Source organism: Nicotiana tomentosiformis, chromosome 6 (genome assembly GCF_000390325.3).
Source record: "Nicotiana tomentosiformis chromosome 6, ASM39032v3, whole genome shotgun sequence".
Taxonomy (NCBI): Eukaryota; Viridiplantae; Streptophyta; class Magnoliopsida; order Solanales; family Solanaceae; genus Nicotiana; species Nicotiana tomentosiformis.
Window position 1 is genome coordinate 37583978 of NC_090817.1, and position 72089 is coordinate 37656066.

At 38.1% G+C, this 72089-nt stretch overlaps 2 protein-coding genes across 5 annotated transcripts; one reads left to right on the forward strand and one right to left on the reverse strand.

Moving 5' to 3' along the window:
• Nucleotides 1-9275: 9275 nt before the first annotated feature.
• LOC138893815 (uncharacterized) lies at nucleotides 9276-11704 on the forward strand. The gene is made up of 4 exons (XM_070178479.1): nucleotides 9276-9832; nucleotides 9937-9982; nucleotides 10050-10513; nucleotides 11044-11704. The coding sequence occupies exons 1-4, from the start codon at nucleotides 9276-9278 to the stop codon at nucleotides 11702-11704; spliced, it is 1728 nt and encodes a 575-aa protein (XP_070034580.1).
• Nucleotides 11705-22296: 10592 nt separating this feature from the next.
• On the reverse strand, nucleotides 22297-32170 carry LOC104090548 (sufE-like protein 1, chloroplastic/mitochondrial). 4 transcript variants are annotated; one of them, XR_684951.4, is made up of 3 exons: nucleotides 30863-32170; nucleotides 30479-30571; nucleotides 22297-22977 (listed from the first exon to the last, which is right to left on the reverse strand). XR_684951.4 is itself a non-coding variant. In XM_009595670.4 (2 exons), the coding sequence occupies exon 1, from the start codon at nucleotides 32153-32155 to the stop codon at nucleotides 30890-30892; it is 1266 nt and encodes a 421-aa protein (XP_009593965.1). In that variant the 5' UTR covers nucleotides 32156-32170; the 3' UTR covers nucleotides 22297-22977; nucleotides 30863-30889. The 4 variants fall into 4 exon arrangements, 1 of the variants encoding a protein (XP_009593965.1); XR_011408486.1 differs by having other exon boundaries at nucleotides 24825-30571; XR_011408487.1 differs by having other exon boundaries at nucleotides 24825-30601.
• Nucleotides 32171-72089: the final 39919 nt, after the last annotated feature.

The window sequence follows — 72089 nt, forward strand, 5'->3', positions numbered from 1 at the left end:
ACAAGCAACCCCTTGCGGAGTAATAGAATACGAATATCTTCCAGTTACTTTAATATTAATTGAACGTTTCCTCACACTTATTTTTTACATAACAACGAAACTAATCAATCGTACTCCATTGTAAGTGAAAACTTAACAATATACTGTGGAGAAGAACTATAGCGTACTGAGTTATTCTCCATGACAACTTCAACCCCCCAATATAATGCAACCCTATTTTTTCGCTCTTCGGACATTATGACAAAATGCAAAAAATGTTAAGCAAACAAATATTTTGGAATGAGTAAAAGAAAATAAAAAAGGATGCAGAAGACCTGGAGGATCCTGAATGGATTTTTAACAAAACAATAAAACTCCTTAAATAAGCAAAAACCCAATGTGGGGGTACAATAATTGATGGTATAGTGCACTCATTATACGCGCTATGTATGTAGCGCTATAAATACATGCACTATAGCCTCAATTATTGGCGGGTCAGTAAAATTAAAATATAGTGCATGGGTTGCATGCGCTATACCTTAACGGGCAAACATGCCGCTAAGGTATAGCGCATTCAACCCATGTGTTATATATAAATTGATCATCAGTTGGGTTTTTCGCCTATTTTTGTGCTTTGAGTCCAAAAAGATCACACTTTGGTTCCAGACTCGCGTCTAATAGCAAATGAACTTCTACAATTTTTAAGTGAAAAGGAAGGAGAAAGACAGTTGGTAATTGTTCACCTAATGTTTAGCTTAGTTTATATGCACCAAATCTATCTCTCGAACTTCAAAAGCAAGAACAAAACTGTTGATGAGAGAACCTTACAAAATGAGAATAAAAATAGTGTTAACACTTTACTGATTGCATAGAAGATACTAGCAAGAGATGACAAGCCCATAGCCGGGTGCCTTTAGTGCATATATATAGTTGTAGGTGAAAAAGCAGATAGATGACTTCTTATGTACGATAAATAGTGGTATACAACAATTCTAGTTGAGTTTTATTTGTTCTTGCTAAGATGGAAATGTACAAGGATATTCTTTCTAGAGGTATTTATCGGACGGGATGGTCATGGGAAAAAACAACCCGTCTGGTTAGTAGGCTGGTATACAAGGTTGTTAGTGGGTGTAACGACCTGACCGGTTATTTTGTGTATTTGCACCATATTTTCCCTTTTGATGTTTCACACATATACATTTATGATTTTATGACTAGCAGGGTTAGTTTCATTTCGGGAAGGTTTCAAGTTGATTGAGACCCTTTGGTTCTTGGCTTTAGAAGCCCAAGTTAGAAATATTGACCAAACTTTGACTTTTGTGAAAACAACCCTAGAACGGTGTTTTGATGACTCTGATAGGTTGTATCATAATTTTGAACTTGGGCGTATGCCCGAAATCGTATTTGGAGGTCCATAGGTTGATTTGTGTTATTTCGCCGAATATTGGCAATTTCAGGTTTAGAAGTTTGACCGCAGATTGAATTGTGATTATCGAGTTCAGATTTTGATTTTGCGACTTGGAATAGGTCCATTATGCTATTTAGAACTTGTCTGCAAAATTTGGTGTCATTTGGAGTTGATTTGATATGATTCGGACGCTTAGTAGCAGTTTTAGAAGTTCTTGAACTTGTCTTTGAAATTCATGCGTTTTGATGTCCGATTAGTAGTTCTAGATGTTATTTTTGTATTTCGATAGCATGAGCGAGTTCGTATGATATTTTTAGACTTGTGTGGATATTTGGTTTAGAGCCCCGAGGGCTCGGATGTGTTTCAGACATGATTCAGAATGAATTGGACTAAAATTGGAATTTTATGGGGGCGTTGGAGCTCTGATGCCACAATTGCAAGCACCATCCTCACAATTTTCGAAGTGGACAGGGGGTGGTCTGATGTTGCAATTGCGACTTTCCCCTTCGCATTTGCGAAGTCAGCAGTCCTAGGTTGGGGTCGATTTGCGACCACTTGGTCGTTTTTGTGATGGGAGTAAGCTTCGCAATAGCGAAGCCTTTGTCGCAGTTGCGACTTTTGTTGAGGCTGTCAGGGTTCGCAATTGTGATCCCTGATTCGCAATTGCGAGGGTTCGCATCCAGTGTCACAAATGCGATATCTGCAACTGAACAAAAGTGCTGGGAATCGAGAGTTTTTATCATATACTCTCATTTTAGAACCCTAGACTCAGTAGGAGGCAATTTGGGTAGGGTATTTTCATCTATAAACATCGGGTAAGTGATTCTAATCAATTTCAAACTATATTTCATGATTATATATTAGATCTAACATCAAATTCATGATAATTAAAGAGCAAAATTATAACCACCCAACCAGCCATTTTGAGCATTTGCACTTCGCTCGGTGGTTTGAAGGCATAAGTAGCTCGGTTTTCGAGTGATTCGGAATTAGTTTGGAAGAATGAATTTCATGTTTGAAGCTTTAAGTTGGAAGAGTTGACCAAGTTTGACTTTTGAGTATTTCACCTCGGATCGGAGTTTTGATGGTTCTGTTAGGACCGGATGGTGATTTTGGACTTAGACGTATGCCTGGAGTTGCATTTGAATATTTCTAGAAGATTTTGGCACTATTTGGCGAAAGTTGGAAATTTGAAGGTTGGGAATGTTCATAAGTTTGAGCGGGAGTTGACTTTGATGATATCGGGTTCAGATTATGGTTTCGGGAATCGGAATAGTGTTGTTATGTAATATTGGACTTGTGTGCAAAATTTGAGTTCATTCCTAGTTGGTTTGAGATGGTTCAGCACGAGTTTTGGAAGTTGAAAGTTCAAAAGTTCATTAAGCTCGATTTGAGGCGCGATTCATGGTTTTGATATTTTTATACGTGATTTGAGGCCTCGATTAGGTCCGTATTATATTATGGGACTTGTTGGTATATTCGGACGGGATCCCGAGGGGCTCGGGTGAGTTTCAGATGAGTTTCAGATCATTTCTGTGTTCTTTGGCACTGCTGATTTTTGGTGTTTTAGACCTTCTTCGTGATCGCAAAGGTTGGGTTGCGATCACGTAGTGTATTATTGGAGCTGGACTTTTTCCTTCATCGCGTTCACGACTTTGTTCTCGCGTTCGCGTATCTTTATGAGGCTTGAGCATCGCGTTCGCGTTCATCAGCTCGCGTTCGCATAGAGTTGAGTTGAGAAGCTGGGGGCTGGATGAAATGTCTTTCCGTTCGCGAAGGTTTGGATCTGTTGTGCATTGTGTTCGCGAGGTCTATGCCGCAAATGCGTAGGGTCTTTTTGTGGCGGTGTGTTTTTGTGCATCACGAATGTGATGGTCATTCCGCGTTTGCGAAGAGTATATTTGGAGCAAACCTTTAAGTACTCTATTTTGAAGGTTTCAGGCATTTTATCATATTTTGAGCTGTGGAGCTCGGATTGAGGCCATTTTCACCACATGAATTAGGGTAAGTATTTTTTACTCAGTTTTAATTATATTTCATGAATCCATCTTCGATTTTGGCATTTGATTGATGATTTTAAATTGAAATTTTGGGGGGTTTGTCTAAAATTTCATAAAGTGAATTTTTGAGTTTTGTTGAGTAAAACTTGTATGGTTGAACTCATAATTGAATGGGTTGTCGAATTTTGTAAGTTTTGTCGAGTTTCGAGGTGCGGGTCCGAGGTTGACTTTTTGGTTGACTTTGGGCTTTTGATTAAAGATTCAACCTTTATCGATTGAGTTTGTTTCCTTTAGCATTATTTGATGTTCTTGAATTGCTTTTTGCTAGTTTCAAGTTTTTCTAAGGTCGGTACGCGCGGGATGGCATTTCTAGAGTATTGTTTGGCTTGCTCGATATTGGATGTGGCTTGTTCGAGGTAAGTAACATATCTAAACTTGGATTTGAGGGTATTTAACCTTGGGAACTGTGTTATATAATATGTATTGAGGTGAAGCACATGCTAGGTGACGAGCGTGTGTGCGTACACCGAGGGAATCATGATTTTAGTCAACTATTAAATTATTACCGGACTTATTTTGCTGTTATACCTTGTTACATCCATGTTCTCCCTACTTGTTTGATTGTATGAGTTGTACATCTTGTTAGAAATCATGTTTAGACTATATGCTTATTCGATTTAGATCCACTGAGGTCATCTATGCTATTGAGTTATTTGCTTAAATTGCAATTACATACTCAGTCATATTCATTCATTTGCATATCATATCTCAGTATGTATTATCATTTGTTGTCACATCATGTTATTGTTGTTTCGGCCTATTGGCCTGAGATTTGTGAGCCCGAGAGACTGGAGATATTGATGACTTAGTTGGGGCCTGAGGGCCATGTTTTGAGAGATATTATGGATCGGGATGCATGTCGCAACTTGCCTTATAGGATTTATTATTATTGATGGGATTGGGTTGCACGTCGCAGCAGGTTTTATTGATTCATGATGAGATCGGGCTGCACGCTGTAGCAGGCCATGTTGGCTTATATTAGCGCTTGGGCAGAATTCGCCCCTCCGGAGTCTGACATACCAGCTGTGAGTGTAGGTGTCGTATAGTGCTGAGTGACTGAGTGTGTTGAGTGGGAGTGTGAGATAGTGAGATTGAGTACTCTAGGAATGTGAGTACATGAGTTCATCATTGTGATGCATTGCATTTGACATGCATACTTGACATACAGTCATAGAGATGCATTTCCTCATGCTACACGGTTTTGTGACATTCATGACTTCACATGCATATTGACATGTAGGAATAGAGATGTACTTTCCTCATGCTAACTAAGAATGAAATATCTTATCTGTTGTTGAAATTGTTTGGGAAAAATCATAGCTTTATGATTTACTCATATTTTGGTGATTCCGGTGAAAGATTTGTGTTTTACTGATATACCTGAAAAGCATGCCTATTTTCCATAACTGTTAACGAGCTGAGCATCATATCTTTGAGTTATTACTTGTACTGCTTTTGTTATATTGTTACGAGTTGTTCTTGGCTATTGGTGTTGGACTCTGACCGTTATTCAAGTTCGTCTCTACTTTCAACCTAAGGTTAGGTTTGTTACTTATTGAGTACATGGGGTCGATTGTTGCTCATACTACACTTCTACACCTTGCGTGTAGATTTTGGAGCTGATGTTGCTGTGTATGGCAGGAGCTGGCATTGAAGATGTACCTGCGTTTTGGTTATTGCTTCCTTTTGTTCTTGGTAGCTTTAGATTTATAAATCTGTTTATGTACGTTTCGAACAAATGATGTATTTATTTCATACCAGCTTTGTAAACTCTAAGTCTTAGAAGCTCATGATTTGTACTACCGGCCCTTGGGGAGTTGTATAAAATTCAGTTATTTCATTTTTGACTCTTATCATTATCATTATATTGTGGTTTATTGTTAATTGGCTTACCTAGTGGGTTGGGTTAGGTGTCATCACGACTAGTTGGAATTTGGGTCGGGACAAGTTGGTATCAGAGATCTAGGTTCATAGGTTTTACGAGTCATGAGCAAGTGTCCAGCAGAGTCTTACGGATCGGTATGATGATGTCCATACCTATCTTCGAGAGGCTACAGGGCATCTAGGATAAACTTTCCGTCTTTCTTTCCTTATCGTGCAACATTGATTCAGCTTGAAGCATATCTCTTTGAATTCCTTCCACTCACTTGTATGCATATGTGAGCGCTCGATATCAGTCATGCATCGCCAGCTTGTGGTCCCATGGATGAAGTGCGAGATGTGTTGCTATGTTTTGGAGTTGGGCCAGTCTGGAGTACTTTAGACCAGATTTAGACCGCAGCTTAGGCTCATTAGTTTCAGTTGTGTGAGCATGTACTTTTGGACTTATATGTCTCGTAGTGTCCGTATAAGTGGAGTTTATGGCTCGGTGAGTGATTGGATAGTGATGTCGTGCGATAATTCCATATATTTTGACGTTATTTACCCTATTTGCTTGTTGTTTGGATGAAAATTTGTGTGACAATTGTGTTTAATAAAGCTTATTTTACATGTAGGAATGTTTGGACATGAATTGGAGAAAAGTTGCACGAAATGGTACCTCAGAGCTACAAAATGGAGCAATAAAAGAAGACGTGCAAGGTAATGAAAAGTAATGGCTATAGACAGTGCAAGGCATTGTCCATGGCACTGTTATTGGCGCCCCAGACAATGCCTCGCAAAGAAACAATGGTGCCATAGACAGTGCCTCATGCAGAAATATTGGTACCACAGATAGTGCCTCGCGCCGACGATGCCATCCGAGCAAATATTAATTCCTCACTAGTTTTGGACATGTAGAATCTGGCCCCTATCCTATAAATACCTCTTAAAGTTAGTTTTTGAAGGGTTAGACATCATTAGAGAGGCAAAAGGCTACGGAATACTTTGGAAGCATGCATGACTCGAGGTTTTCTCTCCGCTTTCCTTTATTTTGTATTTTAATGCTTTTAGTTATTACTATGAATACTTACACAGTTAGGAGTAGCTAAACCCGTCATCTAGGGTTGATGGAACCAATTGTTGGACGAAGTCTTGATTGTGTTTTTATATAATTGAGCCGTTATTACTCTTTAATTGTTTAACTATGTATTTCTTGTGCTTAATTGAAGGGCCCTTGATTAATCGTGTCTAGTTATCTTGTGTTACTTGAGAAAGATCACTTGATTATATTGTTGTTGAACAATGCCACTTTCGAGTAAGTTAAGAGATTAATTATTCGAATTTAAAAGCGGGATTAGAGATAACAAAGCTTTGGCACGATATTTATGAGTTGTATGAATTGACAACTAGAGTAGTTCGAGAGAATACTTCTAGTAAATTATCGTAATTGATCGAGAGATAATTGTGGTAAACAAGAACTCATCATCTTTAGAGAGTGTTACGGCGAGATTATAGCTAACGTGTCAAGAATTAATCTGACGATTGGGGAAATCATAAACCCTAGATTCTTTTATCCTTGATTCAACCTCATTCTTGCTAATTGATAGTTTTTATTGTCATTTTTCCTTAGTTAAGTAATTTTGTTAATTCACAAATCAATTCTTGAACTATGAAAGTTGTCTGAGCTTATCATTAGTGATACTGAAAAGTTGTAGCAAATAGGTTAGTTCCCTGTGGGATTCGATTCCGGACTCTTGAACCAGATTATTTTTGCATCGACCGCTTAGTCTTTTTGATAGGGCATTGTTGGAAGTGATCAACTTTTGGCGCCGTTTTCGGGGAACTAGTGGTGTTATTCATTACAACTTAGAAGAATTGCTAAGATTTTTAGTTTAGATCAATTTTCTATGGTGCTAAAAATATTTCCATTGAAATTCTCACGTTTGAATTCTTCTGTGTCTCATGTGCATGCCTAGAAGCTCGTTGAGAACCTGTGAACTATTTGAAGGTCTATCAGATCCCGAGAAAGCATTCAGGACATTGAATCGGGCTAACAAGAAGGGCAAACAGCTAAAACAGAACGAACAAATCGAAATTGAAATGGGTGACGTCGAGAACGTCAACGAGAACAATATAAATAATCAAGTTGACCCAAACATCAGAGTTGTACCGCCCCTGGTGCCGGAGGCTGCTCTATATGATTGGGCGTAACCAACTGCTCACAATCTGGCAACTACAATTGCAGTCCCTCCGATACAAGCTGAGACTTTTAACATTACAAACAACATGTTGCACTTGCTGCAGAACAAAGGGTTGTTCTCTGGGTCTTACATCGAAGACCCACAGCAACATCTGAAGAATTTTCTATCAATTTGTGTCACTCAAAGACAGTCGAACGTGACACCCAAAGCAATCAGATTGTTAATATTTCCTTTCTTAGTGACTGGGGAGGCTCAAACTAGGCTTAATTTGCTCCCAATAAACTCCATTGCTACATGGGAGGAACTAGTCAAATAGTTTTTAAACAAGTTCTAGCCACCTAACAAAACTGCAAGGGAAATTGATAAGATATTGCAGTTCAGGCAGAAACCAACTGAAACTTTGCAAGAAACCTAGGAGAGGTTTAAGTGTATGTTGGTGAAGTGCCCAGACCATGTCATCCCGGATCAAATACTAGGACGGAGATTCTATATGGTTTTGGCAGACAGTCTGAAGGCCAATGTAGATGCTTCAGCCGAAGATGCATTCTTGAGCAAATCATTCATAGAGTGTAAGATTCTTCTTGACAAGATGGCTCAAAATTCAGGCTAGATGGTGAGGGATACAACACTCACTCCAATAGTGCATTATGTTGCTTTTGACCCAAACAATACAAATGCAGAATACATAGCCACTCTCATGACCTAGATGAGCTTGTTGACAAAGAAAATTGATGAGATGGGCACGAAACAGGTTCATATTGTTGACACAACAAATGGAGGCCTATGCACTCCCTACATCAATCAATCGTATGTTTTCTCTTGGAGTGGAGAAAATGATAACCATGGCTTCAAAGAAGACACGAATTACGTAAATAATTTTGGACGTCAGAGGCAAGGTGGACAGCAATGGGGACCTCAAAATCAGCAGTACAGACCAACCCAAGAACAATACAATACCAATCCTGGGGGAGCACGACCACAAAGCCAAGTTATGCCATATCAAAGGCAGCAGAGTTACAATCAGCAGTACTAACAACAGTTGGCTTACCAACACCCTCATCAACAGCAGGTGACCAGACATGACGATAGTAATATAATAAAAATCAAGGGTATGCTGCAACAAATCATTGGTACAAATGGAAGGATGCAAGAAAAGTTAGATACACATGAGTTGGCTATTAAAGGCATTGAAACTCAGTTAGGCCAGTTGTCCATGGCTTTGAACAATCGTCCATAAGGAACATTGCCTGCAGACACAAACATCAATCCAAAAGAACAAAACCTGAATCAGTTAATAGCAGTAAATCTCGGGAATGGAAGGGATTTGGACAAATAGCAAGAAGTTGCTCAATCTAATAGAGATGTCGTGCCACTTACTCCAGTTCCATTCGAGATCGATGAGTCGATGGAGCTCACAGAGGTTGTAATTAAACAAGCACAAGTTGACAAAGGCCCAAGGAAATTGAACTGCTCCCAGAACATGTATTGTAAAAGGCTTCTAATTAGGAAAAGACACAGGGCAGTGGGCAGAAGCTAATTCCAACACCATTCCCTCAAAGGTTGGCAAATCAAAAGAAAGATGATCAATACAAGAAATTCATGGAAATGCTCAGACAGATTCAATTGAATATTCCACTAATGGATGCCTTGAGGGAAATGCCAGGTTATGTTAAAATGATGAAGGATTTGATGTCGTGAAAGTTTGACTTCCAGGACGTGTCTACTGTAACTTTGGCTCAAACTTGTAGTGCGGTAGTAACAAGACCTATGGCTCAAAAATCGTCTGATCCCGGTAGTTTCACTATCCCATGCACAATTGGAAGTAATGCTGTTGCTAAAGCATTGTGTGACTTGGGAGCCAGTATCAACTTGATGCCCTTGGAAATCTACACAAAATCAGGCATTGGCAGAGCTAGACCAACCTCAATGTTGTTGCAACTTGCTGATCGCACAATGAAAAGGCCAATAGGAATTCTTGATGATGTGCTCGTCCAAGTGGGGAAGTTTGTATTTCCTGTTGATTTCATTATTCTTGACTGTCAAGTTGACGAAGAAATACCCATAATTTTGGGAAGGCCATTCTTAGCCACTGGGAGAGAATTGATTGACTGTGAGACTGGAGAGCTGAAAATGAGGTTGAATAATGAAGAAATAATATTCAATGTTCAACAATCTATGAGGAGGCCCAGTGAATTTGCAAATTATTCGCTAATGGAGGCTGTTAATGTAATACTACAAGAGGAGGATGAGACCCTTAATGTCAGAGACCCATTAGAAGCTTGCTTGATGAATTTGGAGTATGTGGATGGTGAAGAGTTGGCAGAGTAAGTTATGGCTCTCGAAGGTCAAGGGTTCTAGAAAAGGGGACCCCAGTTCGAGCCACTACACTTAGAAAAAAGAGAAACACCACCTGTGAAGCCCTCAATAGAGGAGCCACCACAGTTGGACCTGAAACCATTTCCAGCTCACCTCAGGTATGCGTTCTTAGGGCCTAACTCTACTTTACTTGTTATTATCTCATCTAGTTTGTTAGTTGTACAGGTAGAACAACTCCTACAGGTGTTACAGGAATGTAAGACTGTTATTGGTTGGACCATGGCAGACATAAAGGTTATCAATCCGGCCTTTTGCATGCACAAGAATCTCTTGGAAGAGGGGCACAAACCTTCCAGGGAACATCAAAGAAAGTTGAACCCGAATATGAAGGAAGTGGTAAAGAACGAAGTGATTGAGTGGTTGGATGCGGGCAACATCTTCCCGATCTCGGATAGCATCTGGGTGAGGCCAGTCCAATGTATTCCAAAGAAATGTGGTATGCCTGTTGTACAAAATGAGAATAATGAGTTGATCTCTACTCGTACAGTCACGGGCTGGCGAATTTGCATGGATTACAGAAAACTAAACACTGTCATTCGGAAATACCACTTTCCCCTACCATTCATTGACCAAATGTTGGATAGATTGGCAGGAAGGCCTTACTTCTTCTTTCTGGATGGATATTTGGGGTACAATCAAATCACAATAGCCCCTAAGGATAGAGAGAAACCGCCATTTACTTGTCCGTATGTCATCTTTGCTTTTCGGAGAATGTCGTTTGGCCTATGCAATGCACCGGCCACTTTCCATAGGTGTATGTTAGCCATTTTCACTTAATGGTTTAAGATATTATGAAAATCTTTATGGATAATTTCTTAGTGGTGGGGAATTCATTCGATGACTGTCTTCACAATTTGAGAAGAGTGTTGAAAAGGTGTGTGGAGACAAACCTGGTGTTGAACTAGGAGAAGTTCCATTTTATGGTACAAGAAGGCATAGTTTTGGCACATCGAGTGTCATGTAAGGGTATTGAGGTCGAACATGCTAAGGTTGACGTGATTGAGAAGTTGCCACTGCCCACTTCGGTCAAGGCAGTAAGAAGTTTCCTTGGGCACGAAGGTTTCTACAGACAATTTATAAAGGATTTCTCTAAAATTGCTAATCCCTTATGTAAACTGCTTGAAAAGGATCACCCCTTTGTGTTTTCTGATGATTGTAGGTTAGTATTTGAGGATCTGAAGAAGAGACTGGTGACTGCACCAATCATCGTTGCACCCGACTGGGAGCAGCCGTTTGAGATCATGTGTGATGCGATTGACTATGCTATAGGAGCAATTTTGGGACAGCGAAAGGATAAAATAGTGCACCAAATGTACTATGCAAGTAGAACGCTAAGCGGTGCACAACTCAATTATACCGTGACTAAGAAAGAGATGTTGGTTGTGGTGTTTGCATTCGACAAATTCAGGTCTTATTTAATAGGTTCAAAAGTGATAGTTTATACTGACTATTCACCACTTAGGTACTTGATAACCAAGAAAGAGTCAAAGCCACACTTGATCCGTTGGGTTATTTTGCTACAAGAATTCAATTTGGAGATCTACGATAAGAAAGGAACGGAGAACCAAGTGGCAGACCACCTTTCACGGTTGGAGGGAGCTGAAAAAAAAGTAGAGGTTGAAGATATAATAGAGACATTTCCAGATGAACAATTACTAGCAGTGGCAATAGAGGAGACACATTGGTATGCTGATATTGCTAACTATTTGGCTAGCGGTATTGTACCTTATGAACTCTCTTTGATTCAAAAGAAAAAGTTCTTTCGTGATTGTCGAGCTTATTACTGGAATGAACCTTTAATTTTTAAAATGTGTGGATAACATGATTCGGAGGTGTATCCTCGAGAAAGATCAATCTTCTGTTTTGCAGGCTTGCCACGCTTCACCATATGGTGGGTACTATGGAGGAATTCAGACAGTTGTGAAGGTGTTGGAATCGGGTTTGTATTGGCTGACTTTATTCAAGAATGCCCATGCCTGGGTGAAAAGTTGTGATGAGTGCCAAAGGACCAATAACATATCTCGCCGTCACGAGATGCCGATGACTACAATTCAAGAGGTGGAAGTGTTTGACCTGTGGGGGATTGATTTTATGGGACAATTTGTCAGCTCGTATGGTAACAAGTACATATTGGTAGCAGTTGACTATGTCTCCAAATGGGTTGAAGTAGTGTCTCTTCCAACAAATGATGCCAAGGGAGTGATAGGATTTCTAAGGAAAAATATTTTCACACAGTTTGGCACTCCGAGAGCTATAATTAGTGATTGTGGAACTCATTTATGCAATAGAGCGTTCGCAAGGCTATTTGAAAAGTATGGAGTTCTCCATAAGGTTGCCACACCTTACCACCCACAAACGAGCGGGCAAGTGGAAGTGTCCAACAGGGAAATCAAAAGTGTCCTGACCAAGATAGTGAATGCAACTCGGACTGATTGGGCAAGGAGGTTGGATGATGTGTTATGGGCTTACCGCACAACATTTAAAACTCCAATTGGTATGTCTCTGTACAAGTTGGTGTTTGGAAAAGCATGCCATCTTCCGGTGGAGCTTGAGCATAAAGCCTTATGGGCACTGCGGCACTTGAATTTGGATATGGAAACTGCAGGTACAAGTAGAGTTACAAAGTTACATGAACTAGAGGAGTTCCGGTTCCAGGCGTTTGAGAATACAAAATTGTATAAGGAAAAGATGAAGATGATGCATGATAAGCACATTCTAGATAGGAACTTCAAACCCGGAGATCTAGTGTTGTTATACAACTCGAGATTGAGATTATTTGTTTGATATTGAGGCAGAATAACAAGTGAGGTTTGTGTGAAGTTATAGGTTGTGGAGCTACGTGGAAGGAAGATGTGCTCGAGTGTCCTAAACAAGTTAAAAGGTGCAAAACAAACAAGAAAACATTGAGCCATCGCGAGGTGAAGTCCAAAAGGTAAGTTTTGCATACCTCATGTTGCCTAGCGAGGCAGTGTCCATACAATGCCCCAGACCCCGCCCCGCGCTAGGTTTTCAGTGCTTCCCACGTCGCATCACGCTGTTTAATGCGCTAAGTCTAGCGTGCCTGAGGGTGCCTCGCGGAGTGCAGTTGTCGCCCCTCACACTTCCTTGCGCCACATGTCGCGCCAAGGCCCAGGTACGTCCCTTGTTTTGTTATTATTTCTTTACCCTTCTTTTATTAATTAACACCACAACACCACCCCTCCCTCCTTAATTAATTACCCCCATTCACACGACCTCACCCCCAAAACAAAACAGCACACAGTAGAATCCAAGTTCCCCCAACTCTACTGTCCCGTTTCCAAAGAGAGAAGAAAATCCAAGTTTCTCAAGTTACCATCCCATCCCACTGCCTCGTCTCTCTCTCACGCAATAGGTACGTGCAATATGGGTCATCCAACAGCTAGTTCTAAGGCACCGGCTAAGGCCAAGGCACCACCAAAGGAAAAGGCTACTTCGTCAGGCCCACCACCAAAGAAAAGGACCAGAGTTGAGGCTACGTATGGTAGTCATAGTGGTAAAGGAAAGCAAGTGGCTTCTGCTTCTACCGGGGCACAACCTCAAGAGAGAGTGACTCATGAGTATGGAATCAAGAGTGTGCCCCCGTCTGGGAGAGCATTTTACAGGAAGTGTCGCCCCAACTCATATTTCCCTGATTTTGCAGTTGATGAGCACAAATTGATGTCTCATTATCCTCAGATTTGGGAAAGAATACATGAACTAGGACTGGGTTTTGTATTTAAAAATCTGGGAGAGGCTAACTTTGGCTTATTGCGTGAGTTTTATGCCAGGTGGAACATTGAGGTCAAGGAGAAATTGGTACCTATTCGCGGGAGGTTGATTGATATCTCGGCTAGTGCACTATGTAGATTCTTGGATACCCCTGATTTTGACTTGTTTGATGGTTGCATACTTAGGTTCTGGTATGCGTTTCATCTTCCTTGGATTTTAAATATATGATGATGCCTTGGTAAAAATGAATAGCGTGTGTTATGACTCTTATGTCTCGTTTACTTGACTTGTGTTCACTTTATACTTTATGCTTAATATATCTCTTGGCTTTGTGAATACTAATTTGATTGAGAGTCCGAATGAAACTGTCCTTAGTGAATCATGTGCCATGTTTTAAGTGAGTTCTTTGCATAGTCCATGTTATTGCATTTGAATCTAGAACTTGCCCGGAATATGAATTGAATCGAAATCCTAGGTGTTGCTCGGTTTGAAAAGTGATGTTAGGCTTTCTTTGATCTTTTTGAGTCTGTTGTCTATCACAAATAAAATCATCCGTAGTTACCCTTTTGAGCCTATAAGCCTTTCTTTTGGCACCCGCATTATAAGCCTATCCCTTTTTATTCTTAATTGAATCATTTTGATCCTTAGACCTATTAAAACACATGAATTGCAAAGAGAGCACTAAAAGAAAGTAATGAAAAAACTTGGGGCAGATTTTGAGTGAAACCAATAGAAGGAAGAAATGTGCACTTGTACTTTAAATAAAATCCACTAGCGGCAAGGCAAAAAATACAAAAAAAAAAAAAAGAAAGAAAGAAAAAAGAGAAGAATAATTGAATAAATAAAGGTTTCGTATTTTTGCTAGTAGATGTGATATGAAGTAATATGTAAAAAAGAAGGAAAACTATTTTGGGGTGAACTATCTTGTGATGATTGAAGTTGATTGAAGGAATTGCGCTTAAAAATTGAATATGTGATGTGTTAAAGTGCGTAGGAGGGTTAGCCACTATATTCCAAATATATCATACCCATCCCTTAGCCCACGTTACAACCATAATAAGTTCTAGTTGATTTCAGACCGAGCGGGCCTACATTAGTAGAGGTTTACATAATGGGCAAGCCTATGGTACCTTTTGCGTGCATGTGACTTCTTTGAGAGAGTGAGTGATGTTTCTTCATATGTCTGAGTCCTTAAATTATATTCGATCATGTGATTTGGATGTGTGGATTGCTTACTCTTTTGTTTTGGTGTGAGGGCACATGATTTCACAAAGGATAGGTAACGTTATTAGACCTCTCTGTTATATTAAGTATTCAAGCCTCGGGTGCATTGTGATATTGAGTTAGTTTTCGAGGCTAGAATTGTTATAATATGTTATTCATGTATTGGATGATCTGAAATTGGGCATAAGTATGGGAAGTGTATTATGACAGTATATGCTAGAGCTTAATTGTTGCGATCAACCATGGTCATAGGTGTAGTGCGTTGTAAATGTGTGGCTTGTTGGGTCCTTGAAGAGGAAGTGTTTAGTTGGTTGACTCGAGGGCGAACAACATTTAAGTGTTTAGTCGTGCGATAATTTCATATATTTTGACGTTATTTACCCTACTTGCTTGTTGTTTGGATGCTAATTTGTGCGACAATTGTGCTTAATAGAGCTTATTTCACGTGTAAGAATGCTTGGACATGAATTGGAGAAAGGTTACACGAAATGGTACCTCAGATTTACAAAATAGAGCAATAAAAGAAGACGTGCAAGGTAATGAAAAGTAATGGCTATAGACAGTGCAAGGCATTGTCCAGGGCACTGTTATTGGCACCCCAGACAGCGCCTCGCGCAGAAACAATGGCGCCATAGACAGTGCCTCGCGCAGAAATATTGATGCCACAGATAGTGCCTCACGCGGACGATGCCACCCGAGCAAATTTTAATTCCTCACTAGTTTTGGACATGTAGAATTTGGCCCCTGCCCTATAAATACCTCTTAAAGTTAGTTTTTGAAGGGTTAGATATCATTAGAGAGGCAAGAGCCCACGGAATACTTTGGAAGAACGCATTACTCGAGTTTTTCTCTCCTTTTTCCTTTATTTTATAGTTTAATGCTTTTATATATTACTATGATTATTTACACAGTTATGAGTAGCTAAACCTGTCATCTAGGATTGATGGAACCAATTGTTGGATGAAATCTTGATTGTGTTTTGATATAATTGAGCCGTTATTACTCTTTAATTGTTCAACTATGTATTTCTTGTGCTTAATTGAAGGGCCCTTGATTAATCGTATCTAGTTATCTTGTGTTGCTTGAGAAAGAATACTTGATTAGATTGTTTTTGAACAACGCCACTTTCGAGTAAGTTAAGAAATTAATTATTCGAATTTATAAGCGGGATTAGAGATAACAAAACTTTGGCGGGATATTTATGAGTTGTATGAATTGTCAACTAGAGTAGTTCGAGAGAATACTTCTAGTAAATTATCGTAATTGATCGAGAGATAATTGAGGTAAGAAAGAACTCATCATCTTTAGAGAGTGTTACGGCGAGATTATAGCTAACGTGTCAGGAATTAATCCGACAATTGGGAAAATCGTAAACTCTAGATTCTTTTATCCTTGATTCAACCTCATTCTTGCTAATTGGTAGTTTTTATTGTCATTTTTCCTTAGTTAAGTAATTTTGTTAATTCGCAAGTCAATTCTTGAACTCTGAAAATTATCTGAGCTTATCATTAGTGATACTGAAAAGTTGTAGCAAATAGGTTAGTTCCCTGTGGGATTCGATTCTAGACTCTTGAACCGGATTATTTTTGCAACGACCGCTTAATCTTTTTTATAAGGCATAGTTGGGCATGATCATATGGCTATATGACGAGTATGATGTAAGTGTGAGATGTGTTCAGATGGTTTGAATATGACTAGAAGAATTTGCTTGAGATGTGGAAAGGACTATTGGATGCTCGATTTATGTGGATGTGTTATACAGTCTTGAGTTATGAGAATTTTGAGAGATTCTTTCATGTTATTTCATTTGTGGAACGAAGTAGATTTTCATGTTTTGTTGACGAGTTTAGACTCAGGAAGGTTAAGTGATTGTGTAGCAGTTGTGGCCGTGAAAGGGCATAGAGAGATGTCAGTTTGAGGCTAAGCAGGTGGGTTATCACCTGCGGGGTAATCTACGGATATGCGACTCTTATGATGTTGTGTGGAGGGCTTCTTTCTACCAGTGGGTTATGTGTGCTGCGATTTGAGTTTGGATCGGTTGAGAAAGTTGACTTGACTGTCAAGAGAGTGAGTGCGAGCCTAGAAGGTGATTTGAGGTATTTTATGAGTTGTGTTGCATGAGCTTATGAAGGAATTAGTTGAATTTCAAGGCGGGATTATGGCAGTAATAAAGTATGGGTATTGTGAGTTATCAGATATTTTGTACTATGGCTTTGGGCCAAGTGAGGGAGTCTCTTATTGAAGATTTGATTGCATGGTTATGTTTTTTATTGGTTTCGGTCTGAGGCATACTTGTGGATCGGTTATTACTTGAGAAGTTGGCTTTGAGGATGACTAGAGTAAGGAATTTCAAGATGCATAACGTATTACACCTTATGGATATGTGGAAGTGTTGGGAGTGGTTTAGGGTTGTTGTTCATGACGGATGTAACGTACTAAGTAAAGGGATTCGCTCGGTTGCTTAGAGGTGTAATGTACTAAGTAAAGGGATTCGCTCGGTTGCTTAAAGGTTTGGATTACTTTTTTGGGGTGTTATTGTGCTAATGGGACACAGGTTGTTCGACCCGTTTTGGCGGTGCAATTGAGATTTGAATAGGGTGGATGACTCTCGAGGAAGTTCTAAGGAGTTTAATATTCATATGTGGCATTTGAGGATTTTTGAGGATTTGTATATGGCTAGAATCCGAGATTTGTATTTGATGGTGTCAAGACTCGTGGTATTTCTATATCATTATGGATTCTACATTTCAGTATCAGAAAGGTAAAGGAAATAGTTTTAGATTCACATAAGGTCTCTTCAGAGTGGGTGTCTCGATTGTGGTACTTTTAGGGTGCTAAGAGAGAATACAACGGCTTATGGGCCTTAGGGCGGTGTGGTTTTATGCTAGGATCTCTTGTGGTGAGCTTTGGGTAAGGATCGTGGTGTTCTGGAAAAGGGAAGTGTCAACTTGAGGGTAATTCGGAAGGAACTCGGAGAAATTAGACAACTTGGTAGTAAGTTGGATCAGCACGGTAATGGACATAATCGGTTCTTTGGGTACTTATGATGTGGTGAGTCTCTACAGGTGTTTGTGGAAATACTCTTGGGTTTGGTGACCTGTTTGACTTGGTCGATAAGAGGGATTCAGACCTAATGACTTGGTTATGTGCAAATGGGCTTTGAAGTGTTTTCGATGATTCATGCCACAACTTGAGATGGATATTATCTATAAGTATGAGAGGTATGTGGCGTGTTGTGATTTTCTCCTGGGTGGGATCAAGTGAAAGGTTTCATATGATGGCATGATAGATGCGGTGCGTCCTGTGAGATTGAGATTTGCATGTACAAGGTGACAGTTCAGTTTTGGAGGGAAGGTCATGAATTTTAAACAATATGCATGATTTCAGATGTTTAGGTGAATGCTATTACTACTTGGTATTGCCTGAGAAGAGGGTGCATTTCAGAAGGCGTACTGTATTTTGACTTACGGATGCTTCATTGGCATTGCGGTACTCGCCTGGTTGATCGATTGTTGATGTTCAGATTTTTGCTATGTGGTACAGAAGAATTATGGAAGTATTCCTCGTGGGATGATTATGTCTGAGAGATGTGTTAGACATTCGGTGGTAGTGTTGTGATCAGCTATGGTGATTCGTGTGTTCTAGGGATTTGGAGACTGGAGTTCTCAGAAGCAAATTATTTCGTGGTTGCGGACTGTGAAGATGTCGCCAAAGTTAGCTAGATGGTGGTACGTGTTATGGTTAGATCATTTTGGACTTTTGGAGGGCTATTTATCCATTTGGGGATGACCGGAGTTGATTTAGGGGTCCATTGGTAGGCCCAATGAGGACATGTATTCTACACGGGGTCGAATTTATTGGCTCAGAACTGTTAGTGTTGAGGGGTGTGTCATTCGGTTAGAGTTGAGCTCATTCGTGTTCTGAGATGTTCTATGTGTTACTCTTATATGCTACGAGGGGTTGTGATTTGTTGGTCATATGCACATATGATGTGGTTCTGTTTGAGCCTTGTAGCGGAATTCGAGCGAGATGGTTATTGGGGTGTTGAGTGGTTGATTGAGCCTTGATTATGGTCTTTCCTGTTTGTGGTATATGATGTTATCTGTTCCTCCATGGTTATAGTCATACACTTCGTGTACTTGATGTCGAATTAGGTGTAGTTATTGATTTTGGTACGTTGGGGCTTGAGGTATTTCATATAGGCCGGTGCTTGGATAGGGTCGCGCATTGCAGCAGAGTTATGTTGGAATATGATCCTTTGTGTGAGATCCGTGTGTCTTGGTTATACTATGTGTGATGGGTTCTTAGCATTGCGCTTGTGGTGGTATCTGTTTAACTTGCGGGACGATTCTTCCATTTGAGTCATTTCTCCATTTTGGGTGCATTTGAATTATTGCTTATTAGTGCACGGATTGCACGGTTTGTGGTATGAAGTTGTATTGGTATGGCATGTCAGTAGAGTGGCTTTATTTGATGAGATGAGGTCATTGGACCTAGAATGGGTGCTATCGGATTTGATTATGGTATATTTGGAAAGATAATGTCACTAATCGACTTATAAATTGGCTATGGTTCTTGTCGAACGAGGGAGAGCTCCATGACTTGTTGATCTGATGAGTGGTTATGAGTTTCTACGTGTTTCTTTTATCATCGGTAGTGTGCGAAGATTTAGAACAGGATTTTAATGGATAAAAGGTCTGTTACCGGTACCAGGTTTGTTTTTGAGTAGCTACTCTGATCGGAAATTATTGATACGAGTATGCGAGTTATGTGGTGTCTCATGTGATTACATCTTGGGTTATGGTTATGTCTTGATACAGCTTGTACAGACTTATACGGTGTGTAGATGCGAGATATGGGTCCTGTAAGGAATTTCGGATGTTGGAAATTGGGTTTCAAAGTTTATGGGCTAAGGTGGAAGCAATGATCTTCCGTTATGTTGTGTTGTCAAGCTTACATGAATTTGGGTGATGTGGGATCACCCCCGGGTATGTACATGGTAAGGTTACACAGTGATTTGATGGCTTTGGAACGACTTTTGAAATGTTCGAGGACGAACGCATATTTAAGTGGGGAAAATGTAACGACCCAACCGGTCGTTTTGAACATTTTCTCTTCGCTCGGTGGTTTGGTGGAATGAGTAACTTTGTATGATGTATTATTACTTATGTGTATCGCCGGTTTCGATTTTCGGGTGATTCGGAATTAGTTTGGAAGAATGAATTTCATGTTTGAAACTTTAAGTTGGAAGAATTGACCAGGTTTGACTTTTGAGTATTTGACCTCGGATCGGAGTTTTGATGGTTCCGTTAGGTCCGGATGGTGATTTTGGACTTGGACGTATGCCCGGAGTTGCATTTGAATATTTCTATAAGGTTTCAGCACTATTTAGCGAAAGTTAGAAATTTGAAGATTTAGAATGTTCATAAGTTTGACCAGGAGTTGACTTTGATGATATAGGGTTCGTATTGTGGTGCCGGGAATTGAAATAGTTTTGTTATGTAATTTGGGACTTGTGTGTAAAATTTGAGTTCATTCCGAGTTGGTTTGAGATGGTTCGACACGAGTTTTGGAAGTTAAAAGTTCAAAAGTTTATTAAGTTCGATTTGATGCGTAATTTGTGGTTTTAATGTTGTTATGCATGATTTGAGGCCTTGAGTAGGTCCGTGTTATGTTATTGGACTTGTTGGTATGTTCGAACGGGGTCCCGAGGGGCTCGGGGTGAGTTTCGGATGAGTTTTGGATCATTTCCATGTTCTTTGGCACTACTGATTTCTAGTGCATCAGACCTTCTTCGTGATCGCGAAGGTTGGGTCGCGATCATGTAGTGTATTATTGGAGCTGGACTTTTCCTTCATCGCGTTTGCGATTGTGTTCTCGCATTTGCGTACCTTTGTGAGGCCTGAGCATCGCGTTCGCGTTCGTCAGCTCGCGTTCGAATAGAGTTGAGTTGAGAATCTAGGGAGCTGGAGGAAATGTCTTCGCGTTCCCGAAGCCGCAGCCACGTGCACGGCATAGATCTCACGAACACGATGCACAACAGATTCACTTGCATTGTTTGATGATAATAAGTCATGCTTTGTTAGACTTAGCCATGTGATATTTGTTGTGAAAATATTAGTATTGTTGATCTTTTGGCAAGTTGTGGCATATGGAAACTTGTGGTGCAAGTTGTGATTGTTTTGTAATATTGATATGCATGCGGTGGTATAAGGTAAGGGGTTGATACGCATGCGGTGAGATAAGGTGAGCTGGATACGCGAGTTACTAGTAGGAAAACTACTTGAAGCCACGCGATGAGATAAGGTGGGCTAAAATGCGTGTAGCTATTTCGGAAAAATGATTTTCAAAAATTAAATGCAAGGCTCACGCAGTGATATAAGGAAAGATTTTGATTTAAATTGTGAAATATGAAAACGAGACGGTACCTCGGTTGTGATTTTTTGTTGTGCACTCCATGTTAAAAAGACTTGTTGGTTGAATAGTTCTTGTTGTTTCTTCATTGTTTTTACTTGAAACTTCCTGTACTTATTTCTTTGTTGTTTCATCATGTGTTTACTCTTTGTTGCCTTTACCGCTTAAACTTCCGTTGTTAGCTTACATTATTGAACTGTTTACTTGTCATTTACTTCCTCGCTTTTCATATTTAGACTGCGCTATACTCTGTTAGTTCTCTTTTATCCTAGTAGGTGTCTTGACTTGGCCTCGTCACTACTCTACCGAGGTTAGGCTTGATACTAACTGGGTATCGTTATGGTGTACTCATACTACACTTTCGCATATTTTTGTGCAGATTCAGGTACGTCTGCCCGTGCTGGACGCTAGTGATTGATTGATTAGCTGCTCTCCAGAGACTTCAAGGTATACTTTCTCGACGTTTGCAGGCCTCGGAGTCACCTTCCGTTATATTCTCATTACCGTTATTTCCTTTATCAGACATTGTTGTAGTGGAGGTTTTAGAATATTCCGTAGAGCTTATGACTCAGTTCCACCGATTTTGAGAATTATATTGTTGATGTTCTATTTTGGGAATTAATATGAGCTTATCGGTTTTTATTTTAGTATCTTAGTTTTGTTCTTTCTGTTAAGCTATTATTAAATGTTAGGCTTATCTAGTATTAGAGACTAGGTGCCATCACGATATCCTAATGTGGGAAATTGGGATCGTGATAGTGGGCTGGGCAATTTCGGGTTCTAGTGAGCCCGTCCGATTCTAGCCTATCCGGTTCGAACCAGACCGGGTTTATATATTTTTTTAATGTAATATATTTTCTTGTTCAATGTAATTGATACTTAAGTATTTGCAAACTTTTTAATAATAAAATAAGTATTTTAAAACATAAAATTAAACTTATAAAGTATAAAGTGATAAATTTGAAATTTAAATTTTAAAATTTTAAAATTTAAATTAAGTGGCTACATAAAATTATTTAATAAAACCAATATGCAAGGATCAAACTGGAAAAACTTTCATTTCATATTTTCATTGCATAATAATACTTCAAATTAATTTGCAAGTTTTATTTTTTATTTTTTTATTTTTGAACTTGCAAATTAAAAGTATACAACAATTATATAAAATAAAAAAGAGTACATCACATGCTTTGCATTATTTTTGTAAATTATTCTATGTCAATATGAGGTTCTTGATTTCCGGCATTGCTTGAATTGGAACCATAAATCATTATATCTCCAATTTCTTGGTCCTCTGGTTTATCTACCTCTTCACGCCCTTGATTTCGATTTTTTGATCTTATCCAATCTCTAAAGCACACTAGAACTTCCAAAGCGTTGCTACCCAATGAGTGATGGGTATCTCCTAGTTATTGCCTTGCTTGGCTAAATATGTTTTCTGATGCAGCTGTTGAAATTGACACATTTAGCACGTCTCGAGCCATGGCCGAAAGACCAGGAAAATGGTTTGAGTTGGTCTTCCACCAAGCCAGCGGTAGAAATTCCTTTGTACGGGGCTCTGTTGCCTTTTGCATGTAGAATTGGAGTTCATCAATATTCCTGCTACTGGATTGCTGATGCTCTCCTAGTGTAGACCAAATTAAATAATCTTCAACACCATCATTAACCTCCATAGTACCGGATACGGATGTAAAAACTGAACTTGAAGGATTATTTGCATTTGCATCTATAGCAGAAGAAGCATCAACAATGTAAAAACTTGTAAATATTTGTGTAGATCAGAAATGCAAGTGTCAATATGAGGTGTTTCAGTTGATCCAATAACCATATAATCATATAAAGCAATGATTAATTGGCCACAAGTAGCCATTTTAATAGAAGGGTTTAAAATAGCACCAATTAAATAAATAAGGGGAATATGATAGAAATATTTCTCAAATTTATGTAGCATAGATTCAACAACAGAACTATATCCTTCTTTTCTTCTTGAAATTATGGAATAAAAGAGAAATTTCAGCTATATGTACAAAATTATTTGCAATAGTAGGATAATAAGCTCCAGAAAACTCAAGTGTAGCAAAATAAAATCTTTGTAAAATTTTTACAACATCTTTAATGACGTTCCAAGTACTAGCTGTTAACAAATGGTTAGGATCGGTACAATGAGAATTAGCAACTTCAGTTATAGGCATTCAATATTTATAACATCTTAAGAATAAATAAGTATAATTCCACCTAGTAACTATTTCTTCAGACATAAATCTTGGTCTTAGTCCATAATGTTCACATGTATCCTTAAATGCATTTAATCTAACACTTCTATTATTTCCTTGGATTACGCCAACAACTCTTCTAACTAAAGTGATCTCATTTCTAAATAATTCAAGGTCACTCTTAACAATTAAATTATAAATATGACATGAACACCTCACATGAAATACTTCAGAAAGTGGTGGGAGTAGATTTGATATTAATAGTGAAATAGCAACATTGTTGTTACAAGCATTATCGAATGACATACACAAAACTTTTCCTTCACGATTGTAAAATATAGCAACTTCATGGATAATATTACTTACAAATATACCGGTATGACTTTGATTTTCATCATATTTAAAAGCAATAATACGTTTTTGCATACAAAAATTATCTATCCAATAGCGTGTAACAGTCAAATAATCATTTCCATTAATAGTATGACCAATATCAGAAGTAAGAGAAACTCTACAAGGAAGACTATAACAGATATATGTTTGATATTGTCCAAAAAGCCTAAAGATATCAGCTCTACAAATACTTCTAGGAATATCTTTAAATAAAAGGTTATAAATTCTTTGAATATAAGTAACAAGATATGGTGAAGCAGCAAAGCTAAAAGGTAAATAACCTAAAACAATCATTTTAGCTAATTCTTTCCGATCTTTCAATATATCGTATTTACCCAATATACCGCCAGTACCCGGATTAAGTTTTTTTTTTTGGCCAGATTGTTCATCAGCAACCCATACAATAGGGTAGTTATCTAACATGTGCCTACAAAGTTGAACCGTTTCCCCTTGCTTACCTCAGGTCTCCTGTTTATAAATTTCCTGATAAATAGTACATCTTACACAATTTTTATCTTCTTCTGGTCTTTCAAAAAATGGCCAACACTTACTTCTTAATCTTCGATTCTTCTTAATAGGGAGAGGACGCCTTCTTATATTACCACAACCATCACCCCTAGTATTTTGACTAGAAGTACCAGGTGTAGGTGTGGTGTTTCAAGATTATCATGTGACTCAATATCATTTAAATTATCATCTATACCATAATCTTCTTGAAGTTGCTCATAATCTAGATTTATATTTTAAACTTTCAGAAATATGTGCAAAAGTTACTAGAAGAACCAGCACCACCTATTGATCTTTTAGTATTTTTACTCTTACTATTATCACTCCTACTAGTAAACATTTTTTTGGCTGCTCTAAATATATCCATTATGTAAATTAAAATTTAAAAACTAAATTAATAATTCTAAATAATAAAATAAAAATAAACACCAAAGAAGAGAAAGAGATGGAAGGAGCGTACCGGGAGTCCGGATGACGCACTAAATTTGATATCACACTTCAATTGATATTTGATGACACCACACTTCATTTGATAATTGTAATTTTATTGTGACTACCGTAAATAATTGATAAAACTTGAAATAATAATTAATTGAGAACTTGCAAGCAATAAGCAATTCAATGATCAAGAGGGAATTGAGAAAGAATTACAGTAGAACAAAAGATCAAGTTTTGAGAAAAAATGAAGAAAATAGGGGCTATTTATAGTTTTTAAAAGGCTAAGAATATAATTTATCAATTATTAGGGATGAGAGACAATTTTAGACCGAAATGGCTAAAAGTGCAAAAAATGAACGTTGTCCAACGGTCATTTTTTATTTTAACCGTTGGCAAAGGTCAAAATTTAAATTAAAAAAAAATTGCAATGGTAACTGGGTTGGACCGAGCTGAAACCCGATTAAAAACCGTGAACAGGTTACCGGGCTAGCAAGGTTCCGATGCACCGGTACCAAAAAAAGCTTGCTCCCGTCCGGAATAACCCCCTACCCTAGCCAACCCGTCCCACCCCTTACTGGACCGGGCTGAACCCGATCAAATAGGGCTGTTAGTGGGACGGCCCGATTAACACCTTTAATTCTTTCACAGTAATAGATCACACAACAGTATCGTTCACTACTTCAAGAGCAAAATGCGCTGCTCCACCTGATAAATTCTTAAAAGCTTCCCTTATTTTCAAACCATAAAATCCCAACACCACCATTTCCCTACACCTAAGCTATATGTTTTACCTTCAGTACAAGAGAATCATGCTTAACTTATGGTAATGTACAATCCCAAGTATCCAAAGAAGCACCAGACTTCAGTCCCAAAATATTCGTAAAGCAGCAAAGTTGCGGTACAATATGCAATCTTTCTTTCTTCTTTGTATTAATTTCTTTAAATAACAGCATAGTATTTCATACTCAGTCGAGTCTACTGAACCCAGTGTCTTATGCCAAGTTGCTATTTGAATAAAAGACATGAAAATATGCTCCATTCAAGGTAACTAACACATAACACACGCATAAATTTCTCTGAACTTCCCCCAACTGGGAAAGCTCAGGCAAAACATCTGCATATAAAGTGGTTTGGTCAGCCTGAAACTTGAAAATAGCAGCAATACCAGGAGACCTTTAGTATATACTCCATCATATCGATGCCCACAAGATGGGCAAAGTGCAAACTGACGTAGCAAGAAAAATTAGACTACATGATTTGAAATGTAAAGGTAGGTCTTAATCCTGCACAGGTACTACGTGATAATCAAAGACTCATCACAAAATATTGCACGACCAACAAAAGTAAAAAGTGTGTAGGTCGCAAACCAACAAATTATGTGCCTCATATAATCAACTACACCAGTAGAATTGCTAACGGTGGATATATACCCAACCTTGGGAGGAACTTCAGCCATTATTATCAACAGGAGAAAAGGATGTAATGTCAAAAAAGGAAGAAAACAAAAACGTAGAAAGCATGAATCTTTAGTAAGACCACGTCGGTTAAATCAACTTCAGCCACTGAAAAATACAAGGTTAATCCCCAGAGTTCCACACCTATCCATAGGAATTAGCTAGCTAAACACTTCTCATGCATTGCAGCATTGTACTCCAGTAAAAAATCATAGGTTGCCACACATTTGACATGCAAATAAATCATACGACGGCAAGACATCATTTTCAAAGTTGGTTTTCTTCTACAATAAATGCAGCTAACAAAAACAAATTGTTCCGAAATAGTGGGAGGGATACGGAACTCAATGAGTTGCTAAGAAGCTTTTAAAACTATCAAACATCATAGATAATACGTAGTCAAGATTAGTTTAATCGAGGGAAATATAGCGGAAGAAGCACTAATAAAATTAAAAAAAACGGGAAATCTGTAAACAATCAAGTAGAACCACAAATTCTAGTCTGAAGGCAACTTTCTCAAAAGCCCAAGAATGCAGCAATATCTAATTTCTTCACCATCCCCATGCCCCCAAAACGAGTAATTATTTCTGTATATTGCATTTTTCCCAAAATTAAATGGTCAAGTATATCGACAGCCCCTTAAGCTTGGTAAAAAATTTCATTTAAACACCTTATAAGGGTTGGTTCATGCCTCATTTGCTTGCACTTAATGGAGGTCTGAATCTTAATCATTCAGATCTCAGACATTAAGTGCGTTTGCTTTTAAAAACTGAATCTTAATCATTCAACCATAACCACACACTCACCCACCTCAATTACCACTACCAACCACCGCATCACCATCAATAACCATAGCCGGCACCGCCCACCATTATAAACTACTACCACATACAATCACCTTCCTCAATCACAACCACCACCACCACTACCATCACCCACCACCCCCGCCACCATCATCCTCAACCATAACCACACTCACCAACCTCAACAACCACCACCAACCACCGCATCACCAATAATAACCATAGTTGGCACCGCTCACCATTATAAACTACTACCACCCACCATCATCTTGCTCAATCACAACCACCACCACCCACCACCACCATCCTCAACCATAATCGTTATCGCTACCAATCACAACTAACTAATACCTAGAATATTAAATTAATTAGTATTTTATTTGAATTTATGTTTATTAATTTTCAAATAAAGATAAATTCTATATATTTAGATGTTTAAAAAACAAACAGTCTTAATCATTTAGTATTCAAATCTTAAAACACATCTTAATATTCAGATGTGTATTCAAATTCAGATGTCTTAATCTTAATACACATTTTGATATTCAGATATGCATTAAGATTCAGACGTCTTAATCTTGAAAACACAAATGAGGCCCAAGTCAACTTCAGCAACAAAAAAATACAAGGTTAATCCCCAGTATATGAATTAGCTAGGTAAACACTTCTCATGCATTGCGGCATTGTACTCTAGTAAAAAGGCATAGGTTGCCACACATTTGACATGCAAATAAATCATACGTCGGCAAGACATCATTTTCAGAGTTGGTTTTCTTCTACAATAAATGCAGCTAACAAAAACAAATTGTTCCGAAATAGTGGAGGGATACAGAACTCAATGAGTTGCTAAGAAGCTTTTAAAACTATCAAACCTCATAGATAATATATAGTCAGGATTAGTTTAATTGAGGAAAATATAGCGGAAGAAGCACTAACACGTGTCCGGGCTCCAAAAATTTTCAAAAAAAAATAAAGAATCAGCAGGTCTTTGTCCATTTTATTATTTTTTTCTTATAAAATTATCAATCAATTTGACCCTTAGTTGGTGAAGTAAACAAATTGAAAAAAACAAAAGGGAATTAAAATATGGAAACAATCAAGTAGAACCACAAATTCTAGTATGTAGGCACTTTCTCAAAAGCCCAAGAATGCAGCAATATCTAACTTCTTCACCATCCCCATGCACCCTCCCCCCCCTCCCACAAACAAAACCAGTAATTATTTCTGTATATTACATTTTTCCCAAAAATTAAATGGTCAAGTACATTGACAGCCCCTTGAGCTTGATAAAATTTTTCATTTAAATACCTTATAAGGGTCAGACCTATTGAACACCCAATATTAGTTGAAAATTTACCTATTAAACATGCACTGACATGGCACAATATGTGTATTACACACCTTTTGAGAGCGTGAGATGAGTTTATTTTAAGTTGACATAAGTCCAAAACCACGTGTCAATAGAAGAAGAAAAAAAGACAATTTTCATTTTGTTTTTCCTTTCTCCTAATTTTCTTCATCTTTAGAGCATGGCACTTGACTCCATCAAATACCAAGCTTCTTCCCAAGGCCATCAGCACAAACAGACACAGACACTCGAGCACAATACTCTACAGTTACCTCATGGTGCTCACCATCAGATTGTAGCTGAGGAGAAGACCTAGCATGAAGTCACCATAGCAGCACTAACACCCCATCAGACAGACCCAACAAATCTCTCCCTCTAGATGACCAGCACCCTGATGTACCTTAAATCATCCTTGAAAACCATACCTCAAAACGCTAGATACCAGTGTTATCAAAGGCACGCTTTAAACGCGCTTAAGCCCTGAAACGAGGCTCAAAACATGTTGAGCGCTTCGCCTCGCTTAACGGGCGCTTCAGCGTTGTCATCAAGGCTCTAAGGCATACTTTTCCTTGTTAACGAGCGTAATCCGGAAGACGCGACACTAAATAGTTGATATTTTACTTTATCGTAAATTTTCTTTAATTTATTTGTCCATATATTTGGTATTCTGTATTCATGCTTATCGATATTAGTCTTGGACTATACATACATATTTGTAGTTTTTCTCCATTTGCGCCTTTCTTCATTAAAGCCCACGCTTTATTTGCGCTTTGCACTTAAAGTCCCAACAGGCCTTAGAGCTTTTTTGCGCTTTTCGCCTTTGATAACATTGCTAGATACACACACACACACATATATAGAGAAAGAGAAGATATATATTCGGCCATTCGTCCCTAAAGAAGTTGAAAGAATATCTTATGCTTCTTAAAACGAGAGATAAAACTCCACTCTCAGCCTCGTTATAATGGTGTCTCTTTCACCATTATCACTACCTCTTACTTGTGAAGGGTCCAATTGTGTTCTTGATCTTTGCCTTCAAGGATAGAAATGGCAGTATTCGTGTATGAAGACGGATTGCAAATGGAATCAAATGGGGTTTGAATATCTGAGGAATTTAAGTCAAGAAAAGATAACAGGGCTGTGGAATCTTGCTTGTGATGGAGGTTGAATTGTATAGCGAACTATAAATTAGAAGTGTCCCCATGGACTTGAATGGTGACATCCAGAAGAAGGCAACAAAGCCAACAGTGAACATTATGAATCCACCCTCCGGTCATTTGTAACTCAAAGGGGGGCTAGATCTTCCTTTATTTTCATCTCTCTCTTTGGGTGCAAGTGCCAGCATCAATACACCCCTGTTCAAGGCTTCAAGCGCTAGAACTCCGCCCAAGTATGTACCGTAGTAGATAGGTTTTGGTGTAAAACACGAGCGAGCGAGAGAGAAGAAATAAAAGAAGAAGGACCAAAAGTCAAAATAGTCGGCCATGTCTCCTGTTTTCGTTTGACATTTTGCCACGTCAGCGCGTTTAACCATCACGTGTCGTGTTCTTTAAAACTATTGTTAATGGAGTGTTTAATAGGTATATTTTCAGCTAATATCGGGTGTTCAGTAGGTCATACCCTTATATAAGGTATCTAAATTAAAAACTTTGACAAGTTTTTTTTTTTTTTTGGGGGGGGGCGGTCGTTGATGTATTTGGCCAAAATTAAAGAAAGCAACAAGAGCAAAGAGTGGCATATAACAAATCTTTCTATAGCATACATAAATACGTGCAAGAACCTTCAGATAACAAAATTAATGCAACTCAAATTATCACTTCCTGCAGTACTTCAGCAGAATTTGAGGATAACTTTGGTTCATTGAGACCTTAATCATAGTTCCCCAGAGATACACTTCTTTAGATATATCATCCCCAGTGGTATAGATGTTGTTGTTGTTCTTAAGTTTTTTGATAACTGCTGTCGTTCTAAAGTTATCATAAACATGAAAGGCTTAACATTGTAAAACTACTAACAGAAGATAATTGTAATTGCATTTCACTAAGTTGAGCTGAAATTAGAAAAAAATTACCACGTCGTTGCAGAATAAATGGATAAACATTTGATTGCTAGCAGGATAATAATTTGCACAATTCCGGCGCTCCAAATATTGATTTTACCATTCCTGAATTTGGTTAGCATGTCAAACCTAAGCCTAAGTATGTTACAGAGAAATTTGGATAAGATTGAAGCAACCAAATTACTGCAGTAGATAAGACAATGAAGCACTTTATTGATCTAAATCTTGGGAGGGAAAGAAAAACTTAGTTTTAAATACTTCATTAACTACTTTATTAAGATTCTCGTGACAAAAGAAACAATCCAGTACTTCTCAGGGTGTCATGCTATTAGTTACTATGAGGTATAAATTTCAATAAATTCTACAAGGACAAAAAGTTTACAGGGCAGAACAAACCAGATCTCTTGATGCCGGCAGTTAAATTCAACTACTACCAACTTCAGACGGCGTCTTCGCCACGATTGACAACGCGTGTAATCCGTTCTGCAACTCATCTTGCAGCAAATCATAAATCATCCTATGCCTCTTAACCAAACTCTTCCTTTCAAATTCCTTAGAAACCACTCTTAGATTAAAATGCGTCTCTCCATCACTGCCTCTAACCCCAGCGTGTCCCGCGTGCTGATAAGATATATCTTCAACTTCCAATTCCACGGGCCTAAGCTCCTTCTCTAATCTCTCTTTAATTCTCATCCCTCTACTCCTCAAAACACCATCATCACCACCACTAACACTCACATTATTCCCACTAACATCAGTACTCTCTTCAGACTCAACATTTCCATTAACATTAACACCATCCCACAAAGACTCCACAGAGTCATTAGACGACCCGCTCGGGCCTAAATCAGCAGCCCTTTCAGCTTCAACATACAACTGGAGGGCTTTTTTCTGCATCAACTTCAACATATTCAAAAAGCCATTATTCCTAGAAGGAGTTAAGCTTTGTTGCAACCCTAAAAGGACAACAAAATCAGGTGAAACTTTTATAATCTCTTCAACGGGCCGTCCAGATAGGCCCAGAACCAACAAAGCAGCAAGCCCTTTAGTGAGTACCGAATCAGAATCAGCCTCAAAGATCACATTTTTCTCCGAATCAAAATAAGCCCTAACCCAAACCTGTGAAACACAACCCTGAACTTTATTTTCATTGGTCTTGTATTGTGCGTCAAGTGGGTTTAAATTTTTACCGTAAAATAAGAGTTGCTCGTATTTAGCCTTTGGTTGTTCGACTGCTTGAAAGAGTTTGACGATTTCTTGGAGTTTCGGTGGGAGCTCTTCAATGGGTTGGAGAGATGATGAGGGTTGAGAAGAAGCAAAAATTGATTTTGTGGAGATTTTTTCAATGGTAATGGATCTAAAGAAGGTTAATTTAGTGGGTGTTGAATGTATAGAAGAAGAAAAGGATTTTAGGGCTTTATTAAGGGATGGTGAATTAGGGTGGTGGAGGAGAGGGTGCGGGATTTTGGTGGAAATCGACATCAGATAAGGGGAAAGAGAAAATGGTGGGTTTGATATTGAACTTAGTTGGTGGTGCTGGAGGGAAGAACGGAGGATTCGAGAGAAAAGAGAGCCAAGAGATGGAAAACGTGCCTCACTTAGCATACCACCGCCAATCTTGTTACAGCCTACTACTACTACAAAACAAGAAAACTGTTTGTTTGTTTGTTTGTAGCTACCTAACTGCATTTTCAGCCTCTCAGAAAGGGTAAATTTTTCAGATTAGGTTCGCTTTTGTGGGTTATTCAAAATTTCGCTCCTCTATCGGCAAAAAGATATTCTCTACATGTATAAATTTCGAAAGTCAAATTTTTTATTTTTTTAATTATAAATTCCAACATAATTTTTTTTATTTTTCGAAATAAAATTTAAATATTTAAAAATATAAATTATAATAGTTAATAATTTAAAAGACATATAAAATCAAGAATAATTTTTTTTTTCCTCAAAATCTAAACAATGTCACATAAATTAAGACAAAGGGAGTAATATTTATAAATAAGGCGTAATAGGCAACTATACCTACTTGAAACTGATTTCTATTCTTCGTCCTTCTATTTCATGGGTTTTTGATGTATTCTTTTAAACACATTTAACGATTGACCAAGCTCGTGTCGTATTAATATGGCTAAGTTGGAGGGGTACATAGCACATAAAAAGCATGAATAGAGAGTGATTTTGATAAGAGAACAAGGTCAAAGTTGTCTTAAACTATCTGAATTTCTCAATTTTTTTTCCCATTACACTTTTTTGTCCATTCATATCTATTGTCGTTAACAAATTGTCTCGTACCTTTCCTTGTCATTCATGGAGTACTAACAAATTGGTGAGTTCCATGTATCCAAATTTTTCAAGAAAAAATATCTAAATTTACTCCTTTACTTTTAAATTTGTTTTAAGATTATGCTCAAGTTGGAGTTTCATTAGTGATCAAGGGAGAAAAAGGAGATCTTTTTGTAGCGACATAGGTAATATGAGACCAAAAGTCTAAAGAAGGACAAAGTTGCTCAATTTGGAATTCTGGACGGGCAAATATGACCCCTTATCTTTGATTAGAAAAGTGACTAAAATAAGAAAATGAAAAGAAAAAAAGAAAAAAAATTAAAGTAAAAGGATAACACCTCTATTCCCGTCTTCAAATTCTCTCTTCCCATTATCCCTTCCCTGGCTGCTAATGCAATGTAGTTTGGAAGAGGGAAACAATTATAGAAGCAAGAGTTTGAAACGGGCAAAATGAGTGAAGAACTGTTACACCCCATATTTTTATACGTGAGAGTACGTCGTAAGTCAATTGATGTAAGCTGAGAAATGAGATTATATTTGAAAGTACATAAAAAAGTTAATCATGTTACCTTGGAGGTTACAAATCATTAAGATCATGAACTGTAAGTACCAAGAGGGTTGAAAGGCTTAGAAGCTAAACGACTTGAAGAAAATAAGTTTCGTCGAATGTCGACAAGTTGGGAATGCTATAACATGTACTTTTGGGGTGATACTAGAATTCTTAATATGATAAGGAGATTATGTTATGAGTTATTTTAGTCGTATGATAGTTGTGTATTACGTTTTGAAGTCAAGCGAGTTGTGGAACAAAAGTTTCCAAATGTCATCACAAGTTACATTCATAAATGTGTTGAACATTAGGTCAAATATAGCTGAGCTTTTCTCCCAATATACTTAGAATTACGGGGTGACCTACCTATCAAATTAAAGATCTATGAGTCTAGTTTCTAACGCATTTAACCGTTCATCGATACGATATCGGAGTAGAGATATTTTCATTTTTGCGAGACTACGCAAGCAACTCCCATGGGACCCACAAAGTCGGTGTAAAACTCCAGCTTGTATTTAAGTCAATTCTAAGTCGTTTTAACTCATTTTTCTCATCCAAAACAGTTTCTAAACCCTCCTAAATGCTCTCCAAGTTTTTCTCCATAATTCTAGGGTGAAAACCTAAGATAAAAATATGAATCTAATGCTAGAAATCCCGTGGTACTTGCTAGATCGTAGTTCTTCATCTTGTGGATGTTTTGGAGGGTTCTTCAAAGGTAAGTAACCTCAAATTTCGTGTTGTTCTTGTTTATTAAGATAATAATCAGTCCCTCCTTCATATATATTAGATTTTCAATGCGAACTATAAGTGTTTACATACCAACTTGAACACCAAAAATTGATTCAAGAAGAGAATACAACATCAATAGTGTTGTAGTGTCATTGAGGATAGTTATGGTCTGTGCTTGGATAAAATTTCATGTTTTTTATACTGGTTAAGGTGAGTATAATATCCTACTACATGTGCTTGAAATTTTTTGTGTGTTGATTGCATTATTTGAGCAAAATACGACAAGAGGAGACTTGAAATAGTTTGAGATGTTATTGTTTTTAATGGGCTGTTTTGGAAATGTTGTTTCCATGAACTGTAAATGGTTATAAACACTTGAAAATGACTCTCTTATTATGTTGTTATTATAAAGTATTATCTACATATCGAACTTGTTGTTGGTACTGTGAGTATGAAGAGAAAGGACAACATAACAATGGAAAGTTGTACTTGTTGTTGTTGTTAGATTGTTGGGTTGTTTGAGGGTGAATTAGGAGATGAATAGGAGGTTAGAAGTCCTACCATTGTACTTAATATCATGCTGGGTATGTTGTTAAGTTAATGAATGAATGACTTTGGGGTTAAAGGGTTCAAAAGGAATTCAATCTGAGCTTGCCGTTTGTCGTGTTAAATAGTAGTTTCGTTGATGATGTTTATGCACTTGTTGTTGTGTAACTTGATTTATGTTGTGGTTGTGAAAGTATATAAGTGAAGTTTGTATGGGTTCGTGTTGGTTGATGGAATTGGTAAAGTAAGGAAAATAGGGGAGATGCTGCCCATTTTAATATATAAATAAGCTTGTCGTTCGTTGTACGATAGTTGCATCTTTCGTAGCTTAACGATAGCATTATTATCGTTACTGTAGATTGAAGTGAGACGAGAGGAGTTCAAAGTGTTTATCAGAAAGATTGTGATAAGGTATATTAGGGCTAACCCTTCTTTCATTTTGGCATGATTCATATGATACAAATAAAACGAGCAAATACGGAACTTTCACAAATGACTCTATTCTTAGAAGTACTAGGGGTGCCTATGTTCTTGATTCCCCATGTGTCCTATTATTATATCGTCTGTTCATGAGTCTCAGAAAAAACGTAAGTTGATAAAGTTTATTTCATGATATTAACCAAAGGCATATTGATCTTATGACATCCCGAGAAATATTATTGACTTACTTCTTATGCATTGTATTCATTTATACATGTACATTGACCCATGACCGGATGGCATTATATATACATATATTATATGTATATGGGGTATGGGGAAAGGTTATGGCGTTATATACGCACCACCACCTGATCAGCTGGTATACGTTAATGGTTTCGCCCACAAAGGCCGAGATGATATGATGGGATGGCCTTAGAGTCTTGATGATGTTATGTACACATATACATATGCATGATATAATATTTATATGCATATGCATGACATTATAAATATTTCATGATTCATAGAGCTATTCAGACTTACATGTTGAGTCCTTTACTCCATGTTTCTTTCATGTCTTTTATATACTGCTTTTAATGCCTTATATACTCGATACTTTATTTGTACTGATGTCCCTTTTGCCTGGGGGTATTGTGTTTCATGCCCGCAGGTCCCGATAGACAGGTTGACAGTCCTCCTAGTAGGCTATCAGCTTAGCGGAAGGTGTTGGTACACTCCACTTGCTTCGGAGTTGCCTATTTGGTCAGTATGCTTTGAAAATGTATTTATTGGTATGGCGGGGCCCTGTCCCAACTTTTATGACGTTTATGTACTCTTAGAGGCTGGTAGACAGATATCATTTATATGAAAGATTGTATGTCCTTATCGGCCTATGTCCAGTGTACAAGCGATCATTTTAGTCTTATAGGCCCGTATGTCACATGTATAAGTTTGTATTACATGTTGGGTCGTCCTATATAGAGTATTCCCTTATGTTTTATTCTGGTATATCATGACGGCCCTTCTGTCCCATTTACCCATGATGGTATGATAAGAAAAATATATTACGTTGGTGCTCGATTGGGTAAAGCATTGGGTGCTCGTCGCGGTCCATCGGGTTGGGTCGTGACAAGAACAAAGGGTTAACTTTTAGTGCGAACATCGTGCAAACTCTCACTTGTATTTTCTATGCTAAAAAAGAAGATACTGGCACAATTGTTGGACTAGAAAAACTTTAAAGATAAAAATTCCAAACATAAAGCATATGACAGAATACCAAAACCCAAAAAAGCTACAAGAAATAGATAACTTTTTTTTCCAATACCTAATTAGAAAACTCCCAACTCTTTAGATTCAAGTCCACAAGTGGACATTATTTTTCTTCTATTTAATTCAATACAAGAAACCACTATCATCAAAAATGTAGAAGATGGTTCTTTCTAAGTGAGGTGCACAATGATTTCCAATAATAAAAGAGAAGTACAAGCACTATATTGAGGGCGAAGTGCTGATGAAAAAGAAATTGGAGAGATTTTAAATAAAGTGAAAAAAGAAGTTTGACAGCTATGGAAGTTCCATAGAAAGGGGACTAGAGGGATTTTGGGAGAGGTAAAAAATAGTGAAGCTCATTATTTGTTCAGAGATGAAAAATAAAAGGAACTAGTATATGTTTTCTAGTGATATGGGGCATATTTGAGTAGTGGTTGTCTAGTCAAAAAATTATGAAAAGAGAAAATGGAGTGTATTTGAAATTTTAAAAAAGTAGCTTCGTGATGATGGATGCATATTCTTATCTAATGTGGATAGTTATCCAAATTAATGCGATTGAGGGACACACAGGGTCAAGTGCCATTGATATAGTGAAACATATTTAGGTATCTAGTTAACAACTAGGCGATTACTGAAATGCTAGTCAATCATCTTCAAATCAATACACAATGTGTCTTCCACAACACATACTCTTCTCAAGCGATACACAGTGCTAGTATCCTCTTAAACATCTGAAATCTCCCATGATGTCTAAAACTCCTAACATTTCTTCTTAACTGAACCTCAAACTTAGCCATATAATCCCAGTGCCTCATGAATCACTACATCTACGAAAGTATGGGAACCTCATCATCAACTCTGAATCATGAGTAGGATAAACACTCCATCAACCAGAAACTTTTTATTTAACTCAATCCAGGAGAACATCGTAACACGCAACAAACCTCCCACGATCGTAGAAGACATCAACCTGAAGCTGTTGTCAAAACCATCGTGAGTTCTTCGAACCCCATTAGTGCACAACCAAGCCATCAGAACCGGATCTATCTAAATCAACCAAGTAATGTATACTGTTAATCCCAAAAGTAACTCAACTAAAAAATGTACTGAAGAGACCTTCTGCGGATCCACAACTATTTCTTTTATCTCTCTAATACTGCAACGTAGAATCAATGATGATATATAAATACTGCAAGTCTCGGCACCATCCATGACAAATCTCAAATTCTTAGCAATATAACGAAATTCAACAAATCCTCGAGATAGCATATATAAATCTTGAACACACTACAACCATCCTCAAGAGTCAGTCATTCCGGCCAAGTCCTGAATACATAGCCAATATGCTGAACAACTAGCTCTTGGCTAGCATAGGCATACTACGAAAAAGGCAACCGAGAAATTCCTTCCTCCTGCACACTACATCCATAAAGGAATAGCAAACCTGAATCATCTCAAGATTTTCATATACCCCTAAAGTGTAGTACATCGTGCAACCAATAAATCTCTTGCTCAAATTATCCTCGAAGTCATCATGTTCAAGTCATAACTAATCCACAAGCACATCCTAGTCCAACTATAACAACACATGCCCATATGACCTAATCATCAAAGGTAAACTCCCCCACTTGGCTCGAAGCCACAAAACACTTCATCTGCTAATCCACTATACTCTTCCTTCATAACTGTCATGATCTTGCACTGCCATCCAGCTGAATTTCCTCATAGGCTCATGCAACACTAGTCATCACGCCTTCCAAATCATCCGCTAAGTGCATACTTATCTTCGTGACAATCGTGCAAACCTCCTCAAGTGATCTAAACTCTAATTGTAGCACATACATCCCACTAGATAGATGGAAAACTCTTCATAAAAACCTCATAAGGATCACACAACATCGTACATTCTTGTAAGAGATAACCCACTTGCTTAGCCTCCAACTGACATCTCTTTAAGACCCCAGCATGGTCACAATCACTATGCAATCAATTAATCCTTTCGAGTCCATACTCGTCAACCAAATATAAAAATTCGCTTCATCCCACAAATGAACAACCAAAAGATCCACAAACACATTCGCACCCAAGACTAGACAACACACCGAGACAATAATCAAGTATTCATAGCCCCTCGTAGTCCATCCGCAATATCACAAGCCATCAGTGCACACATCTGAGTCTGAGTACTCAACATCGCACACGAATCAAAGAGAAAGGAACTGGAGATTTAGGATTCAAGCTGAAATAAGGTCGCATGATAAGGAAAGAAAAATAGAAAGTTTCCTAGATGTCCTGTAGTCTTTCGAAGATAAGTATGGACATAATCATACTGATCCTCAAGACTCTACTAGACACTTGCTCATGACTCATAGAACCTATGAACCTAGAGCTTTGATACCAACTTGTCACAATCCAAAATCTCACCAAGTCGTGATGGCACTTAATCTAACCCACTAGGTAAGCCAAACAGTATAAATTACAACTATAATGAGAATCATTAGTATTCATAATAAAGACTGCAAAATAGTTCAATACACTATCCCAAGGACTGATTGTACAAGTCATGAACCACAATGATTTAGATATACAAAGCTGAAAAGGAGAATAAATACAATATCTATTTGAAGTTTACAACAGAAATGAAGTCCTAAACTACCATGAACAAATGGTAGCTTGAATCTGGAACGCAGCTACAACTTCAGTGCCAACCTTCTTCATCCACAACAGCTCAACTCAAAGATATGCACGCAAGGTGCAGAAGTGTAGTATGAGTACAACCGACCTTTGTGCTCAGTAAGTATCTTGACTAACCTCGGTAAAGTAGTAATAAGATTTTAAGTTAAAAGATACTCACTTTGTATAACATTTACAACTCAATAACATGTATAATACACAGAAATATTCCAGAAAAGATAGTTACTGAATAAAGAATATCACCAGTAAAGTGCACAACTGGGGTATGGGTAATTAAAAAAAATTCTCCCAATTAAACAAATCAAGCAAATACAACTTTCACTAACCCCATGCACCAAATAATGTGCGTGCTCAATTACTCATACATGACTATAAGCATGTGCCCAACATAATCCAGTTACATATTAATTGTCAAATAACATGTTCAGAGGACCTTTACAAGAATCTAATTCATCAATGCAATTGATAACTTTTTTTTACATCAATTCGATACGTTACCGATAACTCAACAAATCATGAGATATCAATCCAACATAGGTAAATCCATCTTGACAACCAAATCATTAAATAATAAAAGAGGCATATGATAGGATGTTAGATGCAACATAAAAACATATAAAATGCATGACAAAGCATAAAGAATTCACTTGCATAATCAATAATTGTCCATATTTCATCGACAAGAATGTCACCCTTATGCTCCACATTTCATTAACAAGAATGACATCCTTATGCTCCACATTTTATCAACAAGAATGCTATATTTATGCTCCACATTTCATCAACAAGAATGCAACCCTTATTCCTATACACCATCACAATAATAATATCCGCCCAACATATCCATATGTGCCATAATCATGAAGATTCAAGATAACAACGTATCATCAAGAGATATAATATCACATTTTTTCAATAAGGTGCACAAGTACATGGAAATAGTAATGTACGAATGTGTGCTCAAGATAAAGGATATGATTACGGCTAAATCAATCTAACAATAATTTCACAGATGCCCACTTTGGCTAATTAGGAGATAAAAATCCCGAAACATGATCTCTAGTATGAAAGGATAAGATCACGTAGTCATACAAAGTATCGCACATGTATCACAGAGAGCGCACGTTCAAATCAAGGCACAATACAAGAACAACAAGTATGGGTGTGTGTTCATAACATATATGTGACTACGTCCAGGCAAGTATAGCATCAATCTCAAGATTAGTTCATCGTGTTCAAAATAAAGCACCAATAGCCTTAACATTAGCTCTAGCATGGTTTATTGTGCTCACATAGTCAATTAATTGAATAACACATAGAATCAAGTAGAACACACAACCAATCAAGCCATAAAGTAATCTAGAATCTAACCCGAGCATGAATATCAATGGCACATGTATATATGCTCGTTACCTCATATGTACATCATCCCCGCATGTAGCAAACAACATCAATTAGTAGAAAAAATTCCCTCTACCAAAGATAGGCAAAATACTTACCTCGACTAGGCTAGTCCAAAGCTCCAAAATCGCATTCTCTTGAGAAATCACCTCTTTTTTTTTCTTTTTTATGTCTCGTCAACCAGACTTTGTTTCGTGTCTCCTTAGAACTCAAGGATACAGTGGTACGAGCCTATAGAACAGGTCCAAACATCAACCAAGGAACTCAACCAATGTCATATGAAGTAATCTCAATCAATAAAGCCTCGATCTTTGAAGGATTTTCAAAAAGTTAACAAAAGTAATTCCCAAGCATGTGTGCCTGAAACCTAGAACCAATACCAAAATCTGATGACCCATAACATGCTAAGTCCAAATGTATGACTAGATTCCAAAACCGAGTCCAAATCGGTACTCAAATCCTCAAAAAATGCTATCTTAAAGTGTAAGCAAAACCCCAAATTCCATCTCAAAGTTCTATGTTTTGGGTCTTACCAATTCATGTAGATTCTTGAAATAATACCAAAATAATGAGTAGAATTCACTTACCCCAAGGTCTTGTGTGAAAATCTCCATAAGAAATCGCTCATCTCCAAATATAGGGTTCAAAATATAAGAAATGAGCTCAAAGTCCCAAAATATACAAATTAAAAGGTTTGCCAAGAAGTACCCTTTGCGATCACGACAGGGCACCCGCGATCGCGAAGCACAAATTCGACTAGTCTATTTGACCCCTTCTACACGAACACAAAGACACAGCTGCTAGCACAATGCCCAATAGCTCCAATGCAGCGCGAACGTGATCCAAACAACGCAAACACAGAAGTCCAATGTCCTGCCCACCTGCTCAGCTTCACGAACGCGATCACCACATGCGAACACAGTCAAGCAGCTTGCCCAACACTATGCGAACGTGGTCCACCATCCACGAACACGATGAAAATATTTACACCAAAAAATACTCTACGCGATCATGATGATCATTCCACGATCGCGAAGATCATCAGAACACCAGAACATCAACAATACAAAAATCATCTGAAATGATCCAAAACCACACAGAATCACACTCGAGGCCCCCCCGGACCCAGTCCAAACATACCAACGAGTCCAAATATATTAACTACACTTATTTAAAGGCTCAAAACACTACAATTAACATCTAAACTAATAATTGGAGATCAAAATCATCCTCTTAACTTTCAAACCTTCGCCGAAAGCATCTCCATCATACTTAGATACTTCGGATTACAATCAATCTTTGCACATAAGTTCTAATAAAAAAACACGTATATAAGATCTCAAAACTATAATAGGAGTCTAATAGCAATGAAGTTAACTCCCGGTCAAACCTACGAATCCTCCAATTCTTCAAATTGCCAACTTTCGACAAATAGAGCCAAAACGATCTAGGAACATCAAAATTCAAATCCAAACATATGACCAAGTCTCAAAATAACCATACGAACCTATTGGAGTCATCAAATCTCCAATCCAAAGTCATTTACTCAAAAGGCAAACCTTGGTCAATTCTTCCAACTTAAGGCTTCCATATTGAAAATCATTTTGTCAAATCCATCCCGAACCATCCAAAAATAAAAACAAACCATGCACTCAAGTTGTAATACACCATATGAAGCCACTCGATGTCTCAAATCACAGAACGAAATGCTAAAACTCAAAATAATTTATTAGGTCATTACAAAATAATGAACTAATCACAATATTAGATAAGATGAGCTCTCGCGAACAACTCTGAGGATCATCGAATGTTGTCCCTAATCTCAGCAACTTAATTTTATTGCATTATTTTAGTTATGCATCTAAAACATTATAAAAGAAGGGTGATACTAACGACTCATTGAGTAGTTAACATAGTGGTTATAACGTGACTCCAATAGCATTGACACCAAGCTAATACAAGCAATCCCAATTTGGATAACATGATATTCCACTATTGGACGATATAATATTCTTTCACGAGTAGCGCATGCCTTTAGTACGTCTTATGACTACATCAAGACTAGGTCAATCCTTCAAATTTGATGACACAAGATGTTCGTGACCACTTAGATCTAGAGACATGGCTCCTCCCGCCTCTCAATCATTTTTTTCTTTTATCCAGGTCATTAGCGTAATGACTTGACTAGTTGTTTTAAATTTTAGCATTTTGTTAAGGGGTTTGATACTTTTAGTAGCTTCATATCATGTATTATGACTTGCGTGTATAGTTGGTTTCGATTTTTGAGAGGTTTAGAGTTGATTTGGGAGAGTAATTCTTAATTCAGAAGCTCTAAATTGGAAGAGTTGACCAAGGTTTTATTTTTGAGTAAATGACCTTGGAATTAAGATTTGATGAGTTCAATAGGTTCGTATGGTAATTTTGGACTTAGGCATATGTTCGGATTTTAATTTGTATGTTCTTAGAAGGTTTTGGCTTTATTTGTCGAAAGTTGGCAATTTGAAGGTTTGAAAAGTTCATATGCTTGACCGGGAGTTGACTTTGAAACTTTAGGAGTCGAATTGTTGTTCCGAGAATTAGAATAGGTCTGTTTTGTTGAATGAAACTTGTGCACATAGTTTGGTTGATTTGGGATATTTAAGTACGATTCTGATGCGTTTGATGAAGTTTGAAGGTTTGTAAGTTAAGAGAATGATTTTGACCTTTAATTCTCGATTTTGATGTTAATTGTGGTGTTTCAAGTCTTGGATAAGTTTTGACAATGTATTTGAACTTGTTGGTATGATTTGATGGGGTCCTGAGGGGCTCACGTGAGTTTCGAGGTGGTTTCGGACTATTTCTAGGCCCTTTTTAGTTGTTGTTTTTTTCCTATGGGTGTATAAATCGTGATCGTAGAGCTTTGAGCCGTGTACACAAAGAGTAAATTGCAGTTTTGGTCTTGTGAATCTCGATCACATAGGTCTTGTTAGCGACCGCGCAAAAGAAATTTGTGTTGTCACAAGGTTGACTTCGGGAGCATATATCTTGTAATGCATAAGGAATATGGACACATGTTAAGCTATTTGCCTTAGTCGTAGTCATACCTTTCAGTCATAATATTATATCTACATGTTATCTCTGTCTCTATATACTTTTGATATTTTATCTCTCATGTTGTTGGTGTCCTTGTACGTATCACGAGTTTGAGCTGATTTGTAGTACGTTGGAATATTCTATGTGGTATATTGAATTGTGTTTCTGTGAGATGTTGGCATATGGAGACTTTTTAGATTGATGATTGTTCTTGGGTCATAGAGTCGTGTTGATATTAATAGTAAGGTGTTGCGTATGCCAGTCCCTATGTTGGGCTGAGTGGTATTGATATTGAGGTGACACATGCTTCAGGCCCCATGTTGGGCTAAGTAATATTGATCGTTGACTTAGATCCGATCAGCGCTTAGGCAAAGACCACCCCTCCAGAGTCGGGTATTAACAGTGGGCGTAGGCACAAGGTCATATATGTGCTTGGTGAGAGACTTGTGTCACGAACCTGTACAGTATTGAGTGTGTATATGCATGTGTGTGAGAGAGAGAGGGTCTATAGGCTTTGAGCCAGGCACCATGAGCGTGCCTAGAGTATGATTGAGGGGTACTTTGTTCTAAGCACTATGAATGCGCTAAGATTATGTATATTTTATATTTAAATTGTGATTCTTTGTTGATTTGGCATGTATAACTGACATGTAGTCATAAAGCCATATTATCCCACATGCTAATTGGTATTTGATGACTCTACTTGATGTTTAGAGCTTGATATTACAGTTTTTATTTTGTAAATACTTGTCTAAGTGAATTATGTGGTAGTTGATGCCATAACTGTTATATTTGAGAAGCATGTTTATTTCTCCTCCTATTGTGTTTAGCTGAGCCTGTTATTATTTGAGCTATATTCCTTCATATGCTATTATTCCAATGTTATTACTATTGTTGGCTATTAAAAGCGAGCATTGAGTCTTGTCAAACTAGTCACTATTTCTAGCCTAAGGTTAGGCTTGCTACTTCTTGAGTACATGGGGTTAGTTGTACTCATGCTACACTCTGTACTTCGTGTGCAGATCAAGGTATTGCTGATCGTGGTAGTTGCCATGAACCGAATCCAGATTAGTTAAAGATTTCGAGGTAGCATTGTTGTTCCGTTCTCATGCCTTGAAGTCCCTTTTCTTATTTCATGTTAACACTGTTTAGTCATTTAGACAGTATTGTAATTGTTTCAGACCTAGTATTTACTTATTCTATAGAGATCATGTATTCGATGACACCAGATCATGTGATGGTTTGAGTTATATTATTGTTATTGACTTCAGTCATTTATGATTTTTTGATGATGAGACTATTCAACACTATTATTTAAGTTTGTTTCTGCTTAATGATTGGTGGCTTTCTTAGCAAGCAATGCTAGGTGCCTTCATGGCTCTGGTGGAATTTTTGGGTCATGACAAAATGGTATCACAACATTAGATTGTATAGGTCTCATGCGTCATGAGCAGAACTAGTAGAGTCGTGCAAATCGATACGGAGATGTCTGTACTTATCTTCGAGAGGTATGTGGCTTTAGGAAAACGGTATCTTTTTTGATTACTTATCATGAGACTTTATCCCGGCTCGAAGCCTATATCTTCAGTTCTTTCCTACTTATTTTTACGCGATTTGGAGTACTCAATATCGGTTGGGCACCAGCGAGCTTTAAAGATTATATAGACGTGGTGCAAGATGTTTTTCTCTTGTATGGGAGATTAGACTACTATTGTTGCTTTGCAGATGAGTTGCCATCTATTACAGCCTAGTGTTGGTGTTGTCTACGGGTTTGAGGCTATATACAATGTGTTGTGATGATTCACATGTTGGTCTTGGCGCAGTGTTGGTGCTGAATGGTTGGGTGATCACTTATGCTTGCTGCAGTCGCAACCCCATGATGAGGATTATTCGGTTTGCAATTTGGAGTTTGGCATTTATTTCTAAGGAGGCGAGGTATTAGACTATGGATGTTCAGGCTTTAGGTTATAGATTTGCGACATTGGGTACTTCTAAGCTTTGTAGAGTTCTTTCTTATGTTGTCATGCAGTCATCTTTGTTTGATCCCATTAAGGATCCTTAGTGTGATGGTTTCTATTTGATCATCCTCAGGGACATGGTATGCAAGTTAGTGCTAAGGAGGTGGTGCTTAGTGTGGACAGTATGTCCGGGTCAGATTTGTATTCCCGGTGTTGATGATTCGAGGGAGATGATCCTTGAGGAGGCTCATAGTTATGGTATTCTATTCGTTCAGGAGTTACAAAGAGGTATCATAATTTGATGCAGCATTATTAGGCATGTATCATGGTGTTTGATTGTCAGCAGGTCGAGAAAAAGCCTTAGAGACCGAGTGGTTACTTCGGAAGATGGTTATGAAGCGAGAGCGTAACATCGTGGATTTTGTGCTAGGACTGCCATGGATTTCGAGTATGTTTGATACTATTGGGGTCATTATGGATAGTTGAGGGCATTTTATATTGGTGATGACTTCTTATATTTTGAGAGTTCGAATTTGACGAGAAGGGGTTTGCTTGGGCTACTAAGGGATTGTGAATGCTTGATTATCATCTTGGTGTGCAATCTCCTTGAGTTAAGATGTGTTGAAGGGTCTTCTAGTTGTTCATTGATGGAATAAAATAGATTTTTGCAGTTTATGGATGAGTGTTGACCCGAAAGGAATCATTGATTACATAGAATTATACCATGATAGGTCCTAGAAAGATGTTTATATGAGGTTACGCAGGTGGGATATCTCATGTGAGGAAATTAGGGGTTGCATGATTTCTTATGAGGATCCTATAAAGAGTTTTACCTTCCATATAGAGGAGTGTGTGTGCTACTATATGGGTTCGGATCGCTTGAGGAAATTGGCACGACTGTCTCGAGGTTGAGTATGCACTTGGGTTGATGCTTTGGGATGTATTATGGCTGGTGCGGCATGAGCCTATGAGGAATTCATCTGTGTAACAGTGTGGGATCATGGAAGTTAAGGATGAGTAGTCATTGTCGGTTCTTGAATTATGTGATTGTGGCTTGAAGCTAAGTGGGGGAGTCTACCAGTGGAGATTGGGTCACTTAGTCGTGTGTTGTGATAGATTCTGGACTTAGGGACTCTTGGGGATTAGATATGATATTCGGAGGATGATTTGAGCAAAGAATTTGTTAGGTGCATGTTGTATTTTATCTTAGTGATATGTGGAGATCGTGGAAGGACTCATGTTCAATATCTTTCTATTGAGATAGTGTGCAAGGGAAAGATTCAGTTAGTTGTTTCTTTTTTGGAGTATTCTTGTGCTAATAGAGAACTAAATGTTCGACATGATTGGTTATGTACTCGAGACCAGGACTGAGTGGTGGGTGACTCTTGAGAAAGTTCTGATGAATCCAAGATTCAATATTTAACATCTAAGGATGTCTAGATTTATGTGTAACTGAAGATTTAAGATTTGCGTTGGATTATGGAAGAGACTTGGAGCCTTTCTATATAATTATCGGTTATGTGAAGCAATGTTTGAGAGATGGAAGAAATGGCTTCAGATTCATAAAAGATCTCTTCAGAGTAGGTATTTCAGTTTTGAGGTACTATTAGATGTATAAGATGGAATAAAGTGGCTCACAAGTCTTAGTACAACGAGATTTTATGTTGGGATCACTTGGGATGATTTTCGATTGAGGTTTTTAACGCACTAGCAACAGTAGTGTTGCATGAAGGGGGGAAAGAGTAATCGGAAGAAGTTGGATCCGTCTAGTAGTGGCTTAGGTCAGCATGGTAATAGAGACGATCAGTTTCTTTTATATTATAAGGCTTTACATGTGTCTTTTGGCAATATAGTCGGGTTTGGTAGTCTGTGTGATTTGGTGATTTAGAGGAATGCAGTCCGGCTGGCTTGGTTATGCGTATGTTCTTTCCAAAGAGTTTGCGATGGTTTTGACCACGACTTGCGGTTCATGTCTTCTACAAGCATAAAATTTTGGTTGTGTGTTGTGATTTTTTCTTGAATTGAGCTTAGTGGAAGGTTTCTATTTGATGGAATGTGTATCTAATTCGTGATTTAGAGCTGATAATGGGATTCTCATATTTTCGCATATTAGCATGATTTAAGAGGTGTGTTATGTGGAATTAGGATTTGCATGGACAAGGTTATAATTCAGTTTTGAAAGGAATATTATGAGTTCTAGACAGCATGGGAAACATATGATGCTAAGAGAATGGTAGCACTGTTTTCAGAATCGACTGGAAAGGGTGTGTTTTGTGGAAGGTGCATTATGTATTGATTGTCAATTCTTGGCTTGTACTACATAAATCACATATTTGGTAGACATTGATGTCCATGTATTGCTACTTGGTGTGAAAGGTTATGGGAGTATCTCCCAAGGGATGATTGTATATGCGTGACGTGTCAGTCACTTGAGGGGAAGAGTTAGGGATCATGTATGGAGATCTTGGTACTCTCAAAGTTTAGAGATCTTATTTTGGAGAGGTGGATTATCCCTCTGGTTGCGGACTAGGGGAAGTGTATTCAGGATTTGACAGCTAATTATATGTGTCGTGGATGAGGTCAACATGGACATGTAGAAGGCTATTGACCTATTTTGGAATGGCCCGAGTAGGTTTAGAGGCCCATTAGTAGGCCTGATGAGCATGTGTATTCTACATTGGATTGGATTCACTCACTTATCGCAGCATTTTCTATGGGTGTGTCATCGGGCGGAATGGATGTTATTCTTGCCTTAATTTGTTTCACGTGTTACTTCTTTCTGCTATTATGGGGTTTGAGACGACTCTATTATTGTGTTGTGGTTTTTCTTAGGCTTTGTAGCGATAGTTAGCAATATGGCTCTTAGGATATTGATCTGCTTATTACACCTTAGCAGTGCTTGGCATTTTCTGTAGTGCATTATGTTTTTTGTCTCCCCATGGTTATGTTTATGCACTATACATGCTTGTTGTGGTTACACATATGTTTAGTGAGTATGGGCAGTATGGCTGGGTAGGTATTCCCATGTGGATTGATATATGAGGATCGGGTTGCATGCCGCAACGATATTATGTATAGATTGGGTTGCACGCTGCAACTAGGTTATGTTGGATATGATTCCTTGTGCTCATTTTGTGTGCTTTGGTTTCTCCCTTGTGGGATGGATTCATAACATTATGCTCTTAATATTGTATCTGTAGAACTTGTTGGATAGTCCCTTTTGGTTCATTTTGCATTACTGATCATATTCGAGCAGTTACTTGTTGGCACACATATCACGTCATATGAGGTTCTTGATGGTGTTTGATGTGGCCTATCAGTCTAGCAACTTGTACTGGGTGAGACAAGGTTATTTGACCTGGAATTTAGTGCAATCGGATTTGCATAATGTATGTATAGAGAAAGAATGTCACTAATCACCTCAGAATTTGGTAATGGTTCTTGTCAAGTGAGAGAATTCCATGACTTATTGATTTGATGGGTAGTTATGAGTTTTTACATGTTTCTTTCATTATTTGCCTTATTGTGAGAGTTGGAATAAGGTTTTATGTGTCATGAGGTAAATTACCGGTACCAGGTTTGATATTGAGCAACTATTATGGTAAGAAATTATTACTATGGGCATATGAGTTATGCGATACATCATGTGGTAACATCTTGGGAGTATACTTATTCTTTGATACAACTTATTGAGATTGATACAGTGTATATATATAATAATCAGATCGGAGAGAGAGCTCAGAAAGTTAGAATTTGGTTCTAAGGATTGCAAGCTAAGGTTGAAGGAAGAATTTTCAGTCACGATGGTATTAATAGGATCATATGGATTGAGGTGACATGAGATTTCCCATTGGCATATGTATGATGAGTTATACAGTAATTTGGCATTTTTAGAATGACTCTTGGCATGCTCGAGGACCAATATATATTTTAGTAGGGGGAATGTAATGACTCGACCGGTCGTGTTGAGATTTAGCACTTCGTTCGAGAGTTTGAGACTTTGAGTAGCTTTATATTATGCATTATGACTTGCATGTAGGGTTGGTTTCGATTTTTGAGAGGTTCAGAGTTGATTTGGGAGAGTAATTCTCAATTTGGAAGTTCTAAGTTGGAAGAGTTGACCAAGGTTTGACTTTTGAGTAAACTGATTTGATGGTTTCAACAGGTTCGTATGGTAATTTTGGACTTGGGCGTATGTTTGAATTTGAATTTGGATGTTATTAGAAGGTTTTGGCTCTATTTATCGAAAGTTGACAATTTAAAGGTTTGAAAAGATCATAAGTTTAACTGGGAGTTGACTTTGAGGCTTTCGGGATCATATTATTCTTCCGGGAATTGAAATAGGTTCGTTTTGTTGATTGGAACTTGTGGGCCTAGTTTGGTTATAATCCGGGATGTTTAAGTATGGTTCTGACGCGTTTGGTGAAGTTTAAGGTTTGTTAGTTAAGAGAATAATTTTGATCTTCTATTCTCGATTTTAATGTTAATTGTGGTATTTTGAGCCTTGCATAAGTTTTGACGATGAATTTGGACTTGTTGATATGATTGGACGGGATCCCGAGGGGCTCGGGTGAGTTTCAGGATAGTTTCTTGACCATTTCTAGGCCTTTTTTCAGTTGTTGGTTTTTGGCTATAAGTGTATGAACCATGATCGTGGAGATTTGGGCCGCCTTCGCAAAGAGTGCATTGTAGTTTTGGTCTTGTGAATCGCAATCGCGCAGGTTTTGTTCGCGATCACGTAGAAAATATTTTTGCTATCACTTGGATGACTTCGGGAGCTTATCTTGCAATCCATAAGGAATTTAGAGATGATCTAAACACGAACGTTGTAGCCCTTTGTGTCTAATTTTTAGAAAATTAAAGCGTTTGTCATTTGGAGCTTTGTATAGAAAATTATGGCTATTATACTAGAGGCTGTTTGGAGAGAGTTGAGCAAGTTTATTCAGGTTCATTCATCGCGATCGTGAAGGGTGAATTCATGCTTGACATTTTGTGAACCGCGTTCGTAAGGTTGGTGACCGCGGTTGCGAAGAAGGACGACTGGTAGGGCTTTAAAACATCCAATTTCTAGATTTTGTGTTTATTTTCTTTACTTTTTGAATTTTTTGAGTACAAGGCAATTTTGGAGGAGATAAACACCCAAATTATGGGGGTAAGTAATTTTACATTTGTTTTGATTATATATATATTATTTTTCAATGGATTATGACACCTAAATCAAGAATTTCAAGAGAGGAATTGGGGTTTTTTGACTTGAACTTAAGTGTATGAATTTTGGGTTATTGAACATGAAATTGAAGTTGGATTTGGAAACTAATTATATATTTGGACTCGGTAGGTCATAGGTCATCTACATTTGGTATTGGTTTTCAGATTTCGGGCACAAGGGCCCATGTTGATTTTGTTGGCTTTTTGAGAATTTATTCAAAGATCGAAGATTTATTGATTGGGTTCGCTTCCTTTGGCATTGTTGACTTCTTTGGATAATGTTTTGCGTAGATTTGTGCAATTGGAGAGCTAGATCGAGGATTTCACGCGTAGCCTGGATGAGGTAAGTATATTGCCTTAGCTTAGTTTGAGGGTATTTTTCCCATGGGTTGTGATATTTATTATGTGTCAGAGGTGACGTATATGCGAGGTGAAGAGCGTATATACGTGCACCGTGGTTATTTATGATTCAGATACATCTTAGGCTTATATATGTCACGACCCAAAATCTAACTAGTAATGATGGCACCTAACCCAACCCGCTAGGTAAGCCAATTAGCAACATTCCAACTCAAATGAGATTAACTGAGAAAATAAATGATGAAATAACTGAGCTTTTATACAAAATTCCAAGGACTGGTAGTACAGATCATGAGCTTCTAAGACTTAGAGTTTATAAAGCTAGTATAAAATAAATACATCATCTGTTCGTAATGTACATAAACAGATTTTTATAAATCTAAAGCTACCATAAATAAGAGGCAGCTACAACCAGAACGTAGGTACATCTTCAATGCCAGCTTCCACTATACACATCAACATCAGCTCCAAAATCTGCACACAAGGTACAGAAGTTTAGTATGAGTACAACCGACCCCATGTATTCAATAAGTAACAAACCTAACCTTAGATTGAAAGCAGTGACGAGCTTGGACAATGGTCAGAGTCCAACACCAACAGAGAAGAACAACTCATAACAATATAATGAAAACAGTACAAGTAATACTCAAAGATATGATGCTCAGCTCGTTCATAGTTACAAAAAATAGGCATGCTTTTCAGGTATAACAGTAAAACCCAAATCTTTCACCGGAGTCACCAAAATGTGAATATGTTAGAAAAAAATGTGATTTTTCGCAAAAACTTTCAACAACAAATAAGATGCTCCATTATCAGATAACATGAGGAAAGTACATCTCTACACCTACATGTCAATGTGTATGAGAAGTCATAAATATCACAATACCATATAGCATGAGGAAATGCATCTCTATGCCTACATGCTAAGTATGCATGTCAAATGTAATGCACCATAGTGATAAACTAAACTCATGTGCTCATGCTCTCGAAGTATTTAGCCTCACTCAGCATGCTCAATCACTCAGCACCTCCCAATCACTCAACACTCTCAATCACTCAGCACCTCCCCTTCACCCAACACTTTCAATCACTCGGCACTCACACTCAGCACTCGGTACATGCGCTCACTGCTGGTATGTCAGACTCTGGAGGGGCGGATCCTACCCAAGCACTAATATAAGCCAACATGGCCTGCTGCGGCATGCAGCCCAATTCCATCATGAATCAATAAAGTCTGATGCCGCGTGCAGCTCTATCCCATAAATATCACTCACAATCAGGCCCTCGGCCTCACTCAGTCATCAATCTCTCCATTCTCACGGGCTCACAAATCTCATGCCAATCAGCCCAAACAATGATGCATGATGTGACAATAAATGATAATAGAGAGTAAGATATGATATGCAAATGATGAATGTGACTCAGTACATAATTGCAATTTAAGAAAATAACTCAATAGCAGAAATGACCTCAGTGGGTCCCAAAAAGATAAGCATATAGCCTAAACATGGTTTCTAACATGGATCACAGTTCAATTACTCTAGCACGTAGAAATTTCATGGATATAAATAAGATTAGGTAACTACACAGTACCATAGAATCAACCGAGTCATAATTAATATGGTGCACGCCCACACGCCCGTCACCTAGCATGTGCGTCACCTCAACACCAAACACATAACACATACATTTATGGGTTCATACCCTCAGCACCAAGTTTAGAAGTGTTACTTACCTCGAATAAGCCGAATCCAATACCGAGCAAGCCAAATAATACTCCATAAACACCATTCCGCATGTACCGACCTCCGAACTGCTCGAAACTAGCCAAAAGAAACTAAAGAACATCAATAATTCCAAAGGGAACAAACCCAATCGATAAAGGTGGAATCTTTAATCAAAAGCCCAAAGTCAACCAAAAGTCAAACCCGAGATTGTACCTCGGAATCTGACAATACTCACAAGATTCGATAACCCAATTAATTATGAGTCCAACCATACTAGTTTCATTCAAATCCGACTCTGAATCGATGTTCAAAACTCAAAAATTCACTTTATGAATTTTTTTACAAAACTCCCCAAATTTTACTTTGAAATCATCAATCAAATGCCAAAAATGAAGATGAATTCATGAAATATAACCAAAACAAAAAGTAGAACATTACACCAATCTATGTGATTAAAATTGCCTCCAAAATCGCCCAAATCCGAGCTCCCCAACTCAAAATATAACCAAGTCAACAAACCCTCGATATTATATGTTTTAGCCCAGTTGTTTTATCTTGTTTCTTGTGCCAAACAATCTCAAAACTCACTTTTGATGCCTCCAATGGATCCCTCATGAAATTCTAGTCAAGTTAGGCTTTTGAATCACTTGATTTGACCTTATAATGAATGAGATATGTTGATTTTAATATTTGAAAATAGTGCAGATTTTTTAATACGAATTCAGTGGCAATTGCGTAATTAATCTGAAAAATCTAGCAACCCAATTCTTAGTAAAATGACCATAAATTTCTCATACGATGTAAAAACTTGATGATTTCAGTTGATATGGTTCCAAAATTATAATACAGAGCTAATGCTTCAATCAAAACAAAAATTGGAGCTCATTTGCTTAATATGGTACGATTTATGCTTGATGAAACGATGTCGAAACATTAAAAACGAGCGCAACACAACCCAAACATATCTTAAACTCACCCGAGCCCCTCGAGACCCCGTCCGAACATACCAACAAGTCCCATACCATAAGACGGACTTATTCGAGGCCTCAAATCACGCATAACAACATCAAAACTACGAATCGCACCTCAAATCGAACTTAATGAACTTTTGAACTTTCAACTTCTAAAACTCATGCCGAACCATATCAAATCAACTCGGAATGACCTAAAATTTTGCACACAAGTCCTAAATGACATAACACAACTATTCCAATTCTCGTATTCACAATCCTAATCCGATATCATCAAAGTCAACTTCCGGTCAAACTTATGAACATTCCAAACCTTCAAATTGCCAGCTTTCACCAATTAGTTGACGAAACCTTCTAGAAACATCCGAAAGCAAATTCGGGTATACGCCCAAGTCCAAAATCACCATTCGAACCTAACAGAATCATTAAAACTCCGATCCGAGGTCAAATACACAAAAGTCAAACTTGGTCAACTCTTCCAACTTAAAACTTCTTAGTTGAGAGTCATTCTTCCAAATCAATCCCGAATCACCTGAAAATCAAAATCGACGATTCACACAAGTCTTAATACATAATATGAAGCTACTCAAGACTTCAAACCACCTAATGAAATGCTAAAGCTCAAAATGACCAGTCGGATCGTTATATTCTCCCCTACTTAAACATACGCTTGTCCTCAAACGTGCCAAGAGTTGTTCCAAAGCCATTGATTCACTCTGTAACCTTACCATGCACATGCCCGGGGGTGATCCCATGTCACCCCAATCCGTATAAGTCCATCAACTCAACGTAATAAAGGATCCTTACTTTAACCTTAGTCCATACACCTTAAAACCCAAATTCCCAATATCCGAAACTCATTATATGACCCAATTCTTGCATCTATGCACCGTATAACTCTGAACAAGCTGTATCAATCCATAACCAAATCTCAAGACATAATCACATGATATACCACATAACTCAAATACTCATAGCAATAACTTCCGACCGCAATAGATGCTCGATAAATAACCTGACATCGGTAACAAACCTCATATCAACTAAGATCTTGTTCTGAACCTTCGTACACCGCCAATGATGAAAAAAACATGCATAAACTCATAACCACCCATCAGATTAACAAGTCATAGGGATCTCTTGCCCGATAAGAACCATAGCCAAAATCTAAGATGACTAGTGACATAGTTCATGCAAACATACCTTAATCAAATCCGATGGCACTCATTTCAGCCCCAATAACCTCACCTCATCCAGTACAAGCTACTCGGTCGACCTGTCATACAAATCCTACTTAGAGCCACATACCATGCAGTCCGTGCACTAACGAAACAATAACTCATTTATACCCAATGATGGAAATGAAGAAACCATCCCGCCAGCTTAACAGGTACCACTACGAAGCATAATGCTATCAATCCATCACACAAGAGGAAACATAACACACAAAATAATCACAAAGGATCATATCCTAGCATAACGTCGTTGCGATGCATGACCCAATCTAAACACCGGTCCATATGAAATACCTCAAGCCACAATGCTCAAAATCAACAACCATATTCAATTCGACATCAAGTACACAAAGTGCATGACCATAACTATGGAGAAGCGAATAACACAATATACCACAACCCGAAAAGATAATAACCAAGGCGCAATCAACCATTCAACACCCTAATAACTATTCGCTCGAATTCCACTACAAGTCCTAAACAGAACCGCATCGGGTGTGCATATAACAAACAAATCACAACCCCTCGTAGCATAAAAGAGGAACACATAGAACATCTCAGAACATGAACAAGCTCAACTCTAACCGAATGACACACCCCTCAACACAAACAGTTCCGAGTCAACAAATTCGACCTGGTGTAGAATACATATCCTTATTTGTCCTACCAATGGCCACCAAATAAGCTCCGGTCTTCCCCGAATACACAAATAGCCCTCCATAAGTCCATAACGACCTAACCATAGCCTGTAGCACCATCTGTATAACTTTGGCCACATCTTCATAGTCTGTAACTCCAAAACAATATGCTTTTGAGAACTCCCAGTCTCCAAATCTACAGAACACATGAATCACCATAGTCAATCCCAACTCCACCACTCGAACGACTAGCACATTTCTTATACAAAATCATCCCATGAGAAATACTTCTATATTATTCCCCCACGCCACGTGGCAAAAATTTGAATATCAGTTGTCGATCAACCATGCGAGTACCGCAATACCAATGAAGCATCCGAAGTCAGAACACAGTGTGCCTTATGAAATACGCACCCTTCTCAGGCAATAACAAGTAGTTATAATATTCATCTAAACATCGAAAATCGTCTATGTTGTGCAAAATTCACGACCTTCCCTCCAAACCTGAACCACCACCTTGTACATACAAGTCTCAATCCCACAAGATGCACCACATCTATCATGCCATCATATGAAAAGCACGAGAATCTCATAATCAACTATGAGTCACAAACAGAATACATACCCGATTAGTTAGAAACCTTCCACTTGATCCCATCCAGGAGAAAATCATAACACGATACATACCCCTCATACCTGTAAATAAATCCATCTCAAGTTATGGCAGAAATTGTCGAGAACATTTCGAAACCCATTTGCATATAACCAAGCCATTAGAATTGAATCCCTCTAACTCAACTAAGCCACGCAGGTCGTCAATACCCAGAGTATTTCCAAAAAACACCTGTAGAGACTCACCACATCATAAGTACCTAAAGAACCGATCATAACCATTACTGTACTGATCAAACCTACTACCAAGTTATCTTATATCTCTGAGTTCCTTCCAAATTACCCTCAAGTTTACACTTCTCCTTGCCAGAACACCACGATCCTTACCCAAATCTCACTACAAGAGACCTTAGTGTAAAACCACACCACCCTAAGGTCCATAAGCCGTTGCATTCCCTCATAACACCCCAAAAGTACCACAATCGAGTCCCCCACTCTGAAGAGACCTTATGTGAATCTACAATTGTTCCCTTGACCTTCTTGATACCGAAATGTAGAATCTATAGTGGTATAGCAATACTGCAAGTACCGACACCATTTGATGCAAATCTCATATTCTAACCATATACAAGTTCAGAAAATTCTCAGTTGCCACATATAAATCTTGAATCCATTAGAACCTCCTCGAGAGTCATCCACTCTGCTCAAATCTCACAGATCAAATGGGCCGATTGACTTGTGCCCCATTAGCACGACAACACCCCAAGAAGTAATCTACATTTCTAAGTAACCGAGTGAATCCTTTTCTTGGTACATTACATCCATCACGAACAATAACCCTAAACCATTTCCATGTCTCCCATATATCCATAAGGGGTAATGCATCATGCATACATGAATTCCTTACTCAAGTCATCCTCAAAACCAACCTCTACGAGTCATAATTGACCCACAAGTATGCCTCAGACCGAAATCAATACAACACATAATCATGCAATCAAATTGCAGATGGCAAACTCCCCCATTTGACTCAAAGACATTGAACAAAACACCTGATAACTCACAATACCCATACTCTATCACTGCCATAATCCCGTAGTGAGATTCAACTAAATCCTTCATAAGCTCATGCAACACAACCCATAAAATACCTCAAATCATCCGCTAAGCTCGCATTCATCCTCGTGACAGTCAGTTCAACATTCTCAACCAATCCAAGCTCAAATCGCAATGCCTATAACCCACTGGTAGAAAATAAACCCTCCACACAACATCACAAGGATCACACATCTGTAGATTATCCCGTAGGTGATAACCTACCTGCTTAGCCTCAAACTGACATCTCTATATACCTTTCACGGCCACAACTACTACACAATCACTTATTCTTCCTGAGTCTGAACTCATAAACAAGACATGAAAATCTACTTCATTTCATAAGTGAAATAACATGGAGGAATCTCTCAAAAACCTTCAGAACTCAAGACTGTATGACACATCCATAGAAATCGAGCATCCAGTAGTCCTTTTCACATCTCAAGCAAACTCTTCCCGTCATATTTAAACCATCTGAACACATCCCACAGTCACATCTTACTCATCATATAGCCATCTAACCACTCACCGAGCCACAAGTCCCACTCATAGGGACACCACTGGACATAGAAGTCTAAAAGCACATGCTCACACAACTAAAACAACTGAGCCTAAGTTGCGGTCCAAACTGGGCCTCAAGTCCTCCAGACTGGCCCATCACCAAAACATAGAAAATACATTTTGTACCTCATCCATAGAATCATAAGCCGTCAATGCATAGCTGATATCGAGCGCTCACATACGCATACGAGTGAGTGGAAGGAAATTCAAAGAGATACTCTTCAAGCTGAATCAATGCCGCATGATAAATAAAGAAAGATAGGAAGTTTATCCTAAATGCCCTGTAGCCTCTCCAAGATAGGTATGGACGTCATCATACTAATCCGCAAGACTCTACTAGACACTTGCTCATGACTCGTAGAACCTATGAACCTAGAGCTCTGATACCAACTTGTCATGACCTAAAATCCAACTAGTCGTGATGGCATATAACCTAACCCACTAGGTAAGACAATTAGCTACAATCCAACTCAAATGAGATTAACTGAGAAAATAAATGATGAAATAACTGAGATTGTATACAAAATTTCAGGGACTGGTTGTACGGATCATGAGCTTCTAAGACTTAGAGTTAACAAAGCTGGTATGAAATAAATACATCATCTGTTCAAAATGTACATAAATAGATTTTTATAAATCTAAAGCTACCATGAACAAGAGACAGCTACATCCGGAACGCAGGTACACACAACAACATCAGCTCCAAAATCTGCACGTAAAGTGCAAAAGTGGAGTATGAGTACAACCGACCCCATGTACTCAATAAGTAACAAGCCTAATTTTAAATTGAAAGCAGTGATGAACTTGGACAATGGTCAGAGTGCAACACCAACAGCCAAGAACAACTCGTAACAATATAATGAAAACAATTCAAGTAATACTCAAAGATATGATGCCCAGCTCGTTCATAGTTACGAAAAATAGGCATGCTTTTCAAGTATAACAGTAAAACCCAAATCATTAACCGAACTCACCAAAATGTGAGTATGTTAGAAAAGCTGTGGTTTTTTCCAAAAACATTCAACAACAGATAAGATGCTCCATTATCAGATAGCATGAGGAAAATACATCTCTACGCCTACATGCCAATGTGTATGAGAAGTCATAAATGTCACAATACCGTATAGCATAAGGAAATGCATCTCTATGCCTACATGCCAAGTATGTATGTCAAATGTAATGCACCATAGTGATAAACTCATGTGCTCATGCTCTCGAAGTAATCAGCCTCACTCAGCACGCTCAATCACTCAGCACCTCCCAATCACTCAACACTCTCAATCTCTCAGTACCTCTCCCTCACACAATACTCTCAATCACTCGGCACTCACACTCAGCACTCGGTACATGCGCTCACTGCTGGTATATCAGACTCCGAGGGGACGGATCCTACCCAAGCGCTAATATAAGACAGCATGGCCTGCTGCGACGTGCAGCTCGAACCCATAAATATCACTCACAATCAGGCCCTCGGCCTCACTCAGTCATCAATCTCTGCAGTCTCTCGGGCTCACAAATCTCATGCCAATCAGCATAAACAATGATGCATGATGTGACAATAAATGATAATAGAGACTAAGATATGATATGCAAATGATGAATGTGATTTAGTACATAATTACAATTTAAGCAAATAACTCAACAGCAGAAATGACCTCAGCGGGTCCCAAAAAGATAAACATATAGCCTAAACATGATTTCTAACATGGATCACAGTTCAATTTCTCTAGCACGTAGAAATTTCATGGATAGAAACAAGATAAAGTAACTACACATTACCACAGAATCAACCAAGTCATAATTCACATGGTGCACGCCCATTACCTAGCATGTGAGTCACCTCAACACCAAACACATAACACATACATTCATGGGTTCATACCCTCAGCACCAAGTTTAGAAGTGTAACTTATATCGAACATGCCAAATCGAATACCGAGCAAGCCAAACAATACTCCATAAACACCATCCTGCGCGTACTGACCTCCGATCTGCTCAAAACTAGCCAAAAGCAACTGAAGAACATCAATAATACCAAAGGGAACAAACCCAATCGATAAAGGTGAAATCTTTAATCAAAAGTCCAAAGTCAACCAAAAAGTAAAATCAGGGCCCGCACCTCGAAATCTGATGATACTCACAAAATCCGATAACCCATTCAATTACGAGTCCAACCATACTAGTTTCATTCAAATCCGACTCCGAATCGATGTTCAAAACTCAAAAATAACTTTATAAAATTTTAGACAAAAGCCCCAAATTTCACTTTGAAATAATCAATCAAATGCCAAAAATGAAGATGGATTTATGAAATATAACCAAAACTGAGAATAGAACACTTATCCCAATCTATGCGGTGAAAAACACCTCCAAAATTGCCCAAATTCGAGCTCCCCAACTCAAAATTGTCAAATGAACAAACCCGAATATTATATGTTTTTGCCCAGCTGTTCCGCATTATTTATTGTGCCAAACAATCTCGAAACTCGCTTTTGATGCCTCCAATGGATTCTTCGTGAAACTCCAGTAGGTAGGCTTTTGAATCACTCTATTTGACCTTATAATGAAGGAGATATGCTGGTTTCAATATTTGAAAATAGTCTAGATTTTTAAATACGAATTCAGTGGCAATTCCGTAATTAATTTGAAAAATCTGGCAATCCAATTCTTAGTAAAATGACTATAAATTTCTCATACAATGTCGAAACTTGATGATTTCAGTTTTTATGGTTCCAAAATTATGACAGGGAGCTAATGCTTCAATCAAAATATAAATTGGAGCTCATTTACTTAATGTGGTACGATTTATGCTTGAAGAAATGACGTCGAAACATAAAAAACAAGCGCAACACAACCCAAACCTATCCGAAACTCACCCAAGCCCCTCGGGACCCCATCCGAACATACCAAAAAGTCCCATAACATAACACAAACTTAATCGAGGCCTCAAATCACGCATAACAACATCAAAACTATGAATCACACTTCAAATCGAACTTAATGAACTTTTGAACTTTCAACTTTCTAAAACTCGTGCCGAACCATATCATATCAACTCAGAATGACCTCAAATTTTGAACACAATTCCCAAATGAAATAAAAAAGCTATTCCAATTCCCACAACCATAATCTGAACCTGGTATTATCAAAGTCAACTTCCGGTTAAACTTATGAACATTCCAAACCTTCAAATTGCCAGCTTTTAGCAATTAGTATCGAAACCTTCTAGAAACATCCGAAAGAAAATCAGGGCATACGCCCAAGTCAAAAGTTAGCATATGGACCTAACCAAATCATTAAATCTCCGATCCGAGGTCAAATACACAAAATTCAAATTTGATCAACTCTTCCAACTTAAAGCTTCCTAGTTGAGAATCATTCTTCTAAATCAATCCCGAATCACCTGAAAACCAAAATTGACGATTCACACAAGTCATAATACATCATATGAAGCTACTCAAGACTTCAAACTGCCGAATGGAATGCTAAAGCTCAAAACGACCGGTCGGGTCGTTACAATATACTTTGTCTTGCTATCATGCTTCTTTGATATCATGTTTTCTCCATTTGTATGATTACATGAGCTATATTTCATGCTAGAAATCATGTATGGGCTATTTGCTTACTTGTTAAGGCATGATAAGGCTATTTTTTCTATATTGAGCTATTTGCCTTAGTCGTAGTCATACCTTTTAGTCATGATATTATATTCACATGTTATATCTCTGTCTTTATAGACTTTTGATATGTTATCTCAGATGTTCTTGGTGTCCTTGTACGTGATACAAGTTTGAGCTGAGTTATAGTATGTTGTCAAATTCCATGTGGTATATTGAATTATATTTCAGTGAGATGTTGGCATACGGAGACTTGTGTGGACTGATGATTGATCTTGGGCCATTGAGCCGTGTTGGTATTGATACTTTGGTGACGCATATGCTAGACCCTATGTTCGGCTGAGTGGTATTGATATTAAGGTGGCACGTGCGTCAAGTCCCATGTTAGGCTAAGTGATATTGATCATTGACTTAGATCCGATCAGTGCTTGGGCAAGGACTGTCCCTCCGGAGTCAGGTATTAACCGTAGACGCATGCACAAGGTCATATATATGCTTGGTGAGGGACTTGTGTCATGCACCCATACAATGCTGAGTGTATATATATATATATATATATATATGTGTGTGTGTGTGTGTGTGTGTGTGTGTGAGAGAGAGAGAGAGAGAGAGAGAGAGAGAGAGAGAGAGAGAGAGAGAGAGACAGAGAGAGAGAGAGAAACATGCTCTATGGGCTTTAAGCCAAGCACCATGAGCATGCCTAGAGTATGATTGAAAGGCACTTTGTGCCAGACACTATCAATGTGTTGAGATTATGTATACTTGATATTTAAAATTTTATTCTTAGTTGATTTGGCATGTATAACTGACATGCAGGCATAAAGCCATATTATCCCTCATGCTAATTGGTATTTGATGACTCTACTTGATGTTTAGAGATTGATATTATAATTTTTATCTTGTAAATACCCGTGTAAGTGAATTCTATGTAAGTTGATGCCATAACTGTTATATTTGAGAAGCATGTCTATTTTTTCTCCTATTGTGTTAAGCTGAGCCTATTATTTTTTTAGTTGTATTCCTTCATATTCTATTATTCTGTTGTTATTGCTATTATTCGTAGTGGAAAGCGAGAATTAGGTCTTGCTAAACTTGTTACTGCTTTTAGCCCGAGGTTAGGCTTCCTACTTATTGAGTACATGAGGTCAGTTGTACTCATACTATACTCTGCACTTCATGTGCAAATCTAGGTGTTGCTGATTGTGGTAGGTGCCGTGAGCCGGATCTGGATTAGTTGAAGATCTTGAGGTAGCATTTCTGTTCCGTTCGCAGGCCTTGAAGTCTATTTTCTTATTTCATGTTAACACTGTTTAGTCATTCAGACAATATTGTAATTGATTCAGACCTTGTATTTACTTATTCTATAGAACTCATGTACTCGATGACACCAGATCATGGGATGGTTTTAGTTGTATTATTGTTATTGGCTTTAGTTATTTATGATTTTTCTGTTAATGAGACTATTCAATACTGTTATTTAAGTTTGTTTCTGCTTAATGATTGGTGGTTGTCCTAGCAAACAGTGTTGGGTGACTTTACGACTCCGGTGGAATTTTTGGATCGTGACAATTGGGCACGCCAATCTACTATAAAAGAGACACTAATCTTCTTTCAAGCACATAGATTGATCAATACAAGAAGATTACTTGCTTAAAATGTGTTTGAATACCTCAAAATATTAGTTTTCTTTGTCGTAACATATCTCTTAGCATGTTAATTTCTTATATTCTATAGACCACTTCAAATATTTGTAGTCTATCAAGCTCTCGGACACACCATTAAATAAGAACTATTTACTAACGCAAGCATCAATGGCAATTCCACATCTCAAACTCGTGATCTCGTAATATATAGCCGTGATATATAGGACATGAACTGATGATGAATGCATATTCTTATCTAATATGGATATTTATCCAAATTAATACGATTGAAGGACACGAGGGTCAAGGTCCATTAAAATAATAATTTTAAACATGTTTAGGTGTCTAAATGAAAATTTATGAAGTTGAGGATTAGAGAACTAAACTTTTTGCAAGTATAACTATTTACCTATTAAACAATAATAATTGTGGTTATTTGCTTACTACCCCATATGAAATTTAATATTGACCTAAACTGATAGTTTACTCCATTACCTGAACTATCATCCATTTAATCTGCAAACAACATATACATCTGAACACGCAAAATGATATCACAACTTTAACTAGTTAGTGTAATAGAACATATAGCATCTCTTAATCTCAATAAAGCAATATAACATTATATCAAGGCTCGACTATTAGTGAAGGCATGGAGAAACTCTAGATAGTTCTCAGCATATAAAAATATCTAATCACAACATAAGATAAGATGATCTCTCATGAACAACTTTTGAGGCTCATAAAATATTATTCCTGATCTCAGCAACTTAACTTTATAACACTATTTCATTTATGTATCTAAATATTATAAAAGTAGGGCGAGTCTACTGATTCATTGAGTAGTTAATATAGTGGTCATAACTGACTCCAATAGCATTGGCACTGTAACGATCCGACCGGTCGTTTTGATCATTTGCATCCCGTTCAACTATTTAAAGTCTTGAGTAGCTCCGTATGATGTATTATGACTTATGTGAATTGTCAGTTTTGATCTTCAGGTTATTTGGAATTGATTTGGAAGAATGAATTTCATTGTTGAAGCTTTAAGTTGGAAGAGTTGACCAAGTTTGACTATTTAGTATTTGACCTCAGATTGGAGTTTTGACGGTTCCTTTAGGTCCAGATATCGATTTTAGACTCGGGCGTATGCCCGGATTTGCATTTGAATGTTCCTAGAAGGATTCAACACTAATTAGCGGAAGTTGGAAATTTGAAGGTTTGGAAAGTTCATAAGTTTGATCGGGAGTTGACTTTTTGGATAATCAGATTCAGATTGTGGTTTCGGGAATTTGAATAGTTTCGTTATGTCATTTGGGACTTGTGTACAAAATTTGGATTCATTCCGGGTTGATTTGATATGTTTCGGCGCGAGTTTTGGAAGTTGAAAGTTCAAAGTTCATTCTAGTTTGAATTGAGGTGTGATTCATCGTTTCGATATTGTTATGTGTAATTTGAGGCCTCGAGTAGGTCTGTATTATGTTATGGGACTTATAGCTACCACTTGTTTATGGTAGCCTTAGATTTATAAAAATCTGTTTATGTATATTTCGGACAGATGATGTATTTATTTCATACTAGCTTTGTAAATTCTAATATTAGAAGCTCATGATTTATACTACCAATCCTTGGAAAATTCTTGTATAAAAGTAGTTGTATTTTTATTTCTTTTCTTTATAAATCTCATTTAAATTGGTTAGTTGTTAATGGGCTTACCTGACAAGTTGGGTTAGGTGCCATCACGACTAGTTGGATTTTGGGTCATGACAAGGTGGTATTAGAGCTCTAGGTTCATAGGTTCTACAAGTCATGAGAAAGTGTCTACTAGAGTCTTGTGGATCGGTATGATGATGTCCACACCTATCTTCTAGAGGCTACATGACATTAAGGATAATTTCCCATCTTTCTTTCCTTATCGTGCGGAATTGATTTAGCTTGAAACATAAATCTTTGAATTCCCTCCGCGCATTCGTGTGCGCATGTGAGAGCTCGGTATCAACTGTACATTGTCGGCTTGTGATTCTATGGATGAGGTGTGAGATGTGATTTCTGTGTGCCGATGATGGGCCTGTCTGGAGTACTTGGGGCCGGGTTTTGACTGTAGCTTGAGCACGGTGATTTCGGTTGCGTGAGCACGTGAATTTGGACTTATATGTCCGGTAGTGTCCCTATTAGTGGAATTTATGGCTCGATGAGTAGTTAGATGGCTATATGATGAGTATGATGTGACTGTGAGATGTGTTCAGATGAGTTGAATATGACGAGAAGCATTTCCTTGGGATGTGAAAGGGACTATTGGGTGCCTGATTTCTGTCTTGATATGACGTATAGTCTCGAGTTATGAGTGTGTTGAAAGATTTTCATGTTGTTCAACTGTGGAACGAAGTAGATTTTCATGTGTTGTTGGTGAGTTTAGACTCTGAAAAATTAAGTAATTGCGTAGTCGCGGCTGCAAAAGGGGTATATCAAGATGTCAATTTGAGGCTAAGCAGGTGGGTTATCTCCTACGAAGTAATCTATGGAGGTGTGATCCTTATAATATTATGAGGAGAGTTTCCTTTCTACCAGTGAGGTATATGTGTTGAGATTTGAATTTGAATTTGGTTGAGAAAGTCGACCTGACCTTCATGTGGATGTATGCGAGCTTAGTAGAGGATTTGAGGTATTATATAGTTTGTGTTATGTGAGCTTATGAAGGATTTAGTTGAATCTCCCTGTGGTATTATGGTAGTAATAGAGTATGAGTATGGTGAGTTATCAGATGTTCTATTCTATGGCATTGAGATAAGTGGGGAGTTTGTTATCGACGATTTGATTGCACGGTTGCGTGTTGTATTGGTTTCGGTCTGAGGCATACTTATGGATCAGTTATGACTTGCATAGGTTGAGGTCGAGGATGAGTCGAGTAAAGGAATTTCTAGATACGGGGTATGTTATACTTTATGGCAATATGTGAATCATGGGATGATTGAGTTGTTACTAATGAAGGATGTAGTGCACGTAGAGTAGGAAATTGCTCGGCTGCTTAAAGGTATGGATTACTTCTTTGGGTGTTTTTGTGTTAATGGGGCACAGGTCGTTCGGCCCGTTTGGCCGGTGCAATTAGGATTTGAGCAGAGTGGATGACTCTCGAGAAGGTTCTAATGGATTCAAGACTTATATGTGGTAATTGAGAATTTTGGGGATTTGTATATGGCTAGAATCTTAGATGTAAGTTGGATGGTGTCGAGTCTTGTGGCATTTCTATATAATTATGGATTCTACATTTTAGTGTCAGGAAGGTAAAGGAAATGGCTTTAGATTACAGAAGGTCTCTTAGAGTGAGTGTCTCGACTGTGGTACTTTTAGGGTGCTTAAGAGGGAATACAATGGCTTATGGGCCTTAGGGCGGTGTGGTTTTATGCTAGGATCTCTTGTGGTGAGATTTGGGTGAGGATCGTGGTGTTCTAACAAGGAGAAATGTCAGCTTGAGGGCGATTCAGAAGGAACTCGGAGAAATAGGACTGCGTGGTAGTAGGTTGGATCTATACGGTAATAGATATGATTGGTTCTTTGGGTACTTATGATGTGGTGAGGCTCTGCAGGTGTTTTGGTGTTAATACTCTTGGGTTTGGCAACCTGCGTGGCTTGATTGAGTTAGAGAGACTCAGTTCTGATGGTTTGGTTATGGGCAAATGGATTTCAAAGTGTTCTCAATGGTTTCTACCACAATTCGAGGTGTACATTTCCTGCTAGCGTGGGGAGCATGTTGCGTGTTGTGATTTTATCCTGGATGAGATAAAAAAGAAGATTCCTAGCTAATTGAGTATGTATTTCTGCTGGACTCAGAGTTGATTATGAGATTCTCGCACTTTTCATATGATGGCATGATAATAGTGATGTGTTGTGTGGGATTGAGGTTTGCATGTGCAAGGTCACTGTCAGTTTTGAAGGGAAGATCATAAATTCTTAGACGGCATGGACAATTTCCGATGTTTAGATGGATGTTATAACTGCTTGGTAATGCCTGAGAAGGGTGCGCATTTTAGAAGGTGCATTGTGTGTTGACTTACAGATGCTTCATTGGTATTGCGGTACTCGCCTGGTTGATCGAATGCTGATATTCAGATTTTTCTATGTGGCACAGAAGAATTATAAAAGTATTCCTCATGGGATGATTGCGTATGAGAGATGTGTTAGACATTCGGGCGGTGGAGTTGGGATCAGATATGGTGATTTGTGTGTTCTACGAATTTGGAGACCAAAAGTTCTCAAAAATAGATTATTTCGTGATTGTAGACTGTGAAAATGTGGCCAAAGCTAGATGAATGATGGTATATGTTATGGTTAGGTCATTGTGAACTTTCAGAGGATTATTTATCTATTTTTGGATGACAAGAGTTGATTTAGGGCCCAACGAGGATGTGTATTCTACACCGGGTCAGATTGATCGACTCCATACAACTATTATTGGGGGATGTGCCATTCGGTTAGAGTGGGTCTTATTCATGCTCTTATATGATCTATGTGTTACTCCTCTATTCTACGAGGGGTTATGATGTGTTGGTTATAAGCACACATGGTGCAGTTCTGTTTGGGGCCTTATAGCAGAATTCGAGCAGAATGGTTATTGGGGTTCGGAATGGTTGATGGCACCTTGTTTATGGCCTTTGTCCGGTTATGATGTATGGTGTTGTTTGCTTCTCGGTGATTACGGTCATGCACTTTTGGTACTAGGTGTTAAATTGCGCATGGTTGTTGATTTTGAGCATGGTGGCTTGAGGTATTTCATACGGACCAGTGTTTGGATGGGGTCACGCATTGCAACAGAGTTATGTTGAGATATGATCCTTTGTGTTAGATTCGTGCGTCTTGGTACTACTATGTAATATGACTTTGTAGCATTGCAGTTGTGGTGGTAATTGTTGAACTTGGGGAATGGTTCCCTCGTTTGAGTCATTTTCCATGATTGAGTACATTTGGATTATTGCTTATTGGTACAAGGATTGCATGGGTTATGGATTTAGATTGTATTGATGTGGCATGTCACTAGAGTTGTTATGTTGGATGAGATGAGGTCATTGGACCTGGAATGGATACTATCAGATTTGTTTGAAGCATGTATGGAGGATAATATTGGAAGTCAACTTAGAAATTGGCTATAGTTCTTGTCGAAGGAGGGAGAGTTCCATGACTTGTTGGCCTGATAAGTGGTTATGAGTTTCTACATGTTTCTTTCATCATCGGAAGTGTACTAAGATTTTGAATGAGGTTTTATTTGATATGAGGCTTATTACTGGTACCGGGCTTGTTGGGCAGTTATTTTGGTCAGAAGTTATTGCTACAAATACGCGAGTTATGGGGTGTATCATGTGATTACATCTTGGGTTATGGTTATGGATTGATACAACTTGTTTAGACTTATACAGTATGTAGATGCGGGATTCAGGTCTTATAAAAAATGCCGGATGTTGAAATTGGATTCTGTGGTTTACGGGCTAAGGTTGAAGTAATGATATTTAGTATGTTGTGTTGTCGGGCATATATGGAATAAGGTAAAATGGGATCACCCCCGGGTATGAGCATGGTAAGGTAACATAGAGGTTTGGCGGCTTTGGAACAATTCTTGGCACGTTCGAGGACGAACATATGTTTAAGTGGGGAGGATGTAACGACCTGACCGGTCATTTTGAGCATTTGCATTCCGTTCAGCTATTTGAATTCTTGAGTAGCTACGTATGATGTATTAGGACATATGTGAATCGTCGGTTTTGGTCTTTAGGTTATTCGGAATCGATTTGGAAGAATAAATTTCATTGTTGAAGCTTTCAGTTGGAAGAGTTGACCAAGTTTGACTATTTAGTATTTGACCCCGGATTGGAGTTTTGACGGTTCCGTTAGGTTCGGATGGTGATTTTGGACTCGGAGTATGCTTGGATTTGCATTTGGATGTTCCTAGAAGGATTCGGCACTAATTGGCGGAAGTTAAAAATTTGAAGGTTTGAAAAGTTCATAAGTTTGACCGGGAGTTGAATTTTTGGATAATCGGATTCGGATTGTGGTTCCGGTAATTTGAATAGTTTCGTTATGTCATTTGGGACTTGTGTGCAAAATTTGGGCTCATTCCGGGTTGATTTGATATGTTTCGGTGCGAGTTTTGAAAGTTCAAAGTTTAAAGTTCAATCTAGTTCAAATTGAGGTGCGATTCGTCGTTTTGATGTTGTTATGTGGGATTTGAGGGCTCGATTAGGTCCGTATTATGTTATGGGACTTGTTGGTATATTCGGACGGGGTCCCAAGGGGATCAGGTGAGTTTCAGACGAGGTTCGGACCATTTCGTTGCATGTTGCATTTGGCTAAGGATGCTGGTTCTGGTGTGGCTGCATCTGCGGACAATTGGCCGCAGAAGCGGCTCATGTGTCACAGGTGCGAAGATGCTGGGCAGAATGCTATAAATCGAGGTTTTTGGTCCTTTTATCATATTTTAAGATGTGGGACTCGGATTGAGACGATGTTTGAAGAAAATTTCATCACAAGGATTGGGGTAAGTGTTCTACAATCGGATTTGATTATATTTCGTGATTTTATCTTCATTTTTGATAATTAGATTATGAGTTTTAAAGAGAAAATTGAGGATTTTAGCCTAAAGCTTCATAGAGTGAGTTTTTTTTTGAGTTTTGAACATTGATTCAGAGTCGGATTTGAGTGAAACTAGTATGGTTGGACTCATAATTAAATGGGTTGTCAGATTTTATAAGTTTCGTCGAGTTCCGAGGCACGGGCCCATGTTGAGCTTTTGGGTTGGTTTTGGGCTTTGATTATAGATTCAATTTTTATCGATTGGGTTTGTTTCCTTTGGCATTATTTGATGTATTTGAGTTTCTTTTGGCTATTTTCGAGTCGTTCAGAGGTCGGTACGCGCGGGATGGCATTTTTGGAGCATCGCTTGGCTTGCTCGGTATTGGAATTGGCTTATTCGAGGTAAGTAGCACTTCTAAACTTGGTGCTGAGGGTATGAAATCCCGAATTACATGTATGTGTTTGGTGTGGAGGTGACGCACATGCTAGATTACAAGTGTGTGGGCGTGCACCGTGGGAATTGTGACTCCGTTATTTATGTGGTACTATGTAGTTACCTGATCTTATCTGTAACCATGAAATCTCTATGTACTAGAGCTATTGAGCTATGATCCATGTTAGAAACCATCTCTAGGCTACATGCTTATTCTGTTGGGACCCACTGAGGTCATTCCTGGTATTGAGTTATTTGCTTACATTGCAATTTCATACTCAGTCATGTTCATTCATTTAATATCATATCTCAGTCTTTGTTGCTATATATTGACACATCATATCATTATTTTGGGCTAGTTTTATGGCATTGTGAGTCTGAGAGACTGGAGAGATTGATGACTGAGTGGGGCCGAGGGCTTGACTGTGAGTGATATTATGGGATCGGGCTACACGCCACATCATGTTATATTAATTTATGCCTGGATCTGGCTTATTATACTGCTTGGGCTGAAGGAGCCCCTCCGGAGTCTGTACACACCCCTAGTGAGCGCAGTTGATTATATTGAGGGATGGATCTTCCCTAGGCATGGATCTTGCCCGAAGCATTTATATTTAGGGATGGATCTTCCCCGGACTGGACTGGCCCTATATAGTACTGAGCGACTGACTACCAGTTGATATATATATATTTGGGATGGATCTTCCCTAGGCTGAATTGTCAATATACAATACTGAGTGACTGAGCATGTCGAGTGATTGAGCATGAAGAGTGAAAAGTTTGAGACAATGAGATTGAGTACTCTGAGAGTGTGAGTACATGAGCTCATCACTAAGATACATTGCATTTGACATGCATACTTGAGATACATGCATAGAGATGCATTTCTTTCTACCACTCCGGTTTTGGTGTCATTCATGATTTCACCTGCATATAGACATGTAGGCATGAAGATGTGTTTTCCTCGTGCCATTGATAATGAAACATCTTATCTGTTGTTGAAAAGTTTTTGGAAAAAATCAGAGTTTTCAAACTTACTCATAAATTTGGTGATTTCGATAAAGGATTTGGGTTTTCATTGATATACTTAAAAAAGCAGGCCTGTTTTTTCTGGAAGTATAAACGAGCTGAGCATTTTATCTCTAAGCTATATATTTTATTACTTCCATTATGTTGTTATGAACTGTTGTTGGCTATTGGTGTTGGACGCCGACTTGTGTCCCAACTCGTCACTACTTTCAACCTAAGGTTAGGTTTGTTACTTATTGAGTATATGGGGTTGATTGTACTCATACTACACTTCTGCACTTTGCGTGTAGATGTTGGATGCTGAGGTTGCTGTGATCGACGGGAGCTGGATTTGAAGGCATACCTGCGTTCCTGTTGTAGCTGCCTCTTGTTCATGGTAGCCTTAGATTTATAAAAATCTGTTTATGTACATGTCGGACAGATAATGTATTTATTTCATACTAGCTTTGTAAATTCTAATCTTAGAAACTCATGATTTGTATTACCAATCCTTGGGAATTTTTTGTATAAAAACAATTGTATTTTCATTTTTTTTCTTAATAAATCTCATTTAAATTGGTTAGTTGTTAATGACCTTACCTGACGGGTTGAGTTAGGTGCCATCACGACTAGATGGATTTTGGGTTGTGACAGGAACTAAGCCAATCCAAGCAAGCCCAACTTGGCTAACATGATTTTTCCACTATTTGGAGGGTATAACATTCTTTCGCGAGTAGAGCAGGCCTTTAGCACGTCTCCATGTCAAGACAAGGTCAATCCTTCACGTTAATGACACTATATATTTGTAACCCCTAAAATCTTAGGACATGGATCCTCCCGACTCTTATCATTCTCTCCTATTAGCCAGGTCGTTGGACACATCAATCCACTATAAAAGGGACACTAATGTTCTTTCTAGCACATAGATTGATCAATACAAGAAGTCTACCTACTAAAAATCTCTTTTAATCCCTCAAAATATTAGTTCTCTTTGTCATGGCATATCTTTTAACCCATTAAGTTCTTATTTTG

What these genes read in the sequence shown, in the direction of transcription:
- LOC138893815 (XM_070178479.1), top strand. Translation starts at nt 9,276, where the DNA reads ATGGCTCAAAAATCGTCTGATCCCGGTAGTTTCACTATCCCATGCACA. An exon ending in CCATTTCCAGCTCACCTCAG is followed by an intron (nt 9,983 to 10,049) that starts GTATGCGTTCTT and finishes TTAGTTGTACAG; the next exon opens with GTAGAACAACTCCTACAGGT. An exon ending in TTTCTGGATGGATATTTGGG is followed by an intron (nt 10,514 to 11,043) that starts GTACAATCAAAT and finishes TGATGATTGTAG; the next exon opens with GTTAGTATTTGAGGATCTGA.
- LOC104090548 (XM_009595670.4), bottom strand. Translation starts at nt 32,155, where the DNA reads ATGCAGTTAGGTAGCTACAAACAAACAAACAAACAGTTTTCTTGTTTT.